At 33.9% G+C, this 71,822-nt stretch overlaps 4 protein-coding genes across 5 annotated transcripts; all 4 read right to left on the bottom strand.

The window, feature by feature from the left end:
* Positions 1-2,233: 2,233 nt before the first annotated feature.
* LOC138308668 (glycoprotein 3-alpha-L-fucosyltransferase A-like) lies at positions 2,234-3,508 on the bottom strand. Its single transcript, XM_069249703.1, has one exon. The coding sequence runs from the start codon at positions 3,377-3,379 to the stop codon at positions 2,234-2,236; it is 1,146 nt and encodes a 381-aa protein (XP_069105804.1). The 5' UTR covers positions 3,380-3,508.
* Positions 3,509-17,633: 14,125 nt separating this feature from the next.
* Positions 17,634-20,238, bottom strand: LOC138308962 (cholecystokinin receptor-like). The gene has a single exon (XM_069250027.1). The coding sequence runs from the start codon at positions 19,896-19,898 to the stop codon at positions 18,639-18,641; it is 1,260 nt and encodes a 419-aa protein (XP_069106128.1). The 5' UTR covers positions 19,899-20,238; the 3' UTR covers positions 17,634-18,638.
* A 14,610-nt stretch (positions 20,239-34,848) lies between these two features.
* On the bottom strand, positions 34,849-41,113 carry LOC138308492 (cholecystokinin receptor-like). The gene has a single exon (XM_069249496.1). The coding sequence runs from the start codon at positions 40,200-40,202 to the stop codon at positions 39,057-39,059; it is 1,146 nt and encodes a 381-aa protein (XP_069105597.1). The 5' UTR covers positions 40,203-41,113; the 3' UTR covers positions 34,849-39,056.
* A 5,942-nt stretch (positions 41,114-47,055) lies between these two features.
* Positions 47,056-71,575, bottom strand: LOC138308990 (sialin-like). Of its 2 annotated transcripts, none has more exons than XM_069250076.1 (11): positions 71,256-71,575; positions 62,593-62,789; positions 61,653-61,883; positions 61,346-61,433; positions 59,324-59,419; positions 58,848-58,975; positions 57,430-57,579; positions 50,585-50,717; positions 49,240-49,395; positions 48,158-48,243; positions 47,056-47,508 (listed from the first exon to the last, which is right to left on the bottom strand). In XM_069250076.1, the coding sequence occupies exons 1-11, from the start codon at positions 71,284-71,286 to the stop codon at positions 47,329-47,331; spliced, it is 1,476 nt and encodes a 491-aa protein (XP_069106177.1). In that variant the 5' UTR covers positions 71,287-71,575; the 3' UTR covers positions 47,056-47,328. The 2 variants fall into 2 exon arrangements, with proteins under 2 accessions (XP_069106177.1, XP_069106176.1); XM_069250075.1 differs by lacking the exons at positions 47,056-47,508; positions 48,158-48,243; positions 49,240-49,395; positions 50,585-50,717 and adding exons at positions 54,258-55,130; positions 55,804-55,889; positions 56,151-56,306; positions 56,595-56,727.
* Between the last annotated feature and the right edge of the window lie 247 nt (positions 71,576-71,822).

The raw sequence follows: 71,822 nt of genomic DNA, 5'->3' as shown, positions 1-71,822 counted from the left end.
CTGTTCGGATGAATATAGTAAACAGATAAATTGAATGAAGCAAATCTTAATTATGGATCGAGACCTAAGCCGAGGTGTTCCGATGTTTTCCAGTGTGTAGTCAATAATTAAGATGTTCCGAGTAGCACGAGTATGTTTATCTTTCAACTATCAATATGTTCAGAAGTAGTATCTGAACGATATTTCGGACAAGTTGTAAAAAAGAATCACAAAACTGTGAAAGTTTCCGACGTTACAGATCAGAAACAATTTTCACGTAATTCAATTAAGTTCCGAAGAAACGTCTCAGAAGAAGAAAAAACCGTTGTAGATTTAAAATCCCAAATTGAAGATAAATCGATTCCAATGTCTTCTTGCCACTTCTTTTAACTGAAAGAAAAACAACAAAGAAATGGTAGCAAATAGTCATTGGCCGATTATCGATTATAATCGACAATCGATCTATTAATAAGAAATAAACGATAATCAATTATGAAACTAGAAAAAAAATGATTGACAAATTTACTGGTTGGTATTTTATTTGGCTCTCTGGGCCCAGTTTCATGAAAATTCCTTAAATTTAAGGAATTCCTTAACTAAAAATGCTCCATGGAAAGCATTTAGATTTTAGAAAGGCGTTAACTTAAGATTTTTCCTTAAGTTTTGTAATGCTTTTCTAAAATTTAAGTTAAGGAATTCCTAAATTTAAGGAATGTTCATGAAACTAGGCCCTGATAGTTGAAAACGAGGTCCCAGACAACCTATGACCATCCTTGGGAATGGAAATCTATAGTTATCCCTTCTTCGCACTTATCAACCTTAAGGACATTCCAAGAGTTAAGCTAAATTTTCATATGACCAAAGCAATTACCAGTTTTTTTGTAACATCAGTAGGTAACGGAGGGATTTTAAAAAGACTGTTGAATGTTAAATTATTGATTTATACGATCTATCCATGTCCGATTTTAACTGAAAATCGATCGGTTGATGCTGCCCGATTATTCTGATTAATAGATTTCGATTTCCACCCGGTTCCGATCACTAGTATCAAATAGTCAGTTGCTCTCATACCATTATGTTTAAATATTCACTGCAATCCTATATAACCTTACCAAGCGCAGTTGGCATTCATCAGTCTATGAAATGTCATTTATCATATGGGTGTATTATTATTTTTGACTAATAATATCATTGACCAGTTTATAATGACAACACACTGAGTGTTTAGTCTCCATAACATGAACATTCTATTCACATTTACCCCAATCTATATAAAATTACATGTAGACTTGTAATTCCGCTCAACTTCGATACTCTACAATACGCTTCATTAAAGACATAATAACTCCCCATTAGGGATCACTTCAGCAGGACCTCAATGGCTAACCAATCAGAGTGGTGTCACCTATGGAATCTTCGGAGCAGTTGATTCATTCGGAAGTATAAACATCTAGAGTACGTCCCGAGATGCTCCGATTCTAGGACAGAGGTCAAGCTGAGGTGATCCCAAACGGGTAGTTGTTAGATCTAGTATTACAGCAGTCGAGCGGAATAACAAGTTTAAAATAATTAGATTGTACCTACCCTTATAATTCAGTCTACTATAATTGGTTCTTCAAAGTCAAGTCAGATATCACTTTAATTGGGCTGATAAAACGTACTGTAAACCAATGAGAATGCTCGTTACAAGCAATTTTACAGGGTTACATAGAATCTTACATGAGTCCGTGAAGTGGATAGGGATATCTCAACCCAAGTGAAAGATTTTTGCCGAGGGTTGACGGCCAGAATCTTTCACGAGGGTTGAGATATCCTGTCTACTTCACAGACCAAGACTCATGGTTTTCCCATAAAAAAAAATGATGAAATTCCATTCGGTTTCCAGCTTTTTCATCATGCCATTATCGCAGGAACGTCGTTATGCGTCATCTACAATGCGCACCGCAGTTACGCCGCGTGTATTGATAACGTGACGTTATGGTCTAGCACGTGTGAGCTGACTTACAACCCCTGTGTAAGATAGATATATTTTCCCCTAGCAACCACGGGATATCCGTGTGAAGTATGGAAAAAAAAAAGAATCATTCACTGTCTTAGAGGTGAGGACAGAAGATTTCAACCCAAGGTATAAGATTCGAAAGCAGTTAAACACCCGGCAAAGCCTCGTGTTTGACAACTTAAGAATCTTATCCCTCGGTGTGCGATTTTCCTGGATCACCCCAAGGGAGTGAAAGATTTTATAAATTCTTCATCTCTACATATGAAAGTATTCTTTATCACTTACCGACCAACCACGACATGAATCGTTCATCATATATTTTTTGGGGTCTATGATAGTCTGAACCTTGTGCGGAGTATGCAGAGCGTCACAGAGGTACTTAAATGAGTCCAAGGTAGTTTGTATATCAATCTTAAACTTTGTCTTCCATTCAAAAAATCCATTATATAATGTCTTGTTAGTACTTAACATAATCAGATAGCTTCCCAAATCCTTTGCACTTTCAAAGTCATGTATATTTATGTATGAGGATCGTGGAAAATGTCTTCGATTCGACTTCCAGTTCACAATTGGAACTGTATTTAACTGTAGCGTTATCCAAAACTTTTCCGTAACATAGTCTCTACAATACGAATTTTCGAATACTAGACGGAATTTGTATTTCTCTATGGAACATCCACTTGGGGTATCGCAAGATAAATTTCCACACTTTCCAAAGTAGTCAATATCAACGTACTTTGATAGCTCTTTGATATATCTATATCTATACACATCGTCTACACAATTACTGATTATCGCTATCACCATTTTCGATTTGGTCACTGAAAAATCCATGTTATTGTATTTGGCCGTCGCTTTTATGATTTCCTTTGGCGTCAAGGGAGTGAACTCGCCGTACGGATGTTGTATAGTCGCATCCGTACGGTACATCATCGTCCAGTTAAATACTCGTTTCCATGGTAGTCCTGTCACGTGAAGATGCACCGGGGGTTCCATGTTGAAAATGACCCATACTTGACTCGGCCTTCTGTAATCCGGCTTTGTTTCCCATAGCCAAAGGTCAAGATAATGGAAGACAACAGCGTCTGCAGTTCCTACTTCCTCACGATGTGATGTTGCCATGCAATCATGTTCACTCTTTTCTAAACCTATTCGTACATCTTTTATCCATTTAGATTCCAAAAAGAACTTCGTCCATAGTAATATTTTCTTTGTGGTCTTGTTAACAAAATGAACTTGGTTAAATTTGATGATATTTTCATCACAGTTTTCAGTTTGACACGCGTCATAAGTACTATCTAGCCACAGCCACACATATAACATACATAAACTTCCAAGCACCAAGAACATATACTTCCGGCGGAAGTATTTTATAGTCAGGGAAGCGGCGCGTTTTTCCATTGCTCAATCGTCAATGATACTCAATGAATGCATTTGACATTCGTAAACCTTCCGGTCGTGGCTCGAATATGTCTGGTGCAGGTCCAATGCACTCCTTTGAATATTTTTGATGATCTTATCTTTGCCGTCACTGATGTCGCTTGTGTCACTAAGAAATGAAAAATTAATACATTATACTTATAATAATTCTCAAACATCATTTATTTATATAATGATATTCAAAATATCTTATTAAATTTTAAACGAGTAAAAATTCGATTTGATCTGTCTTATTGAAAAAGTCCATCTTTTTTTCCAGCTTATGTACAGGCGATTCCCGCCTTGTTGTTTCGTAGGATTTTGAAGATTTGTGCATTTAATCAACACCTTGAATTCTCTGTGAATTCTCTCATAACGATATCGGTGACGCATTTTATTAATTTTTAACTGAAAATGCTGAGATTACCGATAGTTTTGGAAGATATTTGTACAAGATTATATCAAATATATTTGTTTTCTAAAAAGAACGTCTCTTGAATATTTAATATTTGCAATATTCAATGAGTGAATTTTTAGTTTAAACGTATTTTATTGCAAACAAATTTACAAAAGGATCGGACACAAGTTATTACAACTTATAAAAGCCCTTTCCCAACAACATTGACATATAAATAATTACAATTGCTTTAAATACATATAAAGTTAGATAATGAATAAATATATGAATATATTTTTAGAGAGAGAGAGAGGGAGAGAGAGAGAGCATAACATTTTTATTATGGATGGGCAAAAAATAAATATATATATTGTGCAAAATAATACAAGCAACAATAGTATATATTCAATAAAGCATATACTGTGTAACGATATTGATTTCTCAAAACCTTTTGCTGCCCTTTATAAAATTTTGAACATATATGAATAGTTCCGAATTGGTATTTGAAGATAGTTCTTGACTACCAAATAGCATTAAGTCAAGATCTAAGGGAATATTCAAATTTAAATTATTCAATTTCTGAACTAAAATGTTTCTTTCTATATCAAAAAGGACACACTCAAAGAAAAAATGATAAGCATTCTCACATAAATGTCCACACAAACAGCTCGGAGTTTCTGCAAGGTTCACTCGAAATAAATCATAATTTAAGGAACTACACTGGTGCCTGAGCTTAGTATGAATAATATTAATTTTGCGGTCGCCGATACCAAAGAAGGGAGGAGGAGAGATATGGTTAAGAGGTTTTAGATAATTTTTGAAAATGGTAATTGAAGCTGACGATCTGACAGAATTGTCTAGGGATTTCCAACAACGAAGTGTTGACGGTAAAAATGAAGATGAAATTGACGATAATCTATAATATGGGATTTTATAATTATTTACATTTCTCAATGGATATCTAACATTATCTTGAACAGTAGAAGGAAGATATTCTGGAGTTTGATTGTTATGCATCTTATACAAAAGTTGAAGTTTTCTTCTCTTTCTTCTATCCGATAAAGTTTCTAAACCAGTTTCAAATTGTAAGGCATGAAATGAACACTTGCATAAGATGGAAGACCCGTGACAATTCTTGCAGCTTCGCGTTGAGCTTTTTCTAATTTTTCAGCTTCTAAAATAGTACAACCATCCCACAATTCACAAGCATACTCTAAGATCGGTAAAATAAACGTTAAGTAAATTATCAAGAGAGCATCTCTTCTTAATATAAATTTCAATTTCCTCATAACATTTATTTTCTTCATAACTGAAGAGTATATAGCTACGACATGGTCCCCCCATTTTACACTAGAGTTCAAAGTTACACCCAAATGTTTATGACTATCCGTAAAGTCTAAAATATTTCCGTCAAACACAAGTTCTAACATTTCATCTATTTCATTTCTATTTGAGATAAAAGTACGTCGGTTTTATCAGGGTTAAAAGTGACCAACCAGGTTTTGGCCCACGTATTCAGAGCTTCAAGATCTCTATTTAGGATAGTTTGAATTTCAAAACAGGAAGATGAGGAATATTGGAGAGAGGTATCATCAGCGAACAGACGAGATGCAGAATAAAAAATATCGGATATATCGTTTATGTATATCAAAAATAAAAGAGGTCCTTGGATAGAACCTTGCGGAACTCCGGCATCAATAGAGCTCAATTTGGAGACGGATTCATCTATACAAACCATTTGCTGCCTTTGATTTAAGTAGTCCTTTAACCAAACGATCACCTCACCACCAATTCCATATGACTTTAATTTTACTAATAGACCTTTATGCCAGACACGGTCAAAGGCTTTAGAAATATCACAAAATACAATACAGGTATGTTTTTTTTCTTCAAGCGATAAACAAATGTTATGATACATTTCTATTAATTGATAACCAGTGGAGTGACCTGGAAAAAACCTGGTATTTATAAAACAAGGAGTTGTCATGAAAATAGTTATAGATATGCTTAAAAATGACACGTTCAAAAACTTTACCCACAGTTGATAATAGAGAAATTGGACGATAGTTCGATGGAGAGTGCTTGTCACCCTTTTTAAATAATGGCATAACTTTTGCTAGTTTCCATGACCTGGGGTATACACCAGTAGTTAGTGACATATTAAATAATTATTTCAAGTGGTTTACAAATAGTGTTACAAACATTTTTTAACATATGGTGACTGATTTCATCATGATCCGAGGCCTTGCCGAGTTTCAAAGTTTTTAAGACATCTTTAATTTCACTATGATTTAATCTAATAGCATTAAGAGTTTTGTTGGTTTTGAGTGCTACATCGGGGAGAGGGGTAGTACTATCATCAATACGGGTTATACTACAAAAATAATCATTTAACAAATTAGATTTATCTTCATCGCTATTTAATATCCAATAAGCCTTGATTCAATGAGTGAATTTGTGAACCGCATTTTGGTCCTGTTCTCAATGTTAATTGTAATGAATATCTTCTCATTATGCATAATGAAAACGATATTCAACACATTTTGCAAGAATAGGACCAGAATTCGGATCGAATTATCTGATTTATTGACATGTTTTTTTTTTAAATATTTTTTATCTATTGATTTATTTATACGTATTCATTTATTTACTGGGGATGGGGGTGAATGTTGGTGATAATATAAAATTATAGTGTTATGCTGGAATATAACATCATACAGAAACAGTATTGTATACTCCGCTGGTGCTATGTTTCATGAAATTACATACTGATTGAAATTATTTTTATTTCGGAGTCATGTTCTGATTGCCTCTGCTCTCACATTACTTGAGTTCAAATTCATTTTCACCGTCTTGCCACATCGACTGAAAACGATATTTCGTCACAGTATGCACATACTTTAAACTATGTTGTTTTCTTTGGATCAAATTATTACATCAGCGAAGAGTATTCCCTCAAACTATTTTGTCTCCGTCATGAACATTTGGAAGTAGAAATCTGATCCGTATGAAACATCATTAAAATGTGACTCTAAATGGGATGTTGTCATATCCTCTAATAAACTGTGTGAGAAAAAAAAACTTGCCCGAGAATCAAGAAACAGTCTTAGCTTTTGTAACGTCATCTGTGACTGTCTAAGTCTAAAACCTCCTCATGATACTAGGACTTTATAAGTATTTCAAGCACATGGTCTATCAAGAACAAAGATGATTTTGTAATAATAGGTTTATCGGGTTTTTTTTTTCTTTCTAAATCGTTTTAAATTTTAATCGTGACATCCTTACAACTTATTTCTGGCAGTTTTAAAATGGCGAGATATTCCAATGTAATAAAGACGTCGAGGAATATCTGTTTTATACATTAATACATTTGTAGGACGGACAGTGAACAGATATTCTACTTTGGGGATCACAAAAATTAAACTCTCGTCAAACATCAGGTATTTACTATAATTACACGTACTATATTTTGTGTCCCATGAGTAAATTATTCCAATTCTCCACATCCACATATGAAATAGTCTTAAATCCTTTCATACATGTATGTATTCCAATTCTCCACATCCACATAATAAAATAGTCTTAAACCCTTTCATACATGTATGTATTCCAATTCTCCACATCCACATAATAAAATAGTCTTAAACCCTTTAATACATGTATGTATTCCAATTCTCCACATTCACATATGAAATAGTCTTAAACCCTTTCATACATGTATTTATTCCGATACTCCACATTCACATATGAAATGGTCTTAAACCCTTTCATACATGTATGTATTCCAATTCTCCACATCCACGTATGAAATAGTCTAAACCCTTTCATACATGTATGTATTCCAATTCTCCACATCGACGTATGAAATAGTCTTAAACCCTTTCATACATGTATGTATTCCAATTCTCCACATCGACGTATGAAATAGTCTTAAACCCTTTCATATATTTTTGTATTCCAATTCTCCACATCCACATATGGAATAGACTTTCATACATGTATGTATATATGAACATTGATATTATATCCTCTGGATCACAAAAATTAAAACCCTCCACAAGCCTCAGATATTATCTTATTTTGTATGTCTTATTATTCTTCCTATCAACATATGAAAGAGTCGCACATTCTCCACTATATACTTGGCATTGGTTCCCTGCAGTTGCTAGGGAACATATAACGACAGCACACGCGAACTAGACAATGACTTCATCGATATATGCGCGCGGAGGCCATTATCTAGGACGTCATTACTTTTGACGCATCGAGGCGTCTCTGCGATGTCGAATATTAATAAAACATGAGTCTTTCAAGTAGACAGGGATATATCAACACTTTTGAAAGACTCTAATAAGAATTTGCATTGTAAATAGGGGGCCCCATTAAATAGACTAATACCCGGTCAATTACATTTGTATAAAACTACCCGGGAATGAAAGCGTGATTCGGTTGTAGAATAGATCACCTTTCCTTTCAACTCATTATTCTTCATTTTCCAGTTTATTTTTCTCTAGACATAAAGACCAACGCCTTATAGTTTAATATCACCTTATTAATGAATTATACATATAAAGTTTTTTTTGTATCCCAAATACTTTTGAGTTTTATGAACCTTGGTCATTAAACTCGTAAATCGTTCAACCGAAAAATACATAGCGTATACATACTACTATTCAAGCAGGACGCGTCTGGACATAAAATATTAATACTAAAAAGTAAAGTGATCCAACATTTATCGTCCGAGATCCATTTTTTGCTGTACGCTCACCACCTTTGGGTCAGTATATAAAAAATCACGTTTCGACTGATTCAATCTGATTGTTTCCTTTTAAACATATAATATAATGACATAATTTTAGAAAACTGACCTTACTAAATACAAACAAAGGTATAGTTTTTTTTCCCCTTTTTATATGTGTTATAATTTAAAATCTAAAGATTGACAATTAATACAATAAACGGTATACGTATTCCGTTGTATAGGATGCTAGAATGTTTTTAGTAAACAAACCATGATGCATTTTGTAACTCGACTTTTTCAAGCAAAACGGCGCGATATCTTTGTAACTTTTCTGGTAATTCGTAGGAGAGAATTGTTTAATGGAGTAATGGTTATACATGTATGAACATATTTTGCATTGTTACTTAATTATTACATACATATTTGTTGGAAAGTACTTACGTAATGTAGATGGGTGGACCAATCCTTATGATGCCCACAAAATCAATAAAATCATGTTAAAATCAAAAATCCATCTGTTTCCGTTTCTGATAACTGTATTGTAAACACAAATACGTGTTGTAATACGTTAATATGTAATATGTCTATAAATAAAATATTTGTCAAATGCCATATTCATACACTATAAGTCCCAGCTAAGTCATTAAACGGAGACCATGTTTGTGTTCGCATCATATTTTTAGTCCTTGTATGGATAAAAAAACAGATATTCCTTTTTCTTAAAACCTGCATTCTTTCCTGTTCATACCCCAGCAATTAACAGTCAGCACTAATAATATTTCTTCAAAGGCTTTTCACTTTAATACATATATAAGATGACTCCATTTTCAATACCCAGTTTTCAGCCCATTCACTGTTTGATAATTGTTGATAATTTTATACAAAAACATAATCTATAACAAATAAAATATTCGTGAGTATTTCGTTTCGAGGTTTTGAGTTTTGGTATAATTTTGTGGATAGAAATTTTGGAGGTAAGGAGCAATAAAGACGACTACGTACATTCTTAATGTACCTAAACAAATTTCGTCGTTTTTTAAATTCGTGGTTTCACACAACGGAAACAATAAAGCATCAAATATATGTAATATACAATTAGTTTGCTAACGATAATATAAACACGTCTGCACACATCGATCGGTGACGTCAGCGAGTGATATACGGCGCGTTCTATTATGATATCTCGTCATCAAAGCAAAGTATTATTCGGAGATAGCAAAAATCTATCTACATACCTGATGCTTTCCTCTCTTGCTATTACCAGTTAGTCATAGATCTATCCGTAAATTGTGGCATTGTCGATCAGTTAAACATACACGCACACAGCCGGTGAAAACAAATTCTAATAATAGGTGGCGTTACCTAGGAGATAAAACATTAATTGGCGGTCCTAACTACGGCTGAACGTCGAGAGTGTTTTCTGTTTCAAATATAAAAAACGCGTGCTAAAAATAAAAAACGCTATATCTAAAATGAAATCATTATCGTAAATCTATCCCGTCGGTACGCAGCTTAGATGCATGTACAGTATCAGTAGAGTAGCATAGCATTCGTTTTGGATGACAACACTTGAATGAAATCTACACATGAGACAAACTAGGACGGTCGCTACGACAGTTTAATCATATTGGTTTAAACGAAACTTCATAATAATGATCAGACATGAATGGGTACTTTACATTTCACGCTCGATGAGTAGTGTTCTATTCATTACATTTAACCATAGGTGTCACTATATTTGTTTTCATATTTCATAGGGACATGAAAGAAATTTTGTTTGCAATCTGTGTGAATCCGATTATCGGATTCTCACAAACGCTTGCAATCAAAATTTATTTCATAACGCGATGAAATTAAAAAGTAAGGAAATCAACACTTATAATTTATTTTCCAGACTACTTGATATGATAAAATACGTTTACACGTACTATTCCATTGGTTTTTCAGGTGATTATTTTTTTTTATCCAGATCAACGTGCAACGGCAATGTTTCTATTTTGACGTCATGATAACGTCGGGTTTCCGCGCTATTCACGGATATTTTTCATAGTGGTATCCGGTCAATCAAAAAGCCAGATTTAGTTTGGAAACAAAGAAAAAATATAAATATATATAAATAAATATACCGGCAGCTGTTCATACAACACATTATTTTTCAAAGTAAATTATCCTGTAAAATTATATAATATATGAAAATCACAGATATATATATCGCGTTATGTATTGTATAGCATTACAATGTGTTAACATATATATATATATATATATCAGTGACATGCTAGGGTCGAAAGAACGTGGGTGCGAATCTTATCCCCTGCAGCACATCAGGTGCATTGAGGTACATTGAGGTAAATTATCTAGCGATTCCTTGGTATTCTGAAAGCGAAGTGACTTGCTTTCTTATTGAAAATGTAATATGTATAAAATTCAGTTATTACAAGTGAGAAAAAAATCCATTTCTTGACAATTTCAATTTACACTCTAGATACTTGTATAATAGTTATCATAAAAAGTCCATGACTTTCCAATGTTGCATTACCAAATGTTGCAATACTGTTGCAATGCATATACATAGATGATTACTATATTTAGCTATTTAGATACGCTTGATTGACACTAATCAAATGTCTTAATCTAATTATACTATGTATTTTGACATACAATGTATGTACAGTGAAGTAAAAAATGAATCAATTATTGGAGACATTTTGGCGTTTGGCGTACAACTTTTAGCGTGTGCATTATATTTGTTCTTCTCTACTGCCTTTGATTTGATATCTTTACGAATTCCCCATGGTACTCTTTGCGATTCAGGTAAAATATGAGTTCTCATTCTACTTTCATCGATTTGTGTAAATGATGCAGGTGCACAGGGGTACATGAAACGATATAGTAGCTACTCGCCTGCAAGTGATAAATATTTCAGTTTCCATTGAAGTCTGGCTTACTGAAATTACTGAACACACACTGTTTCTTCACCCGTGAAACAGATGAAATCTCAATGCGATCAGATCCAGGAATCAAAAGGCAGTCTGATGTAACGTCTGCGTGATTTCTGAGTCAAAGCAAAATCGTGATGCATTTGCGTCGCGATTTAATGGGCTTACAAAAGGATTTATTCATTCACGAACTCAATACTTTTAACTAACTTTTTCGCGGCTTCTAATTTAGCGATTTTCGTTTTTAAAACAATATCGCGAAGATTAACATTTGCTGATTGTAGAAAATTGAGTGGTCATTCATATTATCATTAATAATATATATGTTAGTTCGCGGAGATAAACTTTCGCAAATTTATTTGGATCGCGAAATTCGCAACAAAAAAACCGCACGCGATATGAAGTCGGGTTAAAGTATGCCACAAGTATGTGAAGTTCATTTGAAAAAGCTGTGGTTAAGTGAATGATATGAAGAATTGTGCGCGAACAACCTCATTTTTAAAATGTATCTTTAATTAAGGGATGTAAGCTTACAAAGTACCTTCGTTTCTTAATATTTGTTAGTAATACATGTTTAATCGTATGTTTTTGCTATCTTATTCGCAGATTGATAATGTATATTGTTTTTGATGTTTTATGTGTGTATTGGATGAAAAATACAATGGTGGTGATTACATAAATTTTAAATCTATGTTACACACCGGCACGTCTCAATACTTGGGCTTTGTGTATGATTCTTCAACAATTTACAAATTTACAATGTAGACACAGTCAAGCTTGTCTAAAACGACTACCCAATCAATCAACACAAAATATCTATATGGACCGCAGAATCATAACCAAGTAAAGATTTCTGGAAATTCCTTTTCGGCACTAGATTTCATAGAGAGGTGAATGGTACGGAGCCTGCTGATTGAGTAATCAGGGTGCATCAGTTACAAATATTTAATGGGTGGTTTGGGAAAAACATGAAGATGTAAAATATATACAGAAATTTTGACATGCTTTCTTTTTCTGACAGGAGCGTGGGGGTTGTAACCAAGATGTGAATTTTATGAAAATGTTGGTCAATTTTTGGCGTGGAATTCAACATGATGCCAAGATGGCACTCCCTCCTACAAATTTAGCAAAATGGTACATTTTATTATTTTTTTTATTCACAGATATGTGAGATGACCTTCTTCAAAATAAGTGATGGGTGACCAAACTGTTATGTAAATTGTAGAGTTGGAACATGTATAGCTTACCATTAATACTACTTATAAGCAATCCCTTAACAATTTCATTAAAACAAATCAATGCTGTTTTTAGTAACGGGGATCGTCTTTTGTTTCCCAGCGTCGCCCTAATTAAAGCGCAGTAAATTACGTTATATGACAAACATGAGACACAGACATGTAGTAGTAGTAGAAAAAAATGTTCTAGAGAATAGTGGCCAGACAAAATGACAACATAGATTAACACTAGGAATCCTGGATTGACTGGGTGTCGTAACTTCATTTTAGGCCGTAAATACAGATGATCTAACATTACAATTGTTATTACTGTCCGACTCTCTATATGAATGTAAATATAAAAAAAATAAGATAAACGACTGTTTTCACGCGCAATAACTTGAAAATAATTACAAATATACAAATCATCAGAAACTATTGACCGGAAAAAAGTTTGACTGTTGACGGGAATGACATTTTTATACGCTTAATTGTTAACATCAAGATTGATTATTGGGGTCATACAATGTAAACATATGACGGACCCAAATATTTTCACGACGTTTGTCTTTCTCGCCAGAAGTTGTGACAAGATTGAATTTAGGTAACAAAACAGTTTTTGTCATGCCATATAATAGTCAACAGCCAGAACTATTTTCCAGCGGTGTTGGGACAATCCATATAAACTGTTTTTTCCGGCCTTGATTAATGACTGATAAGGTATGAAACAACTGTATATTTATAAACCATACTTTTCGTTTCAGAAACGTCTTGGGCCTTAATTGAAGCGTTCACATGGCTTTGATCGAATGTTGTCACCCTGGAACTCTGACCTCCCTATAATGCTACTATGCGTATCATTATGGGTAGGTCAAGGTACCAGGCTTTGATACTGTATGTATTGTTATATCACTTTGTTTAAAGGTCCACTACCTTTTAAACAAATCAAAAACTTTCTTAAAAACAATAATGAAATAAGAAAATGCATATTGATGAACTAAGATGAGGTTACAACACCAAACAAATGCAAGATTTCCAGCGTAATCTATGTAAACAGTGGAGATTTATTTCACTGTTTTGCTATCTGGCGCAGTGATAGTTAACTAACCTGTGGTAATTAGGACGACGGCGGGAAACATAAGACGACCCGCGTTATGAAAATTAACCTTTCAATCGTTTATTAAAAATTAAATTGTTCAGAAGATGATAAATGTGGTATTTACGTTAGGCTTATACTTTTTGCGGACTCTATAAAAATATCAATTTCATTTTATATTCCCATTTTTAAAATCCAAAACCGTTTCGGAAAGGTGGTTGGCCTTTAACTCATCAGTGGAGGTAACATTGATAGTCCCTTCATTATCATCACAGTATCATGTCGTTATCATCAGCATTGCGAGTTGTTTTTAAAGTAATAAAACACACAGGATTAATCAATATTCCTTAATTGTATGGACGTCCTTACGTTTTAATGCTTCTTATGAAAATCCCTGCATAATTTATAGGAAGCTCTCTAACTTAAGGTTTCTCTCTGACCTAATTACTGTATGCTTTTCAATGGCGATTTTACGCTAAAGCTGGAAATGCAAATTAAACAACCTTGCATTTGAGATTATAGTATTAATAATATAAGTGTTGTTTTTAAATGGTTTCTTAGTTGCATCAGCTATTTCAGTGAAAATGACAGTTTGAATTATGCTTTACAGCGTTTATCTATTTTTTTGTTATTTTTTGAAATAGATATCCTACTATCGGTACAGCGGAACTACCAAACGATATTGAGCGATGTGATCGGAAGTCGGAAAAATCAGCATGAACAATCAAAACCAATATGACTGAGTGACTATACTGTAAGAGCGATAACTCGTATGAGTCTGTTTGACTGATAGAATGCACGTGGATAATTTATACTGTATTGACGGACTATTATTTGGAATTTTTTGAATTCACTTTTGTGGGTAATTTATTTTGAGAAACTTTAAAAGTTAGCTTAGAGGAACTGCAATGTGTTTTTTTTGGCCAAGTCCCAAACAATTTTGTATCAGGACTTGTATAAGTGCGCAATACTGGTAGTTGATACACAGTAGACAGTTGAAGATGAGCACACGTGCGTCAATTCACGCACTTTATATAGCGATCGATGATCGTGTCAGGATGCAGGTAGAGAGAGAAACAACATGACTGTCCTCGTTCGGGTTATCTCATACAAACAATTTTTGTTAATACATTATTTTTTCTAAACATCTCAACTGAATACTAAACAGTAGATTGCGAAAATTTACATTTTGAACAACTTTATTGTAAAGTAATGTTTAATCAATAGAGAATACAAGAGTTTTAATGAAATCGGTCAAAATGTTGGAAAGGAAGTCGACCATATCAATAGATAATAGACAAACGATACCCGACGACGGACAAAAGGCGACTAGAATGTGCATTTAAAGGGTCCCATTAGATTTCGCCTCGGATGACCTAACAAGTAGGATTATTCAGTCCAAACATCTACCAAAGCTATTTTGTAATAAGGTGTATTCTGCACTGATGAAATCCTGAAAAGCCTATGCATGACATGTGGAACGTTGCAATATTCATAAAATAAAATTTTTGTTCTATATATATATATATTTTTTTTTGTTCTAAAATTTTTAATATTTGTTCTAAAAAATAAACCTTTGTTCAATTACACAAAATGTATGTTCAAAAAATAAAATATATGTTCATAAAAAATATTCCTATGCTAAATGATTGCAATTGTCCATTTGAAACTAAACTTCAAGAAACTAAAAAGATTATTTGTTTTTTGTTGTATTTTTTAATTTGTGTCCTTTCCCATTCGTCCTTTTATTTTCAAATATACATGTAAGCATTAAAATCAATGGATGATATAACAATTATATCTTTTAAACTTTCGTGTAATCGGTAATTTAGCTGGATTAAATTCTTCGCGATTTTAGCTCTAAACGAAAAATTTATTTTTAGCAATAGTTTAATATTTAAACGAGCTGAATTTATATGATTAAACCATTGTTTTAAACATACTTTATTGTAGATAACTGAAATACGTATTGGGCACAATTTATTACAACACTCTTTTGAAAATATGATATTAAAAACCATTTCTCGATATATGTGCGGATACAATTTTCATAACCATAGCAATTATCCACGAATTTCCGAAATTATCATCCAAGCAGATATCATCGGATATGCGATAAGTCATTCTTCGGCTAGAATATGTTTTTACCATGATTAAAGCAAAGACAGTTGTCCTAATAATTCTAAAGATAAACAAAGATTCGTTACTAAGAAATTGTGTTGCATATATGGAAACATATTTCATTGGGTTTTTTTTACTTTAGGCTTTACAGCCCACAAGTACAAAATACAACATTTTTATCGGAAACTCCTTCCTTGTCTTTGCTGACGACAGAGGGGCCATGAGTTTAAAGCCATTATCTCTTGTCTTACTACTTTAACGTGTATTAATTGAAACATAATATGAAGTTTAAATCCATGGTAAAGGTATGATGTAACCGGTATTTCAATTTCAGATTTTTGAAAACATGAAATGAGCAATTTTACCTGTTTTTATTTTACGAATTTCATACATTCATAACTGGACTCTTTCTTTTATTGGTATAGACATTAAATAAATTTCTCTTCTCCGAAATATTAACCTATGCTTTCTGAACATTATTGAACTTTTATAACATATCAAAGTTTCCCTCCTGTATTCAAGCCCCATCATGTTTTTATGAGTGTTCTTCAAACTTAATATCAATGATCCTTATGAATTTATCTTAACTTTATTTTATTCAAATATGTACAGTTTCGACAAAAATGACGACATTTTTAAATTAAGAAATATCGCCATAAGGATATCAACTCTATCATTTGAAGAAATTGGATAATATTTTACGATTGAATATATTATAAAAACATAATGGGACTTTAAATAGTCAGGAAAATAGGGGATACCCTAAACACACACACTCCGGAGTTGCCAATATATCAACAAACGTATTGAGCATTTTTATTTGTTTGTTTGCTCTTATTTTCCAAGTTGATATGACGTCAGTTGGATAGACAAAAAATCTCGGAAGCTCTAGTCAAAAATACATCATTCTTTAAATGAACCACATTATTTCATTAAAAAATAATCAAAATCAAAATCAAAACACGCATAAATATGGTTTTCAATTTGAATTAAAACTTTTGAATTAAACTAAAAAATATTATTGGTCGTCATTTTTTTCCATAAAGAACATTTTAGAATAAAGTATGCAGAGACCTATCGTTAACGCAAGATGTATGTATCTTTGGTAAAGGGTGTTTGTCATTTTTTAGTCAATAAAAGACACATATGTTGTCTCCAAGACCCAATTACATAAAAGGCGATAAGGCTTGTAACAGTTTAACGACACTAACCAAATCAAGATCAAATAAATATATATCTTTTTAAGATTTACTCTTTAAAGTTGATAAGATCTCTACGTTCTAAATATATTTATTAATTTTAGCTAATATAATTTTATTTTTAGAAATTAAAAAAACCCAGATAATTCCACTAATCAAGTGATTAGGCCTATCCCCTTTTGAAAACCTGGGCCGCGATCTTGATGCAACTGTTTAAATGATATCTATATTAAGTCTTGGAATAATTTTCTTGTTGTTTATTTATTGAGAAATACAGGCTGTATGTATGAATTGATGTCAATTGATAGACATTGTGACAATTCATGATCAATTTGAATTTTTGTTATATTATACATTTTTTTATTTGTTTTTATACAAATCCGAATTTCTGATTGGTAGATAATTTTTCTTCATATTCTATGAAGAAAAAATCTATGAATGACGCAAAAACCCGAAGTTATTATGACGTCACAATAGAGACATCGACGTTGTGTATTGGTTTGGAAAAAAATAATCCATTGAAAAACTAAGGGAATCGTATGTTTATTTTATTTTATCAAGTAGTCTTAAAAATCAAATATAAGCATTGATGATTTTTTTAACTCCATCGGGTTATGAAATCAATTTTGTATGCAAACTGTTATGAATTTTTCAAACAATATTTCTTTCATACACCGATGACGTTAAAATAGTTACATCAATAAATAACATAAAAATATATTCAAGATTATCTATATAATCCAATCTTCTTTAGACAAGCTCTGCATAATTCGAAATTCATAGAGGGGCTCTTTTGTTCATGAAATAATCGCGCCCGTGTTTTGGCCAATCAGAGGTGACGTTTCCAACGGCAACTTTATTGTTTTCCTAAATGGTCCAATAGAAATCATCGTCACAAACAAGTTTGAATCATAATGTTATACATAGCGTAGATGTCATGACATACAATAAACGAAGGAATTTGGATAACAATGTCCAAAATAATAAAAAAATATGTAAGTCATAATAATAAATTAGCTAGTAGAGGTATTATAAACAAAACGCATGGGCGTAATCAGCTAACTAATTGTCTTGGCAAACTGATACTACTTTTTCATACAGATTGTATCAGCACCATTTGAGTCAGCTTATGTTCCTGATCCATGATTGCCATAATCATAAAACTAATTTCGGATGCTGTGGAACTAAAGCTTTTTTCCAAACTAGAGTAAAACATGCCTTTGCGACAACTTCTGTATAACGACCACCTGCGCAATAAGACCACTTTCACAGGGTCCGATATTGTCCATTCCAATGCAGTTTGACCTATTTATGCATAAATAGTAGACTACTTGGCTATTGGATTTTCTTCCTGGTCCTTTGGATGTAGCCATGTTCATAGTAATGAAAAAATGTTTGTAAATAGTATATATCATTAAAACAAATATAAGTCACGTGTTGTATGTTAATAAATGTCAACTCGAACTACATACGGCAGCACTTAGGATATTTATAAAACAATAAAATAGAAAGAAGAGAAGATAATGAGACTTAATTAAGGCTGCCCCCGACATTTAACATATTTACATATGTAGAAATAAAATTTTCTGTAGAGTAGTTTGCATTCTCGTCGAAATCGTTCGTCCACGAAACAGTACACTATTGGGTTAGCAACGTTACTCAAAAAGTATGATCTCACGAGAATTGCATTGAAAGCCCCGAGATTTTCGTCGATGACGTCATACGTGTCACTGCGTATTCCTTTGATAATTAATAGCACCATGTTTGGTAAATACCCTGCATAGGAAGCCGCTGTTGCGACTAAAAACATGAAAGCGATTTGTTTACTTCTGTCTAAGCCTCGCTTTCGTTTGCTTCGTTGTTTACCATTCTCTTTCGATGACGTCACTGAATTCATTTCTTTGGTAGTAACATGCGCCGCAAAGCTTGATTCCTCTTCTTGATGACCGCTGCTGCCAAAGTCTAGATTATCATTTCCGGTTATTGACTTCCGGTTAGAAGAACTTGAGGCTGTTGAATTTGAATGAGATTTGTTCCGAAATAGCATTTGTTTATAAAGAATCCTCCCAACAAATGAATAAGTGAATATACACAATATAAACACAACAGTACTAATAAACAAGAGAAACACCGAATAGCCTTTAAACAAATAGGTCTCTCTGTATTTATCCATTACTGTGCACTCTGTCCCTGTGAGATTTACAAATGGCGGAACTTCCCGTGAAACAATACCATACACAACACCAGATATGGAGGAAAGTCCTATGGCAACCAGGGTAGCAACCAGACATGCATACTTTGCAGCTCGTAACGTCAGTTGCGTTCCAAGCGGAACACATATCTTCCGGTAACGTTCCACGGCGATGACTCCGAGCAGAAAACCGGAGCAGGTACTTACAAAGTAGTTTAATGCCTTGAAAAACTTACAAATGGAGGCGATGGAAAATGTCAGGTTGTAGCGAATATCAAAGCTTTCAAAAGGCATAGATAGTAATGATGCAGTTAGATCCACAGAGGCTAGCCATAACACAAATGTCCGATGATTAGACGGTTTGTACCGTAATGAATAAACTACAATGGCGTGGGCGTTGCCAAGAGTTCCTATCACACACAATACCGCGAGATATATAACCACAGGTATATCATTTTTCACGAACAACTCAAACTCGATGTCAGTCAAGTCGGTCGAGCTGGACACATTTCTTTGAGACTTTTCTGGAATTAGAGATCCAAATTCACCCGTGTTGTTATAGGTTCCAGATAACGACGAAATAAATCCACTGGTAGCGGCCATTGTTTGTAAATGTTTGTGCTCCGGCGGGTCTCTCACATCTTTCTGGCGGAATTAATTTCACTGTCGGTCTGACATCTTAATTATTTTGTTGACAGTTGGAGCAATTTCTCTGCCATGAGTGATATCTACTGACATAGATATCATCTTTATAGCGCATGATGATCTCACATAGTCCATGAGTCGGTCATTTCAGGGGCCCGCGACGGGGTATTTCCTCCCCGCTCATAAAACGAGTGAAAATGTATACTTCAGAGTCATAAACCCACGTTTATAAAAGCATATATTTCAAATATTACACATTTTCAGAGTTCACACCGCATCAACGTTACCATCACTGCATATATTACTCAGTGTATATCTTGCCGCATAAAATTACCCCCGGGGGCCTCAACACTTAGCTAAACGCTTATTTCCGGAACACAGGTCAAAATTTTCAATATGTGACCTTTGACTGTCGCCATACATGAAATCATCTACTTCAGTCCGTATGTATATATACATGTACACGTGTCGTGAGAAATAGCGCCTTGTTATCCCCTACACTTGTGTGACCCGATTTAGAAGTTAAAATTGGCGGGATTCACGTCTTTTAGAATGTCGCAGATGTGATGGTAGACATGATATATGGTCTTACTTTTGCATACACTTACTTGACTCCAAAAAAAACCCATGAAATTGATTCGTCGGCAATTTCCTTGAGGGCGTGTAAGATTCAATAATTAATTTAATGGTCGTTTGATGTACAGTCAAATAATATCATGTCGATATACTCCTGTGAGTTGAACTTCATTAAGAACTTGGAAGACACAGGGTTCTACAACATAATTTAATGTTTATGTTTGTTGGAAGAGCGGTCAATTCGTTTGTTTGTTTGTTTGATTAAATTGACGTCCTATTACTAGTAACAGCCAGGGTCATGTAAGGACCCCATGTACATGTATACAGTGTGTAGCGAGTGTGAAGTGTGTGATGTGAGTTTTGGGAAACTGCGGTATCTTGGTGATGTACCTTCTTGTACAGTGGAACTCTTACCCTTTACTGATACATGCCGCCGAAGACACCAAGCAACACACCCCATCCGGTCACGTTATACTGACAACAGGCAAACCAGTCGTCACACACCCTAAATGCTGAGCGCTAAACAGGAGCATAAACTTCCACGTTTTTAGACTTTGGTGTGTCTCGGCAAGGGAAAGTGCGGCCAATGCTAGAACGAATGTATGTACGTACCCGGCCTGATATGCTCCAAAGACGACATCGTTCATTAAAACTCTAGAAGTCTTTTGCGCTACATAATTTCAGCTACATTGTATGTGTGTTCCATTTGATACTTTTTATTCGTCAATTCTGCGACTTTTGGACTTACTTTCATTGATGCTTGTACATACATGTATATAAACAACCCATTTGATCTTCATTCACTACCTCCGCGCGTAGGTAGACCTTCCGGTTTCTCTCAACTTCCTGTTTGCAAAGTAAACAAATTCAAGCGTCTAATCCGTTTGTTAAGTACCAATACATGTTTCTCGTCACATCATTTAAAGGCCCAATACCTTTCCGAAACGGCTTCTTTTTATGGGAATGTAAGACGAGATGGATGATTTTGTAGAACTGCAAGGGTAATTAGCTTACCATCAATATTAATCTTATTATCACCTTCTATAAATAAACTTGCCAAGAAGTGGTCCAAAGATTTTAACGTTTTTTGCCTTTTGTTATGCGCATAAACCGCTGTTAGTTGAATCTTCCATAAACAATGCCGAACGATTAACTAAAAATTCGGTCATTTTTGACCCGATATGAAAGTTTATTCACTGATAGTTATGATAAATGTGTAATACAATTAGTATTTATTTGTTAACTTGGAAAAACAGATAAATAAAATGAATTAGTAAATATTATCTCTACCAACAAAATTGCCATTTCCCTTAAACTGTAGACTTGATATTAAACGCGGACGACCAAGGACAAAGCACTTTATTAACAGTAGGTTATATATACATGTTCCGGAAATATTAAGTGGACCTGTCGGGCGGTGGTCCAGCGGATCTGCTGGACTGTGTCGGTCAGTTACTTGACCTATAAGTGCGTCATTTAAGGACATCAAGATGACCAGCTACTGTCGTAGTGTTAATGACTTGACCATGACTTGATCAGTGTCCGCGTATAATGCCACAGGGGCTGGGAGTGTGTTAGTCCGATATTTTAAAATGAACCTCTAATGAGTAACACCGTGTTAGGCACGACGAAATACTGTACCTCGGTGTTTCAAAAATATCTAGCTCAGTTTTAAACATATTTACGATATTTCTCTGTAAACGATCTTATCTTTAGCGGTTGTTTTATTTTAACGCTTTTCTCGCTGTCTCTGAAGCGCTAATTCGTGTATAGCGTTAAATTGTAAAAAGATAGTTCTAACTACCGAATTTCGCAATTTTATATCCGCGCTAATAACATTTGTTTTCGTATTTACGCTAAAACAGGTACGTTTGCAGCATTTAAAAAAATTCAACTGAAATTAAGTCACGCCTTCTTTCATACACTACTGTAGAAAATCTGGTTATGTTGATATTGTAGTAAAAATCTCGTTCTGTTAATATTGTACAAAATCTGATTTTGTTGATATCGTACAAAATCTCGTTATCTTGATATTGTACAAAATCCCGTTATCTTGATATTGTACAAAATCTCGTTATCTTGATATCTCAACTTTCGAGAAATAAAGAATGATGATGAGAGATATGAGGGTTCTTGTAAATTATTGTGTACAATGTGGATAAAGATGAGGTCAAACCTTGTCAATCATAAAGCACGTTATGCGGACAGTACATAACCATGTCTCGAGCTCGCGCGCGCACGTGTACTTATTCACTGTTGGTGCAAATATCGTAGCATACTAAATGCAAAATGCATGTAGTCACGTGCGGTACTTCAGTGGCATGATTGACAGCTGTAGCTCCGTCAATATTATAACCAAACATTATATACGAAACACGTACTCCTCATTCATTGGCATTAAAGTGTTTAGAGATCGTGGGGATCTGATAAAACGTTAAAGATGCTGCATCGCAGACGAACGGCATTTTTTTCTTTAACAAAACCAGGAGCAGACAAATTAGTAATATTCTTCAGTTACAAAAGTTTCTTATCACATGACCACCATTGAAAAGTTTGTGCTTCTTATTTTAATTCAAGATAAAAACATTAAAAATTATTATTTGCGTCACGAAAAAGTCCTTGGCGCTATGCCATATTTGGAGTACATTTACTAAAACAAAACAAGCTATGCTCTGTCGGCGATGGAGCATCTGCAAAGTTTATATATATATAGTTGGGTACACGAGATTATCCCTAGATCATCTTAAAGATTAGCGTTATATTCATGTACAAGTAGATTATTTATTTTTTACCGATTTTTTTACATATGCCTCTTAACAAAAAAAAAGTCTATCAACATTCTGGTTGGTCAAAATATATAGAAACTGTAACAAGTTCTCAGATCCCTATGATACAGATATATATATTTACCTCTCGCCCGAAATAGTATGCCACCGTCTAATGAATCAGACTGCAAGAATGACAGACACGCAGTTAATGTCCTGGTCAGATATGGCCACAGCTCAATCCACAGACGGTGACCTTCTGACCATTCCTCTCACGTGCGTTGAATCCTAAACTGCGATGATACATGTATTACTGGCGTAGCTTCTGAATCTTCTCGCGGTGTCTGATACAGTGTAGATTTTATAGATATACTGTCATTTGATTTCATATATCCATACACATAACCTAAGAGTTTTTAGTTTATTGAACTATAATGAAAATAGTTTGCTTTTTGTGCTTGTGCAATCAGTACTTCATTCCATATAGGACATAGTGCCACGGAATTTTTTCCGGACGCAATTATTTGATTTTAATATTTTTATCTTGAAGTAAAATGATAAGCTTTGACAAACTTTTCAATGGTGGTAATGAAATAATATAAAATCACCAGATCTGCCTTTAATTCACAAAACGAACAGCTAGAGGTTCAACCAGTCAATAAAACGAAAACGGCCTTATTGAAGCATTCGGATTGAAGCAGTCAAAGGCAGCCCTGGTGTGTGTGTATTCTTGCGTGGCAACCACTGCGTTTACGTAAGTGTAAACGATTTCGCAGTTGGTTAGGTTATATAGCAAAGATAGAACGGAAATGTAAATATTGAAAATTATATTTTATTTTTTCAATATACATTTTTAGGTGTAATTAAAGGAGAAATGAAGAAAAATCATAATGTGTAAATTTATTTTTGATTTAATTGTCTTCTACTGAAGAAGTTGTATGTGATAACAAATCAACACTATCTCTTCTAACTAAGTTTACACAAGTATTATTGATAATTTTGACAAATGTAAGATTGCAGATGATTTGTTAGCAGAGAGAATGATAATCTCTACGACTTTTTTGGATCATTTTCTGGAATCTGTCACTTAAATAGCAATTTGGTAGCATCTTGTCCATCACGTCAATTTCATTAGTTTTGGTAATACTGCTAAATTAATTTTCAGTTTTATTTTTCATTGTAAAAGTTATTAATTTTAAGCATTGCTACAATGCTGTTTCCTCGTAATGTTCATGATATCTCATTTATTTATTTATTTATTTATTTATTTGTGTGTTTTTATTTATTTTTTGTTTAATTATCTATTTATTTATTTATTTATTTATTTATCTATTTTTGTCAAATAACATGTCAATTATCTTTGTTTAATGATGGGTTGTTAACTTATATGTACATCAAACAGACAATGTCTCGAAAACGTCTGTAAAAGCAAGAGTTATTTCCCTTTATGTCATTCGCTTTTATTGTCGTTGTATCCACGCTATCCACGCCTGAACTGTGCCATAGAAAAACTGAAGGCTCTGTGTTTGACAACAAATGAGCAGGTATGTTATTCCCATGATGTACATAAAAGGAAACGCATAATGTTACACTGTGGTTGACTGTGTGACTTTGGAGGAGTTGGGTATTGCTCTCCAAGTAATCTTCTTAGGAAAAATTGCATGCCTTTGATTGGTCAGTTTATTTCTTTTGAACTGTCTTAATATAAGATCGTCTCGGGGTGGATATAAAGACATTGGTCGAAACCCCTGAAGTGTCAAAGATGAGTAAAGCTTGGTAAACTTTACGTCCTATTAACAGCCAGGGTCATTTAAGGATGTGCCAGGTTTGTTGGTGGAGGAAATTCGGAGTATCCGGAGAGAAACAACCGACCAGATGAACAGACAAAAATGTTTGATACCTTATAAACATTAGTTACAACACAGAATTTATACACGACAAAATTCTTTTTGTGAATGCCTTATGTGTGTTTACATGGAAAAAGTCTACAGAAATACATTTACAAGTCCAAAGAATACTGTAAAAATTTGAAATGAAATTGTAGATCACAACTTAGCTTCATGGTCTGACCGAATATTTTCATTTCATTGTACTCTATATATAAATATAATGGTTTTTTTTGGGTTTTTTCAGTACTGCCAAAAATCATTTTCAAATTAAATTTGTACTTGTAAAATTAAAACATATGCAAGGCAAGCATTGCAATTTTCAAAAAGTTGGTAATTTGTGATGGTGAATAAGATATCAAAAGTTCATCGTGATTCGTGAAAATGAAAATCACGGGACATATAACTTTAAGGATGATCAACTCACGTGCTTGCCACTTATACAGATACTTAAAGGGTCGTGGTATTGTACTTAACACACTAGCCTCAAATTGGGAATCAAAGAACACTTAAATGGTTAAATGAGACATGGAGGATGGTTTTGGAGGTAACACTTGACGTAAGCAAACTGCACTTTAGGAACCCTAGTTTTGTTCCCTACATTTATACGTAATCTTACCAATATAATAAATAGACAATCGTATTATAAATATAATAGAGGTAATTATTATATAGATATAGTAATTATGTCACATATTTACACAGTACTATGAATACATATGCAAGACCACACACTTGTGTTTTTCTAACGAATCAGAAAGCACGAGTTTATTGTGCGGACGAATATATTCACGAGTGCGCGGAGCGCACGAGTGAATATATACGTTCGCGCAATAAATGAGTGCTTTCTGATTCGTTAGAAAAACACAAGTGTGTGGTCTTGCTTTTATCACATACCTTCCCTATTTGATGTAGATCGTTTTATTGACTTTGAGATGATTAACAAAAATCTAAATGTTCAGTTCGCTTCGTCTTTCAAAAACCGGTCTGAACCAGTTTCGGTACAAGCCACTGCCTTGCTTGTCAGAGAGAGGAGAGAAAATGCTACAAAGTGTAGATTTTGCAAACTATCTCGTTTTTTCGAATTGAGTCAGGAAATTATAACTCAACAAGTAAGATACAGGTTTTGATTTTTATATATGACAATAATTTCTCGTTAAGATTTACAACAATTACTAATAAGATAAAAAAAAACCACAATAACATAGTAAATTTCTCCCAACTCGCGATATCATGGTCTGATCGTGACGTCACCGACATCGGTCACACACTCAAAATTTCCCACGGCTTAACTTCAGTCAGAATCGGAGTCCGGTAGCTGAGCTATACGTTTGTACTTGCGAGGAGGTTAAGTGTTATGAGATGTTGTATTTTTTGACTGGGATGATATTTGGAATGAGATATTGAAAGTTCCACCACAGATATTTGCACCAGAAAACATTCCCGTCGCAAGATTTTGTAGGCTTACGTCTTTCTCACAAACACGTGGTGACATCTGGTAAACTCTTCCTGTGTGGTGTTTCCGTCATGGTCATAGGCCTGTGTGATACTGTGGAAGTTACACTGGAAGCTACACTGGAGGATGCAGCAGACTTTTTCACATTTTGAAGAATTTCGCACATTTCACGCTGTTGGTTAAATGAGGCGACGGCATAGTTATTTACGCTATTTACGTTTTTGTGACCAGATAACTGCATAATTGTCGTAGGAGCAACACCTGAATGAAGGAGTTTTGTACACTGAGTCTTTCTCAAGGATTGGTTTGTTTTCTTACCAGTTAAACCAGCATTACTTGCCATTGTTTTCATCATTACACCAAGTTTGTTTCTTCCGACGGGTTGATTTTTGAACCACTTCTGACCACTGTTGTTTTGATTAACAGCAACGTAAAATGGAGATTCCGGTGTATTCGTCGCCTGAGGTCGATGCTTTGCGTACAGTTTGTAGGCCTCGATCGGACATCGCGATTTATTTTCAGGATTTCCAAACTGTTTCGGATTAAACGATCTCATGTGAGTACTGTTTCCCCCTCTTGTTTTTGTTGTTCTTTCGTTAAATTCCAGGTATTCTGATCCAGTTTCATCGTGCTTCAATTCTATATCTCCCCATTTTAATTGTCTGTTTTCATCACACCCCCTGAACCCCAAAAGTTTAGTGTTATTGAACCAGACGGTGTTTAGCAAAGCATGTGGGTTGTCATGACCCAAACTGACCACATTCCCACAACATTTCCTCCTCGTTGTCTGAGACAGGCTGAGCTTTATTGGGACGATTCCCAAGTCCTTTCTGTTTCAACTCTTTACGCCGAGACTGAAGTACCTGACGACTCGTGGCAAATAAATCTGAGGTTAAAATGTTGAAACTATAACCATTTTCTCTCAGATAGCGGTCGATGCCCCTGTGAAAGCTGGTAAGAGTATCAGGCACATAATTAGAACCATCATTCTTCTGAAGGGACAGCAAAAACTCACCAATGTATGTATCTAGTTCAAATGGCAGAATCTGAAGAATTTCCCTGGGGTCGGACCTAGGAGGAGCTAGTCTTTGAATCTTTTAATGCATCCCTCAGTTTTCTTAACAGTGTTTTCATTTCTTTTACTCATGATGTAATTTCTCAGATCTGAGACACCGGAAGTGTAAATATTGGATGGAATAAGGTCATCGGCGTCGTCTAAATCAGATGAAACATGGCCATGGGTATCGGGGGTGGGGTCAGGAGGAGGGGGAGCACAAGACGCGATGGTCGAGGATGATGAACTAGATCTAATTTCATTTCCAGACTTCGATGTTTCGTTACCTTCAACTTTAGGAATGCTTGATTCATCATCTGTCTCTGGATCCATCAGTAAATCATGTAAAATGTCGAAATCCCCAACAAATGCCATTATAAACAAAGCCAACACCGGCTCTGATAACAAGGTGTAAGCAGACGACAACTTGTTGTTATTTGCTGCCAACATCCTCCTATTAATATTCCAAATTTAAATTCTACCCAGAACTATTCTAAGTCCACAATATTATTTTTATTAATTTATATTTTAAATAAAGTACAAAAATAAAATTTACAATTTATTAAGTAGCAAACTTTTTTTCTTCCCAAAATAAACCAATGCAATACAAGGGAATTCCCCTAAAAAGTAGTTCCGGCTAGTAGGTGAATACAACATTCCGTATTGTACATGTGCAATACAAAACAATGTATTTCATGGTCTGAAATTTGCTTGTATTACTATAACCAGATTCAACAGGTATGTCATAAATGACATTATTACTATATTTAAAATCTTAATTTGTATATCTTGTGCGTTTGCCCAAAGAAATGATACTGCTTTAATAACTTAATAGATTATTTACATAATTAGTTATTCCATTAAAATAAGCTTAATTTCTTAATTAAGTACATGTATACGTTAACAGAAAATGTATTTTTATCTTTTTTCTTATTAATAAATTGATAATATATCTATACATTTTCTCAAAAATTGCAAATTATTGCTATAACCTATCTTTGCTAAATATTTTTAAGAAAAATTCTCTAGCTCGCCAGATGTAGAGAGTATTAAGTAATGTAGTTGATTTGGTTGACACTACTACGGTTACTTCTTTGTCCCATATTTACTACTTAACAGAGTTCTTGTCCTTCATACGCACGTTTGTTAGAATCCTAAAGGCAGTAATATCTAGAATACAAACGTTGATATTACTTCTTTGGCCAACATTTAGATTTGACAGATAAGCCACACACAACAAATAGTAATTGTTTGTGTAAGCTTAATGATGTTGAAACGAATTACGAACTGGAAACTTGAAACCACAACCGCCATGGATCATTTTCAGTATGCAATTCATTATTTTTAATATTTTCGTCTTGAATTAAAATAAGAAGCTTAAACTTTTCAATGATGGCAATGATGTAAAATAAGAATTTTTTGTAACGGAAGAAAAATACCAAATCGTCTGCTTCTGTTTTTGAAAGAGAAAAAAATAACCATTCGTCAGCGGTGGAGCATCTTTAAATCTTTTGTAACAATGTACATGTATGTTCACATGGTGAGTACGTAGATTCAAAGTAAAACAAAACTGGACCTTGAACTTGACATTGGACGTTTGTTCAATATAAGTCAGTGATTGTAAGCCAATTCAAATTGTACTTTGTCCAACAAAAAAATCCTCCTCATCAGTACAAAAGTACTCATACATTAGATTTTGATATTATACAATTGTTTCCTGGCTCCAGTATAATTATCAGATATATCATTATATTACCTTTTAAAAATACTCATTTCCTGAAGCAAACTGCTGGTCACATTATAATCTACGATTATCTCAGTCACACCTAAAATCCCATTTGAATTCTTCTAATTTTAAAGCTATAACAGTTCATTGAAATTCTGCAGGGGTGAATGAGTTATAATGATTAACAAGTTACCCTCCAACTATGCAAGCAGATCTAGACCAACAATCCACCCAGGAAATACCTGTGTGATGAATTTCCATCCATCTAGAAAAATGAACCTTTGCATTGACCATAACTGAAACGAGAAAGCTAGCAGCGCACAAGCTAAGATGGGACACCCTCATCTCCAACAACTACAATAAGCCGAGCAATTCTATTTGATTTCTGAAACGGAACCTGAACACCAGTATTGAAATTATCAAAGAGAACTACTATGAATTACTAGTTTGACCAAAACGGAAATATGCTAGCACCATCTGGAATCCATACTAACATAGCGGCACACACGACTAAAGATGGTCTAAAGACTCCCAGCGAGATATGAAACAAACCTTTATCACATCACCTCAACTGTCAGAGATACGTTACAAGACCTAGGTTGAATCACCTTAGAGGAAAGAAAGAAAAATTAGAGACTGGCAATAATGTACAAATAGTAAATAAGTAAAGATAGAGGTTACAAGTTGCAAACCTTTGACAGACAATCAAGAATCACACATTCAACCACATAATGCAAAAAATATGAACCACAGGGACTACAACAGCCCATCAGACAGCATAGCCACAACAAAGAATATTTAAGCCTTCAAGACTCTCACCACCACATGACTGCTACCCTAACCCTAGGGATTTTCAAAAATTGTTCTCTTAAGCATTGGTGTATCTACATTTTAATTTTGTTGTTGAGAATTTGCTATTATAACACAGATTCTCACAAAAGTTTGCCAACACATTTTATTTCATACCCCGATGAAGTTAAAGAATAGTTACAACAATGCTTATAATTATTTTTTCAGGCTACTTGATACCATAAAATACTTTTAAACGTATGATTCTATTGATTTTTCAATGGATTATTTTTTTCCAAATCAATATGCATCGTCGACGTCTCTATTGGAGTTATTTTCATAGTATTTGAAAATAAAAATCTGCCTATCAGATAACTGGATTTAGTATGAAAACAAATAAAAATAATTATAGTAGCATGATGAAAAAGAATCTGCCAAATAGAAAGTAGTATTTGGTAAAAAAAAAAAAAAAATACTAATGTTTCAATTTGCAATGCATAAATTACTTACGACTTTGTGTCTGTATATCAATCTGCAATGTAATTTTAAGTCATAAGTTTACGCGCGAAAATGATGTCGGTTCAGTGGCGGATCAAGAACACTAAATCTTGAGCTTTCCTAAAACCAGTGTTAAATGATATAAATTGTGAAAATACGTGAAATATTTATGAAAAATAATCTTGGTTGAAGGGATTTTGCTGGAGCCAAATAAACAATTTTGATACACAAGTGCTAATTCATTGAAATAAACGTTACTCTTACAAACCCATGGTGTCACTTTCAATACCTACTCGCAAGGGAAAATAACTCTGTAATACACAAGTATGCATACCAATGTTTCACATCTAGGTCTAATCTCAGCAAATACTTATATAACCACACGCAAAACACATAATTGAGCATTTCCGGCTTTATTTTCAATTTGTTTTGACATGGTACTGTATAACAGATTTTAAGTATTGCTATATATCGTATATCGTTACGTACTTGACATATCAAGTGTGTATTAAAACATGAAGATATTTCTACTTATAATAACCATCATTGCGCATGTCAATAGTCAGAAAACAACATTAATAGGTCTAGATCAAATGTCAGGGCGTTGTTGACAAGACAACTTTGCAGTATGAGTAATGATATCTTCTATAGGAAAAAGGTCTAGAATGAGAGAGGGAAAGAGAGAGGGAGGGGGAGAAGTGGAAGGGAGTGAGAGAAAGAGGGAGGGGGAGGGAGAGAGATAGAGGAGGGGAAGGGAAGGGGGAGAAAGGAAGTAGAGAGAGATGGAAGGGGGAACTTCAATATGTAAGAGGAACAGGCGTTTTATTATATTGTTATTTGATCATTTAAGGATTTATTTGAATATGAATTGCTGTTATCGAAATACATTTTTGTATAACACAATTTGTGTTTTTAATAATATAATTTATATCTGATGATTAATAAAAAAATATTATATTAAAAATGCTCTAAAATAATATTTTATAAAATCCGGATTTTTTTATGTCCGGTTTCATTATTATCTTTGACTAAACAAATTGGCGGCCATTATGATTGGCTTGCCTGCCTACTGCAACAGAACACCGTTTAAGTTGCCTAGGTTTTATTCATGTTAGTAAATCTTTGTGTTTGTGCTTTTGAAGAATTTTGAAGTGATAATTTCTGATTTTGAACAGTATTTATTGGTCATGTCTAATTTCGCTAGCTGGCTCTAGCTAAAACGATAATGGACACCGTGATGCATGACTGAATATATTAATTGCTACAGTTTCACACCTCTATTAAAGTTTGTGTAAACACTGACATAGCTACCTGCATTATACAAGGACCTGATACGAGTCTTAAGCCATGAGATGTAATTAAAATTGCACTAATGGCTTGATCTGACAAACTTTGTCTGAGCTTTTTGACACTTTGGTACAAGTGCTGAAAATAGTATTAATTGATGACCCGTCGGGTCAATCGGGTTATACATTCTAAAAAGTCTAAAAAACGGGTCAACCCGGAGAAATCGGGTGAGTTGGCAATACTTCACAAAAGTATGAATGTATTTAAATATACTGCAAAGCGGATTATGATAAGACTAGTCTATTAACGCACAAAGAAAACATTTCCTCTAATATTTTCAATCTTAATTATTCAATTTACTATACATATCTGTTGAAAATTTCAAATATATCGCGTGGCGGTACTATTTTTAATAAAGTCATTACACTGTTGTATTGGCCAATCAGAAGCGGCGTTACAAACGACAATGATCACTACAATAGATAACATTTAAGCCAATACAAATTGATAATTTACACTCATATCTATTGTTTAGCTCTTTGAGGTTATTTTCCATATACCGCAAAACTTGTACGTCAAAAATTATGACGTCATACATACGAATCGCTTTCGCGGGATATTTTAAAAGGCCAAACGGAACAATGGGATAAGATATCAATGCGCCACAACTCAATTTGTTTTATTGTAAAATCAAGTAAAATCACGAAAATTTATTCCTAATTAGTACCTAAATGAGTTATTTACTAAATTAAATTACAAGTATTATTTCCAATATATTTCTTGTTTATAGAATTATAGACAAAATATGGCAGAACATTATTTTTCATGTATGCGAATCGTCTAAGAAGAATGTCCTGAAATTGATGTGTCTCTGACGTCATAAACCCTAATGATATAGAGAATAATGTGCGTAAATAGACATTAGATCATTCCTGGTAATCATGTTATTCGTCTTAGTCCTCGTAATAATCTATTTCCTTGTTCTCCAAGGCATAATCTCATTAAAAATAAGCATCACCATCATCATCATCATCATCAACATCATCATCATCATCATCATCATCATCATCATTTAAAAAAAGCATCACTATCATCATCATCATCATCATCATCATCATCATCATCATCATCATCATCATCATCATCATCATCATCATCATCATCATCATCATCAAAATCATAATCATTATAATCATCATCATCGTGATAAAATCAAAATCATTAACTTTCAAAGTATAAAGAATGCCATGTGTTCACCTAAAAGAGTCAATAATAGTTTTGTTATATGAAACGATACATTTTTTATTAAGTGAAACAATTTTGAAGAAAAAAAGGCGAAATAATTTATTCAAAAAACAAAGTCAAGAAAATCTTCAGTCACGTATTCATCAGTAGGTATTTCTAGATATTCTGTTAGACTTTTTCACAATGCAATCTTCGGACATACCGCTATATTTAACATACGTAAAATATCTTCCTAATCCTACCATACTGTTGACTGCCATGTCTGATTTGGCATTTGCCCAATAATCGGCAATGCTCTATTTTTTTGGTTGAAAATGTGGAAGAGACAGGGAATTCCCTGTTTCCATTTATTGCCGGGTTATCGGATTTGCAACATCAACCTTTGAACAGGTGTTTATTGGGCTCAGGTTGATATTGCATTTTGTCAAGACCTGTCCGAGCGGTGTAGACAAATCAGAAAACGTCAAAACTCACAGTCACATTACAAAAACTCGGTAAGCCTCCGGATGAATTACCCCTCGGGTTTGGGCGATTTCGTTGTCACACCCTTTAGGTAGGGAAAGATTATATCAATCATCATCATCTTTATCTTCATCATCATCATCATCATCATCTTCACATTCATTTTTTCATCCACCGTCCATCGCCATTATCACTGTCGTAATTGATTTGAACTATAATCGTTACCGTCACTACAACCATCGCCCTCATTAGGCCTACTTGATAAGATTTTAATTTCTGTATAATTTACCTGTATGACTCACATGCTCGCTTAAACTAAACATCTGTTACTAATGGACGAGCTCTTCCTGTCGTCTATGACTATAAAAAGAACCATTGCCCAAGGTTATGATGCGTAGACATCTCCTAATTAATTAGTACTGATTAACTATTCTTACATATACACAACGAGACGAAACGATCTACAAAAAGGTAAAAAAAAGAAATGTGGTTTTCATTTATTTATCTTCAAGATATCCAATGATCGATGGAAATTGTGTTGGGCATTGGTCAACATACAGCTTTCTATCGAATACTTATAATCCAATTTATACTATCGAAGATCTCGACAAAAAATTCAAATTTATTTTCCCTGTGAAATCCTAACGCCGTTGGATTAGCTGACCAGATGCGACGTTTCGGCGAAGGCGTATTGAGGCTTTGTCTACTGCTCGATCTTTTTTGTTTAAATAAAAATATGTTCACATATATATTTTAAAAAATGCAACATTACTTTCCTTTGTAAGGCCGATTAATAAATTTTAAGCCAATATGATAATGCTCGTTACATGCAAATTGAATAATTATCTTGCTGTCAGACAGCAAAAATAAATGCATTGATGGACCATAATGAACACATAAGCATTTAATATATTGTACATAATTGTCTAGAAATATGTTCTAACCAAATATAAGAGTAGGGCCGTCGTCGGAAGCGATGTTATTGCTGCAGGCTTGTTATATATCTTTAGTCAGCTCCTCAATCACTCGTATAAGCCTTTAGGTGTCATTTTGACACCAGAAAATGAAGTAAATGGTACACATGTAAACAGTATATGATAATTACTTATATGTGATACTTTAAACATGGATATTTTGTTTGATTTCGCGATTTATTTACATTTATACATTTATACATTTATATACCAAGAAAAAAGTACGTGTCCATGTAGAGTTGAATATATAAAAAATGAAACTCAACGACCTTCCTCTTGTACATTCACCATTTCATGATGGCTCTTCAGGAATATAAATGTTATATTCAGAAATATATATATCTCATCTTATTTCAATAATTTCAAGATTCTTTGTCTAGTACACATTGAAAAAAAGACTACATTAGCACAATTTCCCGTGTATGTAGGTTTACTTTTTCCATAACTCGAAAATGACGCGTCAAAAAAGGCCGTATCGTTACATAGCAATATACATCGATATTGTGTATTATGGCTGAGTGGTTCCGATGTCCCGACATATTACCACGAGCCCGCTGGGATGCGAGTTGGGGCAGTTGCCAGGTACTGACTGCTGGTCAGTGGTTTTTCTCCAGGGACTTTGGTTATCTTTTTTTTTCAAGTAGACTAAATTTAAATTTATAACAGCTAATGTCACTGTTTTATTCAGGTTTTGTAAAAAAAAAATGTAAGTTTACACAATTTACATATAAAGTGCTTATTCAACCCCATATAGAATATTTCATTAATTTTCTTAATTGAAATTCGAACATTAACCAATAGATTCAAATAGAGATATACAATAAGTCTAATATGTCTGTTACATCAAATTAGGTCTTCAATGTTTTATTTTATTCTCAATTTGATGGATTCGACTGTGTGTAAATGTTAAGTACTGTTTGGAACTTTTTCTTGGGGGGGGGGGGTTATTTTCGGGAATTATCTTTCTAGCCTTTTAAAGTCCCATTCTTAAAACGGTCTATGATACGTGAAAAAATGATTTTGATCAATGTCACGAGGTATCAAATTCCGCGAATTAGGATTGCTACAGTAGGTGAATTTAACAAAATTAAAACTCCCGCGAATATTAGCAATTATACAGTATCTAGAAAATCAAATTGTTTACGTTTGTACAAGTAGATGTTAACCTTATTGTGGTGTTCGTAATACTTCGTTGACCAGGGTATATATTTGAGAAACAATTATTTTCTGTTGACTATTTTTTGTGATTTTTAATATTTGAAATTTTCTTTTTCACTTTACAAAATATTTCGTTGATGATTGAATTATAAACTAACGATCTTACCACGGCTACCTGGATTAATGAATGGTTTTTAAAATGTCAATATTCCATACTGTATCTCGTAATCAACACAATGACGTGATTTAGAGTTCTGACTTATTTGGTTTACAACGTTTATATAATTAGTGTATGTTTGTACTGTTAGTAATGTACCATAAGTAGACAAATTAGCTCTGGATCAAATAATGAATGATAAATATTTATTTTACGTGGTTAAATTATATAATATGATCAGTGCATGCATTCATGATATTTATAATAGTAACAAGATTTTGGATAAAGCATGAAAGCCGCAAAATGTAAACACCCACAAAATATATTACGAACACAATAATTAAAAAAGTAGATGTGAATTGTATTTAATAATTTAATAAAATAAGACCAACAGCAACCAACCTCTATCTCGCTCTACATCGCAACATCCACATATATTTTATGTAAGGACAAACTTTAATGTATTTCAATCTTGTGGAGATATTATAAATAAACAGGAAGCGAAGTGGTTTACTAAATGACAGTACACTTAAATATTTGTGTTATATCCTTGTACATGTAACTTAAAATATATTCAAAGCAATCCTTTTAATTCAATCCACTATAAATTGATTCCTTCTAAATACATTTTGGGTATCTTTTTCTATAACGCCGTTATATCAGCCATTCTGAATGGACGTTACAAACACGGACTTCATTTTTTACTTTATGGGCTGATAAAGTAAGTTTAAGGCCAATGAAAATGTTCATTAGAAGCAAAAATGAAATATATATATATAATGATATATACAATAACAACACATATCTTTCAGTTCTATTTTTAGATTTTTATTTTTCTTTATTTGTTAGTGTGTTAGTAACTCAAGTTGACATTTCAACAACATCAATTTTAAAAAAAATTGTACTTCTTATCATAAACATTTTTAAAAACTGCATGCGAAACAAATTATACCTGTTAAGCTAGTTTACCAAGAATGTTCAAGATTTGACCGTAAGAAAAAACATGATTACCCAACTAAACGCTAGTCGGTTGGATGGCTTTCCATTTTGTTGCTATTTAACGACAAATCAGATAATATCAAGCATATTTAGCATATTTTATATATGACTAGGAGGCTGTATCGTATGTTTATAATCGGTTACGTAAATTTCAATTGAGAAAATTATTATTTGCAATATATACTGTCGAATGTAACAACACAAATTTCTCTTATTTTTCATATCTGTTTGAATGTATAGTAATACAAGCTGAACATATCATCATGTCCTCATCTGATAAAAAATAATACTGTTACTGTATAGTCGATTATTGCCGTGGGGACAATATTTTCGCGATTTCGCAGGTCACTGCTATTGTCTAATCGCGAAATATTTGTCCTCGTTTATCCTTTGTGGCTCGTTTAATCAACCAGCTATAGGTGTACGGTTTTACTCGAATTCAATATCTTTATGCTTCGATATTAACAACACAAACAGCAAAACTTTGTCTATTATTCACCAATGAAATTTTAATCACCTGTATTACGTCATAAGTGAAACCATTTGTCGTTTCAACAATAGCTGTTTTGTATTAGTATCTTTTTATTGCAATAAAATACATAACTTGACGGGACAGATTTGGGTTCACGTAGATACAAATATGCAGTTAGAGTCAATATACAAGTGTAACACTGCCTGAACTTGTAATAAGTTCAACTTTTGAATTGAATACTTGACACGATGTTTCATTACACATTGTATAAGCGGTGCATCACGAATTTTATTATCTTAGATTTGACACATGACCCAGATTTATGATTCAATGACGTCCATGAGATGCACTCCTATACGACTAGCACGCAAAAGTCTCGGTCATTCACAAAGTGTATTATTGTATTGACTTATCTCTCTCAGGTTAAGCAGATATAAGACTCGGTAACGTTCATGAATACGATATGCACTTCTATACGACTAGAACATATATCTACATGTATGTCACTCACAAAGCGCATTATACTATTGAATAGTCGCTATAAGGCTAATGGATATAATTTCCGAGCCTGTCCGACGTCCAATCGGATGGATTACAAGTACTTGTGTTCACATGTAGAAGGATATAACATCTTACAACCATATCCGCTTGTTTTAAAATATCTAGCGAAGAAGAGTGAGGATATCCTTAATACTGATCTTTAGTAAATAATTATTTTCTTTCAAGCTATATATTGAAACCCGCAATTTCGTGCATACTTTCAAGTAGTCATTTTAACTGTTATAATATTTTCAATATAAGCGAGATAATTGTTAATGTACATATTTAAGCTATAATGATATTTATACCCATATTTGCCACCAGAAACATTGCACTATATAGCTAGTTACGATAGTGATAATTTACTTATCCCTTTGTCTTTGGTGATAAAAACGAGTATAACGATTGTGCGGATTTATCATTGCAACAATTCTGAACAATCAAATTTCCACTAAAATTAGATTCAGACAAAAGGGTAGACATTATATCCGTACCAACATAGGTGCCATTTTGATTTAAAATTGATTGACTTTATTCGTGGTGCATTTTTAACTTAGAACAAAATTATCAAAATGTAAGTAATTTACTGTATTTCGGGAATACGTGAATGCTAAGTAACGTGACACATTTTCATCATCAGTCTTTACTTTAAGGAATTTCTTATCTGTAATTCTCCACAGAAAAATTTAAGTTATTTTCCTAAATATTTGTAATGTTTATTTATGGATATAATTTAAGATAAGGAATTCCATACAATTATCGATGAACCCAAGACCACATACCCTATGACATATAATTACGAACGTTAAGGAAATAATCTTAAGTTAAGGAGCTTTCCTTTACTTTTGTAATGCTTCATTATATATATATATTGTAAGTTAAGACATTCCTTAAAGTTAAAGAATGTTGATGAAACCGGGACCATATTCCCATGGAACATCATTACAGAAGTTAAGAAAATAATGTTAAGTTAAGAAGCTTAACATCTGTAATGTTTTTCTATGGATATATTTCAAGCTAAGAAATTCCGTAGTGAAGTTAAAGAATATTTATCAAACTGGGCCCTGAAAGTCTAAGAACGTTGGAAACACTTACATATACGAGCCCATAATGTTTTATAGAGCGCTTTACACTCCTCGCGAAACTTATCGTCAAGGAAACAATACACGAGAGGATTCGTGACGTTACTTATAAAGTAACCTCGTAGTAAAATATCACCAAACGGTCCAAGCAAACTGCCTGAACTGGAATTATCCGTCAGTGCTTTAACAATTGTCAGCACTAGATAAGGGAGATAACCCAAATACGAAACTCCGGTTGCTACTAGAAACATGAACGTTATTTGTTTGCTTCTATCAAAACGTTTTGTCTTTTTCTTTTTCGTTTTTATAGGCTGATCACCGTTTTGGTTCCATATTGTCGTCTTTGATGCCGCTCCATTTGCCACGCTGGATTCATCATCGACGTTCACTGTTGTATTTCCTTCTGACATAACTGTTGGTTTATCCGATACTGTAGTCACTGACTTTTTGACCTGTAGTGAACTCCTGAACTTGTACTGCTGGTACAAGACCCGACCGATGAACACATATATTACGACACATGAAATGAAAATAATTGTGGATATCATCAATAACAGTAGATTAAATCCTTTGAATTCTAAGCTGCCTTTGAACCTGTCGAGCACTTTGCAGTCTGTTCCATTTAGATTATAACCATCAATCGCTTCGACTTGCACTCCGTACATCACAAGAGCGGGTATAGACACTAAAGCTGATATAATCACAGTTAACAAACAAGCTATCGTAGCTCCATTCCCTTCTAATTGTCTATCGAATGGCCTGCAGGCCTTCCGGAACCTCTCCACTGCGATTACTCCGAGAAGTGAACCACTACATATGCTTACAAAGTGGTTCAGATACCTGAACAGCCGACAAAGTCCGTCTAATGTGAACGTATTGCTGAACCGGATGTCAAATAGTTCAAAAGGAATACTGAAGAAACAGGCGATAAAATCGACAATAGCTAGCCACACAACAAAAGTTCTGTGGTTCGATGATTTATAACGTAGATAATAAACGACTGCGGCATGTGAGTTCCCGATAGTTCCAATAACACAGAGAATGGCGAGATACACAGACACAGGGATGTCATTCTCGATGTAATCCTGCCAGTCTATTTGTGAGAGACTTGGCACGTCAGTTGTGTTGGTATCCATTCTGTCAATTTTATCCGTATGATTTAGCAGAAATCACATTAGCGTCGCCATAAGTCGGCTAACAGACTCTATGCATGGCTTATCAAGAAATCTTGAAAATTTCACTCATTTATTACACGGAATTCTCAAAAAAATCCTAATGGAAAATGATAACTTTATCAATTGTTGCTCATATAACAGCCATCAACATAGGGATATCACTATATACAAAGCGCAGTGTTACATCAGTGTGATTCATTTGTAAAAAGGAGTAATAAGGTGACAGTTAATAAATACCGACTAAAATCACAATATATATCGTTCCAACACGTTTTCGAAATTGTTTGTCATAAGAAAAAATCACGGCATATGCAGTAGCTCTTCCAACAACAAAAATCCACGTTGGCGGTATATATGCTCACTAGTTATTACGCTTTCCCAGTTGCTTTCAGCAAAACTATTTTAGCATGTTTATCCACTAACAAACACACAACAGATAACGTATGGAAGTAAGCTATGAAAGCTTTTAGGATGTGGTTTGTAAGAAGCGTTTGTCGACGTATTGATCTCATCCAGGAATTGTAATCACATCGACGTCTTGTTATTTATCCACCAGCCAATCAGATAATCCTTGCCGAAGCACTTCACCTTTTACAAACAGCGAGGTAAACTTATAAACACTATAAGTTCTAACTTCTAAGTAGTTGATCAGTGAATCATCTTAGCCCCGTGTTTCCAGGTCAGCGATGTGGACGGCTGTGATACGTCGTGCAACTCACCACCGAACACAAAGTCACAAATTATGTACAAATGCTCTGGACAACCAGTAAACTATATATATTTGGAGTATATACACGTCACTCTGCGCATGCCCCGAGGTGTGTGTCTGCCTTACACCCATGTTAGGGTGAATTGTTTATATATAGATATTATGTATACTTTCTTATAAATACGTTGTGTGTTATTGGGTTTTATATTAGTTAACGGGCTTTCTTCCTAACACTCCGAGTACTATTATCCAGTATCTCGTTCGTTACAATAGCACCACAGCTCGTAACACGTAACAATTAATCATAAATAGCATATAATAGATCATTCTTCACATCGCTACACTTGAACAGGTGAACTATAGGAAAGGCTGTCTTAGGACAAAGTATCATATTATATACATGTACTCCGATCTAACATGCTTCCGCGGCAACTTAATTTAGTTATTTCACCTACACTTATTTATTTTCTTATTCCATTTATTTATTTATTTACCTATTTATGTATTTATTTATTTAGCTTTTCATGTATTTATTTAGTTTTACTTAAAAAAGTTTTTATGCCTTTTTAATTCTGCTGTTGTACCTGTAGTTGGATCTTTTTCCTTTTTGATTTGTTTTTGTGGTTTTATTTATTAATTTATCTATTTATTTAATAAATCTTTACGGCGATATATAATTCATTCATGATTTAAAGTTAAAAAGACTTTTTAAATATATTCATCCACATAATACATTAAATAAGTGAATAAAAATCGCACACAGTAATGCGCTGGTAAAAGTACAGTATTTTTCGTCTTTCGTTTGTTTTTGAAGTTTTAACACAACTTTACGTATAAGTAATTACTCCACTTAGCTATTTACCACACCCTCATGAAACACGCAATTACTACGCATTAAAGAATGTTAAGATTTTTAATGTAATTTTCAACGTTAACACGACTCAACCCAATCGTTTCGAGAATATATGTTAGTGTATAGTGTTGTTCGAAGGAATATATGCATTTCATTTTCATGGCTGGCTATCACTGTCAGGTAGTACAGGAATATGACAAACCGTGACAACATATGTGTATTATGTATCGTGAACAACTCATTAGTAATACGTGCAGGAATATGTGTACAATTACAATTACATACATATACCATCATTATGTATAGGCCTGATAATTAGATATGAATTAGGAAATCATAAATCAGTTTGGCGGGTTAATACATTATAACAAATCTACACTATCATTACACGTAATCAATAAATGTGCTCAGTCTTTTTTCGTTTTTGTAAGCTAATATGTATTTAACGAGAAAGGCACATAAACAGTGACATTTCTTGTTCACGACGATGGCAAAATTACAAAGTTCACAAACTTTTTTTTGTATTTACAATTATATTCTGTACAGTTGTAGAATCAATTAAAAAAATTGTCAAAAAAACTTTTTTTTTCGAATGAATTTTGCCTTAGTCTGTAAATTTGTATACGGGTTTTTATTTTCCCATTCATTTATTTACTGTAGTCGTACATTATTTATTTTCTGAAATTCAGTTGGGTTTCAAGGCTGGCGTAGTTTCGATATGTTTTGCATTTAAATTGGAATTCGCGAAATTTTAAAATTAGAAATCCGTTGATATATATAATAATAAAAGTATCGTATTATTCTAAAAATCTCCTCAACCTTAACGAGTATGTTGCATAGAGTATAAAACTTGAAACAGTATGTTCTTGAGACATATCTTTCAGAAATGCATTTGATATAACTGATGATAAATAATGTTTATTATTGAGATACATGTATAAGATGTTGAGCATAAAAGCAGAAAGAAGCCACTGACGAAAATCTGATTTATAGTATACGCAAACATGGAGACGTCTACCTTAGTAATGTAAGTACATGTATTAAGTACGTAACTTTATCGATTCGCGGAATATGAAACAATGGCAATAACAAAATAGAAATGTCACTGTAACTACCGCTCATTACACCCAATCGCCAGGAAATTGGTTTTTCTATTCTAACGCCTTGTTGGCGTGGGTAAATAAGGTTAGCGTGGCCTCGCCCAAATCCTGTCAGAAACAAAGGCGGAAAAAAACTATTATGACATTCCAAAAGCTCGGTGACAACGTATAATGTATGTGGAGATTATTCGTCATACTAAAGTAGGCATGCCATGAACATGTAAACACGACAATAAATGTATACAGTTTTTTACCACAATGTTACCACATTTCCTGTTATTTGGTGTATCGGAAAGATCATTGTCACCATAAAAGAGTACATGTCGACAGTTACTATTACAGAAGACTAAGCACTATCAAATTTAATGCTTTTTGATTTGAACTATGCAGGTTAATCGATATCAGAAATATGATTCATTAATTCAATTTTGCTTGTGACGTGCATTTTCTTTGACTTAAAACTTTACTTTATCAGCCGATAAAAGAAAAAATGGCGTCGCTATTAGTAACGTCGTTACTAATTGGCTGAAATGTAAATTGAAATATAAAGGATTGATTTGAACATATGTTAATGCTATGGAGATAGAAAACAACAATCTGAGTATACTCTAATCGTAAACCCTTTCGTTGTTTATTTAGAGTACACTCAGATTTTTGTGTTATATCTCCAAAACATAAAAAGCTAATCATGGTACTCCTTAACTAAAGATATGAATCTAGTTCTAATTGAAAGTGACAAAATTAATATTTAGCATGCTCACTAAACCGGATTTCACTGCGACCAACATATTTGGCAGGTATAGCTAAGTTTCCGGGTAATACAAGTTTTAATTACTATTGATTAATCAAGAAAGAAAATGTCATACGCCGGAATACATAGAGATCCGAAGAAGACAAGAACCATTTTAGATTACGTAGTTATAAAGAACTATATTTTATTTGTTTTAATACTAAATCCAACTCTCTGATTGGCAAATCCATTTTTCTTCATATACTATGAAGAAAAAATCTGAGAATGGCGCGAAAATACAATGTTATCATAACGTGACAATAGAGACGTCGACGTTGCGTATTGATTTATAAAAAATAATCCATTGGAAAATCAATGGAATCGTATGTTTTAACGTATTTTGTATCATCAAATAGTCTAAAAAATTAATTATAAGCATTGATGTGACTATTTTTTAACTTCACCGGGTTATGAAATAAATGTTGTTTGCAAACTAGTTTGCAAACAAAATTTCTTTCATAACTCGATGAATTTAAAATTATTGACATCAATGCTTAATTAAAAGATTTATTTAATAAATATCAAACTTTAGAGATTATATGAATTTACATCAATATGAAAATATACTTTTTCATTTTAAACAAAGTGCAAGATGTTACATAGATAATAAGTGTCAGCGCCAGAAACCTCGTGACCTCTTGTTTACTAATCCGACGCTCAACCGATCGTGTTAAATAAATGTTATCTCTACTAGACCAGTGTTACAAGTGTCTATATATAATATCATCTATTACTAAAACTAGCTTCTAAAAATGTCAATTATGTTCAACTAAGCGAATAATGTGTTATATGCAGAAACTGTTTGTTTGTGAGAATAAAATATTGTCATCTATTGTATGGAAAACACAACGGTATTTTATATACATATCAGATATGATTTTTTTCACGATTCTTTTATTTACTTGAATACATTTTCATTTTAAGTTTATCTTGCAGATGTACATGATGAAAACTGCCGAAAAACACGACACAACGAGGCTCTATAAAAACATATGTGAGAATGCCAGCGATTATACATATTATTTACAGTATGCATGTTTGTAACTTTTCTAAAACGAGTAAAAAAGAATTTAAAGCCTACTTTTATTCCGATACACAATAAACATTTCTTAAAAAAAACCAATAGTTGTGATTTCTGAAATGAGGTTAAAACACCAAACGAATTCAAGATTCGCAGCGTAAACTATGTTAACAGTGAAGATCAGTGCAGTAGTAAGAACGATAGCGCGAAACATAAGACGACCCGCGTTATGAAAATTTACATTAAAAAAAATACTCTGATTACATTGTTCATAAGGGGATGATAAGTGTAGAATTAACGTTAAGTGTAATTACCTTTTATGACTCCACACAATTTTCATTCTCGTTTTATATTAGGATTTTAAGAATCAAAGTCCTGTTTTAGAAAGGTAATGCCCCTATAAAACAAAAGACAAAAGGATGATAAAAAGGAAATACATTTAGTTATAACGTGAACAAGAAACTTTAAAACGATTTTTACAATAAAGATAAAAGTAACAAGTTAAAAATACCATTTGTAAGCAGGAAGTCGTAATTAAAATGTAGCGAACAACCATTAAATACACTTTAACAATCTAAGGCTGGTACACAAAATAGAATTATTAGCCAATCATTACTCCGATATGTCGTGCTGGCATTCGTGACGCCGTCGTCACACTAGATATAAAAAATCTGACGATGAATTTCTACAAATTTTATGCTTGTTTTTTTTTTTTTTTTTTTTAATTCCGGAGCATAATGACGGTAAAAATATGCTGGTTGTGCATTTAATTTATTTACTTCTACTACGTATTATTGAATTTCACATATTAAACGTATGATTTATTTCAAATTCTGATGAATAATGAATAGAGAAAATTCACAAATGGTACATGTAAGTAACTTATTATATTACTATCGCGAAGATTTAGTAAAACCGTCAATCGCCTAAAGTCTACATACACTGTCAGTCTTAATCGCCTAATTTTATCTAATATTAATAAGTTGGAATGAATAAATTAAATAAGAAAAAAAGGAATGGAAAATTTCTATGTATATATAGACGTAAATCTGCAATTAATAGGTTTGTTTGATATTTTTGTTGTTCTCATGCGACATTTAAGCAAGTTAAAAACTTCTTATGTCAGTGCTTATAATTGTTTTTTAGACTACATGTTAACACAAATTCGTTTCCACGTACGATTCCATGGATTTTCCATGAGACTCTATTGTGACGTCATGATTACGTCGGATTTTCGCGTCATTCTCGGATTTTTTCTTCATAGTATAATAAGAAAAAGAATCTGCCAATAAGAGAGTTGGATTGTCTATGAAAACAAATAAAAAATAAAAAAAAATCGAATACACAAGTATTACTATTTTACATTACAGACTCTTCTCCTCACGTCATTCAAGTTTCTCGACTCTTTCGTTGTGGTGAGTTTTGTTATGAATAAAGGTTTTGGTTAAACTGTAATCTACCGCAAATATCCTTCTTGAAAAAAAAAATAGAGTGTGTTAGGAAGCCAGTGAAATGAATGCATCATTTTTCACGCTGAGTGGGAGGCCTGCATTATTCACCATCAGTGATTTTCATTTACTCATTCACCCCTAAAATTTCATAATGGCCTAGCCTAGTCTATGGTTCAGAAGAGCCTAAATGTGTCTTCAGGGGTGCCTGAGGAGAATGTTATTATTGTCATGTCAAGCTAATTAACAACAGGACATTTTTATATATCTCCTGAGGGTGACTACCGTTATAATCAGCTGTGTAGGAGGACAGTCTACTAAATTAGTGTATTATTCATCAGTACTTTGAATACTGTAAAAATGTTTTATTCGCGGGGACAAACTTCCGCGATTTTAAGGATGAAGTTAATTACCGTGACATTCAATACTAAATAAAAAAAAACTGAGATGATCGATACACTTAGTGTATTGCTGTAAGAAATAGACAATGCGCGAACATTTCACCCCCAGCGAATTGGTATCAATGGAGATATCGCGAATTTTTCCCCCGCGAAATTTAATAATTTTGCAGTACCAGGGAAGAATGTGATTATTACCAGGTCGTTTTATTTCACTACTAGACGTATTCTGTCTAAGTCCGGCCGTGAAAGCCTAAATGATAATGTCCTCCTACACGTATAACAATTGCTCTGAGTCACAGTCGACACACACACACACACACACACACCAAACTGACGCGCGTGACTGACGATCTAATGTCGCATATGATATATACACACACAATTTATAATTTTCCTCTTCACTATCATTTTACAATGCCTGATTCATTATTATCTGTTTATTATACCATAGAGACGCTTGTGTACACATTATCTTACGATTGTAAATAAAACAAGAAAATTACGTTTTAGCGGTTTTATATTTTCGTGATCCGACGTTCAGCGTAGTTATGATTGAACCATTTATGAATACTCGCGGATCAAATTTTCGCGATCGTAGCAATATCATGCAAAATCGTGAAAATATATGTTACCTCTGTTCGAAAATATAGCATTACGGTACATTTGAAAAGAAAATTTGCAATTTTATAATAAATTAAAAAAGGAAACAACAGAATGCAAAAAATAATAATAAATATACAACAATGTATATGGAATTTATTAGCATTAACAACTACATTCAGTGTTTGTCGTTTCAGGGCTTTGTACATTGATTTCTCTGTGCTCATCTGGTAGTCTGTTCCATTCAGCCTCTGTACCCTGTCCGAACACCAGAAACACCACAGTCCCGGCCACATAGAAACCCATCGACACGTAGAAAACGATCATCCACTGGTTCATTGTTTCCTACAAAGTTAAGAGAATTATAAAATATATCATTACTTTCACGTGAAGATTTGTTTGCGATTTCCTCTCGAATCACTGTTGGGTGGTTTTTTTTTCCAGTAATGATATCATTATTTTTCAACTTCATCGGGTATGAAAGACATTTAGTTTGCAAACTGTGTGAATCCGCGTATTCTCACAAAAGTTTGTAAACAAAATTGATTCATAACCTTATGAAGTTACAAAATAGTTACATCAAAGCTTATGATTAATTTTCAGACTTCTTTATAACATAGATATGTTTCAACGTAAGATTCCATCGATATATAATCATGGTTTTATGTGTCTAATTAAGACCAAAAAAATATTTAAAATAATTTATATTGCTTTTGGTGAATGAGCAGTCAGCACTGCATTCCATAAGGACATAGTGCCACAGATTTTTTTCGGGACACAATTAACTATTTTTTTTTAACTTGAAGCATAATTAGAAGGTCAAACTTTTCAGTGGTGGTAATGATGTAAAGTAAGTAATTTTTGTAACTGAAGAAAAATTCTAAATCGTCTGCTCATGTTTTTGATAGAGAAAAATACCAGTCGGCAGCGGTGGAACATCTTTAATATCAGACACTATTATATGTGTATACATTGTATAGTAATGAATACTTACATTGTTGTTTGTTAGAACGCCTACAAAGTATGGGGAGATCACTCCGGCTACATTAGAGGCAAAATTAACTAACCCCATGGCTACTCCTGAAGCATGAAAAAGTGTAAATTATCAGCATAAGGTAATTTGTGTAATATAGCAATTAGGTGTGTTAAGTACAGAAGAATAGTTAGTCTAATTAAAACAAAATGAATTCAGTATTCCTTAATTCCTTTATCATCCTTTATTATATTTATCTGCGAAAAATGTTATAATTTCTTTAAACTTGCCATTTGAAATCTAAATTGATTTTTCTAATTTCAAATTTCAATAGAAAATTATTATTGAAATTTAAAATAAGGAAAATCAATTTAAAATTAGGAAAATCAATTTCGATTTAAAATGGCAAGTTAAAAGAAATAATAACATTTTTCTCAGTGAAATATAAGGTTCTATGGTAAACATAATAGCGATATACTTCACTCCAGTGCAAATATCAATTTTGAAATTTTCACTCGCTTTTGATCAATCAGAATGCTTCACACTCGTGAAAACAAAGTTTCCACCTCACTCGATGATATATAACTGGTATTCATCAAGAAACAAGGAAGATCCTCTATGTATATTGGTTAACTATAATAATCATTAAAAAGTAAATACAGTGCTAAAAAGACATTTCATATTTATTTAACGATGCAGAAAAATCATTTTAACATTATTCAAATATCTATTCATTAGCTTTGGCCGGTTATTCCTTTATTCTGTTCTCTGGTTTTTTTCTGTATTTATATTTTTTCTGCAGTTCAAAATGATAAAGTGATTATGTGTGTATTATGTATGTATAAGTGTATTTCAATAACTCATGTGCATTACGTGTGTATGTATGCAAATTAAGTTTTATATTATCTTGGTGTGTATTAAGTGTGAATCAATTTGTATTACGTGCAAATTAATGTTTTATCATGTGTGTATTACTTGTGTATTAACGTTTTATTACTGTGCATTATTCGTGTAGTACATGTTAATAAGTGTATTAAGTGTGTATTGGTGTTAAACTTGAGTATTAGTGTGCATTTCGTGTATATTACGCGTGTATTACGTACCAGAGAAGTTGAAGCCGATATCAAACATGTTCACCCAGAATCCGGATCCACTAAACCCTAGCATACCAAAACTGACAACGATCAGTGTTACCACAACCAGGTGGTCACAGCCAGCCAGTGTAATGAACGGAAGACACAAGGCAGCCGACAGGAGACCTGTTGATACCAGTTAAAAACAAAAACAGATTTAATAATAAAAATCACTGTTCCTTCGTACCTGTTTAAAGATGCTCCATCGCTGACAAATAGTATCTTTTCACTATCAAAAACGGGAGCAGACGATTTAGTATTTTTCTTCAGTTGCAAAGGTTACTTACTTTACACCATTACCACAATTGGAAAGTTTGAGCTTCTAATTATACTTCAAGTTAAAAATATGAAAAATGATTAATCGCATCCCGAAAAAATCCTTGGCGCTATATCCTATATGGAAAGAAGTACTGATTGCGCTTGCACCAAAGGCAAAACGAATTATTTTATATTATTTTTTTGCATTAATTAGACATTTATCCACACGATCAACACCAATTATTGTTCAAACTTTCACAAAGAGTATCAAACATGGCTTATGTTATGCATGCAGGTTTCAACATAGTTTCTGAGATTAATGGCAATAACAGGTAGAATGTTGTCTATCACAGCCCTAAAAATAAAATCAACCTCAAGAAGCAAAATTTCGTGTTATCTTAACAATTGCTTAAAACACTCAAAACATCTGTATTTTCGCAAGACGTATACAGCATCCTTGCGTAATTTTGCGAGAAAGATTGAAATAGAGTGTATTTGCAAAACTACACATATTTAAGCATTAAACATTTTTCCTATGACATATACGGTAGGCATAGAAGCCAAAGCTTTGCAGACAATTTTCATTATGAGAGGATTTTCTGCAATGCTCTGGCATCTATATAGACCATAGAGATAACATAGGAAGATAGATTAATGCTTATACATGTATTTACATTATCAACTAAATTTTGGGCATATGCATTAACATTGTTTAAGCTAGACCAGGAAAACCGTATATCAACGACGATTTAATTCACGATAAGGAATAGTCATTTTGACGGTGATCAGTTGACGTCACCACGTCAACATTTGTGACGTCATAATAGTCACGTTTTGGGTGTCAGTTATACTCTCATATACTTCACTTTGCCTTGATAAGTTTTTTTATTGTAAAGTAAATGAAAATTCATATTAATTAACTACATAGCATGCCTTGTTCGCGAATGTATGTATTCTCGAATATGTTGATATAACCAAGGACAAGAAATATAAAACACGTGAAAATAAAGTACATTTTAATTTACGAAAACCAAGTTAAGCTATGGTATATACTTACCGACACTGGAAAACAGTTTCCGTACGACATTTGTGGAGAAAATGTGTTTTCGTCTTAAGATGTCTGCCAGCCAGCCTCCAACTAAACCGATCAGAACGTTAGCTAGATTCGGAATGGCCATCAGCAAGCCATCCTAAAATGGGAATTTCGTTTAAACTTATTTTATTAAGGATATATTTTAATTAATTTTTATTTCTTTTCCAGGTCAATAACTCAAATTACTATATCCATAAAAATGTGGCTAAGTACTTTCATTTTTATTCACTTTCAGTGTCGCTATCACACTCATCCACAACATCCTACGATGATGCATATATCTAAAGACTCCAGCACAAATCAAAGAACGCAAAAATGTTTTTTCTGCAAACAAATTGTTAACAGCGAATCTCGAAATATACAGTTAATCAGCCTACCTTATGGTCAGTGGATTTGATAGATGAGTTGTTAGACCTATAAGGATCCGGACATTCACCGCTATGTGACATGTTAGGGTTCGAACTACTGTCCGTGTGGTTCGCCATGGCAACCATCGTTACGCTAAGATTGTATCGAAGGGCATACAGGTTAAAGTATCCGATGAAAGACAAAATGGTAAATGTGTGCCTGGCTCCATAGCCTGGAAAGTAGATAGAAATAAAATAAACAGAAACATCAATAAATAAGTACAGTTCAATAAGTGACCGTTGTTTATCACGTTACATGTGTATTCAAATTAAAATATTCAAATTTTCAAAAAAACTGGCTTAAGCTTAGTAGTTAAGATGTAAATGAAACTAAACCGACCATCGATATGAAAACATAATATTAGTGACTTAGGTGTATATTCTTTAGTTTCTTACGTTTTGATATAATTAGTATTTAGTAAATTGCACTAGTGTTTTATTTCTACTTAGTAGCGCATTTGTATATATAGCATATTTTCAGTATGCTGTGATATCTTTTGTTTCAATGTGTATTTTTGTTGCTTTTGTTTGTATCCTTTGTGTATCTGTATCCCTGTATCATAGGTATATTTATAACAATTTCTTTTACTTATGTTTTGTCGAAATACAAGCTCTTCGCAACTTACATTCTTTGTTTACCATATTCGACTATAAATAAAGTTTCAGGTATATTGTATCTCTTATATCTTATATCTCGTAGACGTCGAAAACAGTATGCAGCCAATTAGAAACCAGATAGGGTATAGATGACCAATGAAAATAGTTGTTTACACAGTGTACTGGTGTGTGTAAACATAAACAACAACTATTAACATGTATATAACTGTTATGGAGTTAATCACATGATTTTTTTCTTTTGTGAAACACGAGTCGTTATCCTATCCTATATACTACTAACCTTTATGGCCAGATGAAAGCCTAGCTTTGTCATTCTCCAGTAATCGACTTTTTTCCTCCATATTCTCAAGTGATGCACTAGTTAACAATCAACAGGTACACCACCTTTACATAAAACATCGTTATCTATTGTTTACACTCCGATATGGCTAACCCAAATTCTTCATCTGATTTGATATTCATATCTATCAACAGTGATGAACGATCATATCTTGGCCCAGTTGTTCAAACGGTGATTAGGCTAATCATAATTTAATAACAATTTTCAAACTAAGATTAAATAATTTCTTAAAATCTTAAAGGAACATAAACCTTAAATAATTTGTTCTGTATGCTTAGATATGGTTTTCAGATGTTTATTGAGTATTTTATTACAATGATTGGTTATCTAAAACGACAGGAACACGTTGGGAATACCTAACTCAAAAATGATAAAAATAGACCGTCATATTTTATTTATGGAACACAAAACGAAAGCTGGCCGAAAGCGAGGTTATAATGAACAACAAAGAATATTAGTTTTTTTCACATTTTAAGATTATTTTCTTATTTACGATGGTTGACAAATGAAGTTTAAGCCATATTTAAGCCATGTTGACGTACACTGTTTTTTATCAGAATTCGTTTGTGTTCGCTTCACCCACGTTTTTGACCCATCATTTTGTTTACATTCTTGCAGTGCATTGTGGGAGGTCACTAAAGTTCAACACCACTATACTATCGTTACAAAATTCTACCGGGCCGGTTCAAAATACAGAAAGATGGAATTTCCATTATAATTATTGTATTTGACACATTTGCACAATAACTGATATATATTACTTAGTAAGGTATCTCACACATCTTAAATATGTATTTTACTCAATTTTACATGGTTTATTTAGGTTCATGTTCCTTTCATGAACTCCATTTTCACTTACTTACTAGCTTTAGTAAAGATATAATCGCAAATGTTGCCGGAAATGAAAAATGAAAATTTCGCTAATAATGTGATTAAGCTAACCATGCTTTAAACAAACGGTCCCTGATCTATGTGTACAGTTCTGTAAACGTATTGTATCGTAGGGTAAATTTTGTAAATAATCGTAGATTTCTTTACATCTCAATAAATGCATACAATGTGCAGATATATACCGCTACACAGATCTATATTTATCAAGAGACATAACACTTGAAACGTTGAATATATTAACTATTGAAATGTCAAACATGTTGGATTCATGGAAAATATTCTAGGTATTTAATGACCAATACACTGGATGTATTTTCTGTACAACACCGTTAAGTTTGACGTAGAACAACCTCGATCGGATCTTTTGTCTGTGCTTTATTGTTCATTTTATTATTTTCATTTAACTTATATGATTGACAGTAACAAATTTCCTTCCATATAAAACAATCGCTATACCTTCAAACTTGTCTACCATCACCCGACACAAATGGTTAAAACAAAACTGGAAGGGCCTCGTTAATATCTCCTTATTTTGGTTAAATGGTACACATAGTGTTATTGCATGAATGATAGGAAAACCGGCAAATCAGTTCAAGTATTTCAACGTTAAACTTTCCGTTGACTATCGTTCCAAACTGCTCGGTGTCAACCATACATTGCTTTACGTTTAAGAGAATATTTCTGGTAATAAAGTGGTCAATACGATCATTTTACACGGTTACAATAGGTATTGGTTGGTATAACAAAGGCGACCTTCAATGTTATTCAATCTTTACGTCAGGGGTAGTCTATATTACCTTTGCATTTTTCGAGCCTTTATTTATGCCCAAGAGTAACCTAGATTGGTTAATGTTTTCATTTCATAAATTCTACAGACGTTATATATTTGATTTGGCTTGGTTTTATTAACTAAACGCCATGTTAACTAACTGGTATTGAAACTCGCGACCCAGAGGTGAAGGGCCTATGATGTAATATATCTGGACATCTTAACCACTCTGAGAGAAAAACTGTAAGTAAATGTGCGTGTATAATGCGAGATAATGCGTAAGTTTTTCTTTTCAAAATATCGAAATAAGTAATGCTATCTAATGTAACATTGTCTTATTGTATTTTCCTAGAAGAACGAAAAAAATGTTATCATTCTTTGAAAATGTATGTTAGACGTATTTTAAAGTGAATAGTCGGGCAAAGCGAGGCTCCGTGGAAATGTAGCCACGGACATAGCTAGCCGGGAGGACGTTTTAGGAATCCTACAATTTAAATTAATTTCTTCGCATGCAGAGAGATGTTAACGAGAGATTTTATTTTTCTATTTTATAAAAAATTATACTGGATACATTCACACCATTTTTACCAACTTTAGCCTTCCTTGCCCGACTATTCACTTTAATTGAAGTAAGTTTCAAGTTCATCTTTTGTGAAATACTTAATTGAAGTAAGTTTCAAGTTCATCTTTTGTGAAATACTTTCAACAACTTCAAATAAGATGTCTAAAGCCTAAATCAATACGATTTATTATTAATTGATTGGTTGATATGACTAACGTGTTATCAATCCAATCATTTAATGATATCCTCCCGTGTACTCAGTGTGTTGCGTGCGTGGCTTTGGAGACTGCAGTATATATGTGTGCTCTGATCCTGTAATACTGGATCTCTTGCCAATTTATACCGCTATTTTAATGAAGCTTTCTGTCAGAGAGAAAGAGTACATTTATTGACACTATAAAAACCGACAAGACATTTAATTATGATTACTACATATAATGATATGTACTTGTGATGAGTTGGACAAATCTGGTCACAATACTTTTAAAATGTTAATAATCTCCTCCTGTCTTAACGACTTCAACGTGAACAAAAAAAAAAAAAAAAAAAAAAAAACAAGTTCCAATTTCTTCCCATATTTCGATTGCTATAAACGATACACGTTTGAGGAGTACATTACTGAATACGTAAAAAAGACACAAATATTGTTTTTGTTTTGTGTGAAGCTGCTGATCCCACCAAAATATCTAACGGATGACACATTTTAGAGAGTTTGGTGTGAATCATAATTTTCCAGTTTGTGATATATCCTGGTCATGCGCACTGATATCTTCCTTTTCCTCTTTGCCCGTTTCCGGTTCGTCCTGTGGCAGACGATTCCAGGATTGTTCTGATCCCCGCCCAAAAATATTGAAGATGAGGATTCCCAACAAATAGAATGCCATAGAAACATAGAAAATCGTAGTCCACTGCTGTATTGTTTCCTGAAAGATAAATGAAATGATAATGAAATAATAAATAAGATAGATGTATGTTGTATGATAAATGTATATTGTATGAGAAATGTTTATTGTATGAGAAATGTGTTTTGCATGATAAATGTTTATTGTATGAAATGTATTTTGTGTGATAAATGTATATTGTATTATTGTTTGGTGTCATAAGTTTGTTCATCAAGAGAGTTACATTTCAAGCAAGAACATGATCGTAAATTTATCTTGAGAAAAGACTTGAAGCAAGTCTTTCAGCACCGACAAGTTGAATTTAAAAAAAAAAACTCATCGAGGACTCATTTCCTTTTTTAAGTTTCATATAACGGTGTCATTATCGAAGTACTAACTTATTTTTAACCTTTCTGTATGTATTCGACATTGCAATAATTTAGGTCATCATTGATAAGTTTTGTCCCAACTGTATACAAAGTAGTGATATAACTTTGCAAGAATAAAATTGCGCAATTCCCTGTTTGAAATCTATTCGTTGGAGATTATTTTTCGTGAATTATCTTTGTAGCCTTTGAATGCGCCATGATATTGATAAATATCGCGAGGTAGTAAATTTCGCAAATTTAGTTAAATCCGGGAATTTGGATACATCCGCGAGTTTTGCGAAATAGTGACATTTGCGAATATTAGCAATGATAATTTATATGCTTACATTGTTGTTCGTCATAACACCGACGAAATATGGTGCTATAACCCCGGACAAGTTGGCAGCAAAGTTAGCTAGACCCATCGTCAATCCTGAAGCAACAAAATACAAATATACTATAAATATTAGAATTGATAAGGCTAGCATAAATTATATGAGGCACATCGGCGTATAATTATATGTAAACTACAATTGACAGGAATTACGAATTCAAGGCATGAATTATCGTAATGTTAGGTTTTGACCAAGAAAACATAATTTGGCAGTCCGGAAAATTCGGAATCCGGACGATTTAGGCTGAAATGATAAGGTGTCTAGATTATCGAGGGTTTACTTTATATAGTAAATTGTACCTGAAAAGTTGTTTCCAATATCCAGTATGTTGACCCATATTCCTGACCCACATATTCCTAACATGCCGTTTCCAAAAATAATGAGAGCAACAACGGTCACGTGGTCACATCCAGCCAATGAGATGAATGGTAGACATAGCGCAGCTGATAGCAATCCTGAGGAAAAGAAGAATCGCATATTAGGGGATATTTCACATACTGAAAATCATTTTATTTACGTCAGATAAAAAACATCGCGTAATTTTGCGAGAGTTTCCACGCGAATTGTCTGTCCTTATGGATAGCCATCAATTGTGACGGCGTGTGTCAACGAACACAACGTCATACCCTTCATAGAACATGTCATGAGTTCTGTAACAAGTCCAATAGTGACGTCACTATCGACACCTACCCGCAAACACAGACAACTCCATGACATGTAAATAAGAAATAGCATTCACTGACCTGTTGTGTTCAGAATCTTCCGTACAGCTACGGTTGACAGCCATCGCTTTTTCAGTATAAAGTCAGCAAACCAGCTTCCGGCAACACCGGATATGATGTCAACAACATTAGTAAATGACATTAACAAACCATCCTTTAAACAACAAGGAAAAAGAAAGAACTGTGACATTTTTACAACGAATACCCCCATTAACATGTGCTATGTTATTAACCTTGACCATGGTGATAACTGTAAAATTTATATCAGACGTTTACAAGCATGACCGCCAGTCTAATAGTACCAGAATGAGTCTTAACTATAGTCTGCATCCCACCTCTGACACCATGTTATGTTATTACGTTGAGCTAGTCAGACAGATGATGGCGAATTGTGTAGTATTCTGTTTTTGCTTATTACAGAGTTATCGATTGTTAATCATAATTTTATGGGTGCAATTCACGTCGTCGTCTCCGAAATGTATGACGTTTCGCTCACAAACACATGACGTCACAATCAATATCTACCCGCATGTGCAGATAATTCTGTAATATGCAAATACAGAACCGACATTGCTTATGGTTATAGTCCGTATCATATATGTGCACTTCATATAATGAAAAACATCACAATATGAAAAAGAATACCCGGGCCCCTATCACAGAAATATTTATATTGTATAATGTAACCCAATTTATGTTTACCGAACATTTCATGAGGGTTGAATTTCAACATTTGAGTTAAAGATAAAATATGGTTCTTTTTTTACCTGTGCAACAAATACTTTCATTGTGATTTAATTTCGCGACTTTTGCGAGTACAATGAACTATTGTTATATGGAATTCACTTTGACTCACCTGTGCTATGTCGAATTTCTGTATGTTGTGCATGTATCGAGGTAATGTAGTATGGGTGACATATATACCCCAGGTCTGTAGAAAAGCTGTTAGAGTGATGGCCCACATAGCCGGTGACTTCAGTATAGCTTTCCATGGCGTAGGGTAACTCTGGAAATAAAAGTTTTCAATGAAGTAGGGACCATGTAACTCTGGAAATAAAGTTTACCAGTGGAGTAAGGTTACTCTGGAAATAGAGGTTTTCAATAAAGAAGGATTACTCCGGAAATAGAGGTTTTCAATGGAGAAGGGTTACTCTGGAAATAGAGGTTTTTAATGGAGAGTGTTACTCTGGAAATAGAGGTTTTCAATGGAGAAAGGTTTAACACTGGAAATAATATGAGTTTTCAATGGAGTAGGAGACCATGTAACACTGGAAATAGAGTTTATCAATGGAGTAAGGTTACTTTGGAAATAGAGGTTTTCAATGGAGTAGGGACCATGTAACACTGGAAATAAGTTTATCAGTGGAGTAAGGTAACTCTGGAAAAAGAGGTTTTCAATGGAGTACGGTAACTTTGGAATTAGAGGTTTTCAATGGAGAAGGGTTACTCTGGGAAGAGAGGTTTTCAATGGAGAAGGGTTACTCTGGAAATAGAGGCTTTCAATAGAGAAGATATACTTTGGAAATAAAGGTGTTCAATGGAGATTGGTTACTCTGGATAAAGAGATTTTTGATGGAGAAGGGTTACTCTAGAAATAGAGGTTTCCGTGGAGTAAGGTAACTCTGAAAATAAAAGTTTTCGATGGAGAAGGGTTATTCTCGTCCTCGATACTTCAGGGGCTACTATTACTGACTTTAAATTCAGGCTGTAGAGATCGAAAGTGATCGGAACCCCTGGAGTATCGAGGTTGGGTTACTCTAAAATAAAGATTTTCTTATGAAGAATTTTAGAGTAAGATTAGTATGATGCTTAACTGATGCTGTACATGCACTAACGACAAAGAGTTCGGTATCAAATGTACATGTTAATTAAAACCGATTAGACGCAACACGCAAGCATCTTATATTGTTTAAAAAAAATTACTTTGTTTTCATACTAAATCTGAGCTTCAGATTGGCCGACTTACATGTATTCCTTACCTCTATGAAAACAAAAACCTGAGAATTGCACGAAAAACGTTGATAGCGAGATGTAACAATAGCCATAGACGTTACATTTATTGATTTGGAAAAATACAAACGAATGGAATCGTATACATTTAATGAAAGAAACAAGTTTATCATGTCAAAGTAGAAAATGAAGAAAGTTTATTGATAAGTACTAATCAGGCTATGATATCAACGCTGATTCACGCAATCGCAAGCAAATGTTCATACCCCTGTGAAATTAAAAAAAAATATTGTCATTAGTTAAATAAACGAAGAAAATGCAAACCTTATGGTATCGCACACCAGTAGTCCGTTGTATATAGTCCCTCTCATCCTTTGATATCCGCGTGTGTTCTGCCGGGGTCTCGTAAATGAGGAAGTGCCAAAAGAAGAACCATAGGATCGCAACGCCACCTGTAGGAGGACAAGAAATATTTAGTATGGAATACATAAAATAAGTTAAGTTGTCATTGTATGCGTCATATATTTCATAGAAAATGACGTGAATATGACTCACAAAACAATGACGTCACCCTTTATGATTAACCGCCCACAAGGGAGATAAATCAGTATTGTGCAAAGATAAAATTTCTATTATAATTATCTAAATTAGTTGTGGTCATAAATAAGAATTAAAATTTGTTTTACATTTTAATAATTATCTAATCCAGGCGTGGTCAAAAAATAAAATAAAAAATAATGTATATTTTAAAAACCACATGAGTAAATAAGAAAAAATAAAACAAAAAAATAAAAACTTACCAAATATATAAAATCCAGATGGCCAGCCGCCGAGTACGTTAGAGTAGCTAAGATACCCAGCTACTGGTAGGCAGATCACGTTTCCGAAATGTGCACCTGTCATTAAAGAAAAATAGTATATTGTATAAATGTTTATTTGTTCTTCGTTTTCATTCCTTATCTGACGTCCTGATGGGTCGATATTTTGTCATCATAGCTTAATGAAACACAAATCAGAAAATGACACGAAACCCGACGTTACCGAGTGATCTCTTGGACGTTGCATACTGTAAACAAATTTTCTTTCGCGGCTTCTTAATTTCGGGATTTCTGTTTCAAAACATTTTAGTCGATATTAAGATTCACAGATTTAAATTGAATTGGAATATCAATATAGACATAATTTCATGATGCAAGAATAAACTTTCGCGAACATACATTGATCGCAAAATTTGCGAAAATAAATCGCACAAGAAAGAAAGATGGTTTACAGCATTGATTGATTTTTTTGCAAAAGCAATTAAATCGAAAATTATTCAATCGAGTAGATTTTAAGATAATCATAACTAGTGATGTCAATATTTATAAGCCATCGGTTACGGAAAAAATGCAAATATTTCTAGAGACTTCTTCGCAGATTCACACAGTTTTCAAACATATGATATATTCATACCCTTTTGAAATAAAAAGTGATATTGATGATTTACTATAAACTCAATATAAAACAATATAATAGCCAATGCCAGTAACGATTAATCATGTTACAATGCATTAATAATTTTCCTTAAAAACTTCAGAATTCCAGTTTGAATGTAGAACAATCTTACATTATGTATGTAGAATCCAAACTCTGTGTAATGACTACGTAAGGGACAAAGTCAAAAGGTCTTTATAGCCAGGTGGTCTTTATACACAGGATGAGGTTATTGAAATTGCTCATTTGGGATCCTCGAAAAATAGTCTAATTAAGCAGGTGGTCTATATACACAGGTTGCGTTGTATTGAAATTGACCATTCGAGATCCTCGAAAAATGGTCTTATTAAGCAGATGGTCTTTATACACAGGTTGAATTGTGTGAAATTGGTCATTTAGGATCCTCGAAAATTTGTCTTAATAAGGAGGTGGTCTTTAGACACTTATTTAATTGTGTTGAAATTGGTCATATTAAATAGTTGGTTTTCATACAGAGTTGGTCGCTAAGACATATTTTAATGTAATGAGTTCATGAGTACTAGGTTTTCAGATACAGGTGTATCATACACGATAGATGATGACATGTCGGCTGATCACTAATCTCGAAGGTAGGAAGGTCATGTTCCGGTTATTACACTACTCGGCCAAGTTCCGGAGTAGATAAGTGAACTATTTAAATTTGATGCAATGGTATAGCTGTAAAGATCTCTAGACCGATTATGGTATCGTTTTTAGGGTTTCAGTTGGTAGCTATGACTGCCAAACATATAGTAGGCCGGAATATAATATTTAATTTTATTACATAGGAAACTACCAAGGGTTGGTTTCTTTTTATTCTGTAAACCAGCGTGTTTCCGCGGTAGTTTAATTTCGCGTTTTCATACCTAAGGACGCTTTCACGGAGATTTTATTTCGTGATCTAAACTTGAATTTCTTTTTGAAATATGAATTTTCTTCTTATTAAATCATTGTCGAAGAAATTCATTCACGCAATTTCTGCGAAATCCGCGAAACTTCATCGCACGCGAAATTAACTGTGTCATGATATCTTTCAGCCATCCATGAAATATAGTGCCCAAATAGTTAGCCAATATATTGTTGTATAGTTTGAATTAGGAACTACCTGTTTAACAGTAAATGCAAGGCAATTTAAAAAAAATGAAATGCGCTATAAAAAGTATTCCTAAATTGAAAGCCAATGGGAATCAAGAAAGAGAGGAGTTGACCAATGAGAAGCGCTGTAAGAGATAAACGTTAACAAACTGCTATGGAGTTTATCCTGTAATTTTTTTCTCTTTATTCCAGTGGAAAACATATCCAACATGACTTGTTCTACACCACATCCCTACCTGCATTAGCGATATTGGATAAAAACGCTCTCTCTAGTCGAGGTAACCACTTCCCTTGCATAGACGAGATAGCAGGTATGGTGACGCCCTGTAAATAAATCTCTATATTAGTGGTGACGAGATATCGGGTATTGTAACGCCCTGCAACAATTCTCTTGATTATATTTCTACATTACTGATGATGAGAGAGTTGATGTGATAACTCCTCATAAACAATTTTCTTTACCTTATCACTAATGACAAAAGCCATCACGAGCATTTATCCGGATTATCTATTGTCACTGTTCATGAATTACTGTATAAATACCTCTGCCAGCCCCATCATAATTCGGACTACCACAACAGCCCACGTCCCAGCTTCAGCGGCGAGCGGGGTGAGTAGACTTAATACGGCAGTGATGAGAATCCCATAACCGAACAATCTCTTTCCTCCGAATTTATCAGCCAAAAATCCTCCCGGTATTTGCGTTAGAGCATAACCGTAAAAGAAGGAGCTTAATATCAGACCCTGTGTAGCTTCATCCCAATCATAGGCGGCCTGCCAAAATAGAACATATGTACTTTAACTGAAACTGCAAGTAATCCGGTTAATAGTTTGGTTAACGTGTCATCACAAGTTGCTCACCGATGGTCTAACACTATGATCTCTTCTAACAATAATACGTTTTAATATAGTATTGTTTAAACAATAGTGTTTATACAATATTGTTTAAATACAATGTACATCGTGTACATATCAGTGACATTTGAATATCTTTGTTTTACAGAATTATTAATTATCTTAACCATAGATGATAATATTGAATAGCAATGCCAATTTAAACCCTATAGATTAAAGAATCTAAAGGGCCAAAAATAAACACCGGCAACTTAGGACCATAAATCGTATAACAAAAGTAATATTCAAGCAGAATTCTCTGTACCAACCTTTAATAAACTCTGTGATTTCCCAATGAAATCGCAATTACAAAACCTTGCGAAAATTGAAAAAATATGGCATTTACAATCCTGTATACCGGTTATTTTCGCAATGCTGATATTTTGCGGTTTCGCGGGTCATCGCTGAGATACACTTTTGCTATATGTTGATCCGAGAAATCTTGTTGAAGTATAATTACATACCCTCGAAGCTAAATGGTGCAATTTTCATCCACAATGTTTTGATTTGCTAGTTTTATACCCTAATCGCGAAATTGTTGACTCACAAAAGTAACACATTGTTCGATATAATGTATAAAAATACCTACCTGGTCTGAGTATTTTGTTGTCTTGTTTATCCCAGGATCCGGACACTCTGATATTTTCTGAGTAGCATTTTGGTTCTGGTGATTGGCTGTTTGGTTCACCATGGCAACGATAGCGATGCTGATGTTAAACCGCAAGGCATACAGGTGAAAGTATCCGATGAAGGAGAGAATGGTAAATGTGTGACGAGCCCCATATCCTGGAGGGAAAGAAGAGAAGTATGTTAAAATGTTATTACACAAAAAACAATCCCCATCTAACGAGTCTATATTTGGCATCTTCGATACTTCACAGGTTACTTTCACTGAAATTTATCAATTCCTGGACTATGTTATATTGAATCTGAAAACAATGGTTATTTGGTCTTTTACTGTGTACATCATGAGAGTTGAATAACGGTACGTTGTGCTAGAGTGTTTGGTTTTGAATTTAGGCGTCATTCTCTGTAATCTTTACAGAAATATCTGCAGGCTTGTGATTGGTCAGGTTTTTTTTCTCAGGGTGAACTGCCTTCAGTTTTACTATGCAGGAGTGGATGTAACAACAATTATAGTAACCCCTGGAATATCGAGGATGATAATGGGTTGCGTCCCAATAAACTGAGCGTAGCATTAAACCCAAATTTGAATACCTTTACATCACCTTATGGCTGTATTTCAAAAAAATAAGTTGACTAAAGTGTGTGTTTATCGGCACTAATATATGGTATCATTGTTTACCCGTAAACTGTTGCGTAGCCTGTAAATGTTGACAAAATACAATGTATATAAACAATGTGTTAATTTCAGAAAAATATGTCCATATGCTTCAGTACATATTTTGGTCACCGAATAACCATCATTATGTTTACTAGTGAACAAAGAGCGTTTGTTTGACCGGATTCGACTTTACAAATGCATACATAATGAGTCCTATTTGAACTTGTCTTGCGAATGCTGATTGTAAATTATATCATTAATTTGATCAGGGTATATTTATCAACAGCTGATGGTAACAGCCACGATACCGACGTTCCAACCTTAATTAAAACTACAGCGGTTACCTCTGTTGAACTAGCAAATACCATAAGTGGCTTTTTAATGAGAGAGAATGTCAGCTGAAAATAATCTACATTTTCACAGGATATTGTTAATTACGCCTTTTGACTATTATTGTGAATTCGAATACATGGTGTGCATTTTCGAAAATATATGAAAATATAGCATTTCGAAATAATTCGTGTGTGAATCAGATTTTTCGCTGTATTTGCTTCGTGTTGCTGAACATTATTAATGACAACAATTGCTTTCTAGTTAAATATTGACTGAATAGTGGGCCATTGATATCATCAAAAATGACAATTTGGTTTGGGGGGATTTAACATACAGTGGACACTGAACTCAATGACACTGAATTTCGCCATGCAAATTTCGTATTACACTGTAAATGGATGGAATGATCAATATTTTTAACAGTTATGCAATGCTTTATTTTCGGAGAAAACCCTCCAGTACTTTAAGCACTCATATCCTGGTATACACTTGTACATGTACTGAGAGAAACTATCACCACATCTAGCATACGCGTTAGTACCTTCCACACACGGCAAGTGCCTCATTCGATGGCAAAGAAGAGTTGGCGTCAAAGGAGATTTTAGAAACAAAGTAGTAAGACAGATGCTAACAAACAAAAATGTTTCTTCCTTTCAATTGAGTTTTTTTTAAATTTCTTTATTGTCGATGATTAAGATATTATTGATTGGATGGGTAGATCAACGTCCTTTGAATATCAAGGATAATTCAAGGACGGTGTGTCGCGTCTGTGGAATGTGTGAATTTTTTGGAGACTGCAGTATGCTCGTGTTGTGTCTCCTTATGATAGGGAACTCTTGTCTTCTAATTTACAGCGTAATCTTACTGAATCATACCCCCGCTAGACATTTGAAATACAGACATGTTACTATCTACATGAGGAGGTTTATATTTGGTTATATTTGGATATTGACTTTTATTTTTAAAAACATCCACTTATATTATGATATGAAAACAAAATTTACACCTGTATTCTGCTTGTGATGTCACATTGCAAAACCACGCATTACTCAGGGTCGCATCCTATATACGAGGCCATCTTTGTTATTTGACTTAACCAACTGGATAATAATTATAAAAATACGCATGTTCAAATCGCCCTTCGTCATTAACCGATACTACAAGTACAATACAAAATCATAATGACCCCCGTAAAGGTCCATAATTAATATTTGATAAATATTGAAATATTGGTTCTAACTGATGGTGCATACAGATTTATTTTTTGAACGTTACAGCTTTGATTAAAAATCTGAAATAGCAAATTAAACCAAAATGCTATCTGTATATTCAATTAAAATTCAATTATTAAGGATTTCTACATATGATATAAATGGAATAAGTGCAAAGGAGTATATCATAAAAAATATACAACACAAATTAACATGTATTAAGTACATGCGTTTTATTTGGACATTAATTTTGTAAAAATATGTATCGTTCTGTAAATCTTTTTTATGGAATTTTAATAAACATTATGTTGATATTGTTGTTATGTTAAACCAGGCCATATCAGATACCCCTTTCGCCACTCAGCAAGTTTAATTTGGTCCCTTGACAAACAACATTTTTTTTTACAAAATTATGTTTGATCTTCAGCAATTAATGAGTTTTAATATACATTAATAATAAAGAAGATAAACGCAATCTTCCTTTTTTGATCTAATGATGTGTGAACGAGCCATATGTCGTTTTTAAAATTGGTCTAGAACAGCTGATTAGTAATTACATACAAACATACACTTCATGGTATATAGGGGGATAATTTGATTTAATGAAAATGTCAATTTGTCAATTATTGATTTTTTAATATAAAGTAGTATTTTGTAATGCGGTTTAAAAAAATTGACGACCGTATGTTTCAGTTTGAATACCGTAATGTGTTGTTTTCTGTCATTCATGGTATGCTTCAATATGTTAAAACTATACAAAAAGGGCAATAGCAACATTTTGTGAAGAAACATAACATGTACATACCGCATCCTCAAAACACCAAGGCACTCCACACACATATCAAAAAGCATATACGGTGGGCAAACGTTAAACGGTCATGACTGTTAATAGGACATTATTCTACCCAACCACCCATCAAATCAAAACAGATTGTTCATTCCACTACTACACCAAAAAAGTGAACTCTTCAGTCGACGCTTGCGTTCATAGTACTGCATTGGCAATAAAAGGTACCCATTGGTAAGAATGTTCACAAATGGACATTCAATTGTACTATTGAGATTAACCCTTTGCAGACATCTTTGCAACAAATCTAGATCTGTGTTTAGGGATGGTAAATGTCAGTGATTATGAATCAAATTAAGTTTAATGGAAGTAATCGAAAACTTTAATTCAACTACAAATCTGCAAGCGTCCAGTACAGTTAAATTATGCAAATTGTGTTTTATAAAACTCTGTTCTGAAAGGTTATAATAATTGTGATGTATTTATTTCTAGTTAAATAAATATCGATCATAAAAGTTCCAATTAGTGCCTAGATTTTCCCAAATAGAATATTTTCTCTCCGGTTAAGTGCCAACATCGTAACAATTGTAAAACAGTAACTTCTTCGCCATTTTCAGACAGAAATCGTTCAGAATTTATTGTTTGCAAATGACCCCATTGGCCAACTTTACTATTAATGGTCTTTTTGTGATGGCGCCATTTCTTATACTCTGAACGCTCATATCATCTATATCGCCTTCAGTGCGACATTCTCGTTGATAAGGAAAGCTTATGGTTCAGGGATATTCTGTCTCCTAGTCTAACCAAGTGATAGTGTGTCTGTTGTCAGTATAATGTGACCGATGGGGTGTGCTGATTGGTGTCTTTTGAAGGAATGTTTCAGTGGAATAATATATCGGTGTATCCCTAATTGTAGCATGTAGGGTATCCTCGATACTCCAGGGGTTCTGGTCACTTACGATCTCTACACCCCTAGACTGTTTCATAGTAAAACCGAAGGCAGCTCAGAGGGAAAAATCCGTTGAATACTTAAGAGAGAGCGACGCTCAATTTCAAAGCCACATAGTCAACCATAGTGTACCGTTATACGGTTCTTTTGATGTTCTATTGTCTCCAGGTTTTCTATGATAGTCCATTGGTGTAGAGATCGTAGGTGATCTGAACCCCTGTAGTATTACGGATACATGTAGGATTGGTAGAGTTGAATATCTCATTCCTAAAGCAGAAATGCTTATCGAATGTCACTAATTTTGCGAAACAAAATTTACAAGTTTCTTATAACACATGATTCAAAATATATATCGATAGCCTAAGATGAGGTTACAACATCAAACACATGTAACTAGATTTCATATGTATGACATATAAAGTATATATATTAACGGTGATTCATTTCGCTGTTATGCAGTCTGGCGCATTAGCAATGACAATCAACTAAAGAGCGGTAATTAGGACGACATCGGGAACATAAGACGACCCGCGTTATGAAATTTAACATTAAATTTATTCTAATGAAATTCTTTGATGATATGTGTAGTATTAACGATAAGTTCATAACTTTTGTGACTCTGCAAAATCCATTTTTACAATTACATTTTAGAAAATTAAAATCGTTTCGATAAGGTTGTTGGCCTTTGTTATATACATGTAGTTTACACGTGGCGATACTCGACATCTGTTGAATTAATTTGCCTAACATACGGATTGACTGATATCATTTAACAACTTTAATATAACATGCAAATTTGTTAACATGATCTGTCATCTGTTTTTCTTTCTCCTGACAATTTCGTAAATATTTTGTTGCCTTGCATTTATTAAACTAATGCATTAATTGTAAACATCACTGCCTTTGTCTCTGCGTATTGATATGGATTCTATACCTTTGAAGGGGATCTTAGAAGTAGTAATTTAGCTTTCATAAAAAAGTGGGTTGATATAATTCCTGTCAACATAACAGACCCACGTTTAATTGGGAACATTCATTTGTTTTGAAACATGTTCAAAGTGTCGTAACGACATTGTCTAATGCGTGTCCGTCAACCTCCGGCAAGCCTCGGGTTGACAAGCCAAAATCTTTCACGGACTGAAATACCTCTTTCCACTTGACAGCCCATGTATGGTTCTATTATTCTCGTATCCCGGGCATTGATATCCGCCATTTTATCAGTACGTATGAGATTTTGCTCACAAAGCGTAAAAGAAAAAGGAATCATTTCCATTCTTTGGGTGAGGCATGAGATTTTAACCTTCGGGATAAGATTCTTAAGCTTTCAAACACTCGGCAAAGCCCAAAGTTTGACAACCTAAGAATCTTACCCTTGGGTTGATATCCCCGGCCTGCTCTCTTTTGGGCGGGTCTGGAGATCTCGCCCTTGGGATAAGATTCTTAAGCTGTCAAACACTCGGCATAGCCTCGTGTTTGACAAATTAAGAATCTTACCCCTTGGGTTGAGATTATCCTGTCTCATCCCAAAGGGGATGAAAGATTCTATTAATCTTACACAGGCACGACATCACTACATGCGACTTAGCCGCGGCATGCATTGTCGATGATGTCATCAATTTTTATACATAACGATGTTCCTGTGATTCCTGTGAAAAAAGGGAATTTAATTGTAAACATCACTGCCTTTGTCTCTGCGTATTGATATGGATTCTATACCTTTGAAGGGGATCTTAGAAGTAGTAATTTAGCTTTCATAAAAAAGTGGGTTGATATAATTCCTGTCAACATAACAGACCCACGTTTAATTGGGAACATTCATTTGTTTTGAAACATGTTCAAAGTGTCGTAACGACATTGTCTAATGCGTGTCCGTCAACCTCCGGCAAGCCTCGGGTTGACAAGCCAAAATCTTTCACGGACTGAAATACCTCTTTCCACTTGACAGCCCATGTATGGTTCTATTATTCTCGTATCCCGGGCATTGATATCCGCCATTTTATCAGTACGTATGAGATTTTGCTCACAAAGCGTAAAAGAAAAAGGAATCATTTCCATTCTTTGGGTGAGGCATGAGATTTCAACCTTCGGGATAAGATTCTTAAGCTTTCAAACACTCGGCAAAGCCCAAAGTTTGACAACCTAAGAATCTTACCCTTGGGTTGATATCCCCGGTCTGACCCCAAAAGGATGACAGGAGACTATGTCTTTTTAGCAGCAACTGCCGGATGATCCTGTCTAGTATGGAGAATAATAGAATATTTCATCCCCTTTGGGGCGTTATCATCCTCGATACTCCAGGGGTTCCGGTCACTTACGATCACTACACCTCTGGACTGTCTCATAGTAAAACTGGAGGCAACTGAACAGAACAAGTAATGTAGTCCTTTAATGGACATCAAAAGAGCCGTATAACAGTAACGGTTTTAAAGTTGGGCATCGCTCTCTCGATAGTCTTGAAAAGATTTGTTTGCTGGCCTGCGATTGGCTTAGATATTTTTTTCCTTCTGAGCTGTTTTCAGTTTTACTATGAGACAGCCCAGATGTGTAGAGATCATAAGTGATCGGAACCCCTAGAGAATCGAGGATGGGGCGTGATAGGAGAATATCAACACGAGGGATAAATTTTAAAATTCTAAAGTTGTCAAACACTTGTGTCTCGTGTGTGACAGCTTCAGAATCTTATCCCGAGAGCCGCACCAATGATTCTTTCCTCTCACTCTACGTGAGCTCCTGCAAAGATCTCGTGTGACTTGTCTTTACCTTAGGGTGAGATAGAAAAATCTCACAGCGGTAAAACTATGAATATCCATGTTCGGGGTGTCCGGGGTAAGAGAAATCGTTTTCTCCCATTCTTCACAGGGATATCCCGTGGTTTCTATGGGAAATATAACTCTTTCTCTTATCCCAGACAGGGATATCTACAGCTTTACCGGTGTGAGATTTTTTTCTATCTCACCCTAGGGTAAAGACAAGCTATACAAGATCTTTGCACGCGCCCAACAGTATTATAACGTCACCACAACAATGAAATGACGTCACAAAGACGACGAAGACAAGGATTCAATGAAGTGACGTCATCCTCGCTTGCATAAGTGACACGTTTATTTTCAAAAGATACAAAGTGGTGCCCGGGGTAAGTGAAAAAGAATCATTTGCTCTCTTTTGGGCGGGTCTGGAGATCTCGCCCTTGGGATAAGATTCTTAAGCTGTCAAACACTCGGCATAGCCTCGTGTTTGACAAATTAAGAATCTTACCCCTTGGGTTGAGATTATCCTGTCTCACCCCAAAGGGGATGAAAGATTCTATTAATCTTACACAGGCACGACATCACTACATGCGACTTAGCCGCGGCATGCATTGTCGATGATGTCATCAATTTTTATACCTAACGATGTTCCTGTGATTCCTGTGAAAAAAGGGAATTTATTAATTTTTTCAATAAATATGGGAGAAAAGGAATCTTACATGGGTCTGTCAAGTGAATGTCCCGGCCCTCAGGAAAGATTTTGGCCGTCAACCCTTTGGCTGACATGCCAAAATCTTTCACACGGATTGAGATATCCCTGTTAACGTGACAGACCCATGTACGATTCTATTATTGTTTTCCAAAGCAACCATTGGAAGTGTGGAAGAAAAGTAGATCATTCTAGAGTTCTGCATTAAGGGAGTGGGATGACTAGTTTGCTCGTTGACAGTATAAAGTGGGATGCGTTATTCGGTATCTTTCACGGCAAGTTTCAATGAGCTAATACTATGATATAGACACAACACTTATTATCATAACATCGTTGCATACAGGGGAGGCTACCGTTGCTGTTCAGACCAATAAACAAGCCAACCAATGTATGTTTATATGCATTCTATATAACATCTCATTGCTTTTATCATAGTTTGCAAGAATTTAAAATATGCACGTGAGCGTTGTCACCATTTTTTTTCAAAAAAAGTATGCTATTATTATCGTTACAAAGAAGAATCAAAGGTCATACTTCTGATGAGTCTCATAATAGATATGTGTTTTGTTTAGGCAGTACTTTTTTAAGGTGACCTATTAGGAGTTTGTGCATGGCCAAGTGAGGGATTTTGTGTAAAATGATAATTGATTGATAAGATCGAAATTTTCTTTTAATAAATTTTTCATTCTTTGTCTATCTTTGTACGTGTAATTGATCGTAATTATAGCATTCCGTTGTTTTGATATTAATTTCTTCGTGACTTTGTATTTGTTCATAATTAGCATGTCGCAGTTCAATAATTTATTTTCCTTTGAAAATTGATACCCTGATATTGATTGGTTCATAGTTACCTCGGTTGATAATGAATAACAACAAATGCTGATTAAATATGTAGGAATTTAAACAAAAAGTTAATTTATAAGTCCAATGTATACCATTCACAAACTCAAACAAGTTCTTTTAATCTTAGTAGTATAACTTTACATGTATCAAGCCCTTGCAAATGAAAAAATACGATACTTATACAGTTCCTATATAGCTGATCATGTAACTGCAAATCATCGCTATTTACACCGAGACATATTTTAACAACTGTAACCAAGTATCTTAAATGTATCGTCGAAATAAATTAAAGACAAATATATGATCAAAAGAAACCAAATATATAAAATGCAGCAACAGTTGACAAATCAATATTTAGTGATCATTTTCATTTTTTTCTAAATCTCACCTTTGCTTGGCTGATGTTCTGTTTTAGACATTCTGCAATCACCAAACACTGTTATAGGATTAATTGTAAGCCGAGCTCGGTCCTGCGCCGTACCAGTCGATACTGTTCTCTTCTATCGTTGATTACACTATATATATCTGTACATGTAAGCATGTGTTACTCCAGGTAACTTTATACTGACATGTTTACAATGGATTGTTCTGTTGCCCAGTAACTCATCTACATATAGAGTACGTTTTTGATGTCCTTGTACAGGGTCCATACCAGCTGCGTCTTTTTGTACCTGGTTCATAAATATATACACGGTCTATGACCCCTAGACCACCTCCCCACTCTAAAAAAAGAAATAATTTAAAAAAATCAAGTTCTGACACGTGTGCGAAGCTAATTGAAAACGACATGTTACAGGTACCAATTAAGCTTGCTCACGAACCAATTTCATAAAACCTAGGTGCATTTTGCATTACTATAATAAATATTCTGTACCTTTAAACAATTCAAAAGGTCACAGGGGCCTGTACTATGGATAATTTAATGTTGCCCTCCTACATAAGCAAATATTATATA

Source organism: Argopecten irradians, chromosome 15, assembly GCF_041381155.1.
Source record: "Argopecten irradians isolate NY chromosome 15, Ai_NY, whole genome shotgun sequence".
NCBI lineage: Eukaryota > Metazoa > Mollusca > Bivalvia > Pectinida > Pectinidae > Argopecten > Argopecten irradians.
The sequence above is the reverse complement of the archived record's forward strand: the minus strand, read 5'-3'. Positions and strand labels throughout refer to the sequence as shown.

Bases quoted from the DNA above. Each gene is read 5' to 3' on its own strand.
- LOC138308668 (XM_069249703.1), bottom strand. From the start codon at position 3,379: ATGGAAAAACGCGCCGCTTCCCTGACTATAAAATACTTCCGCCGGAAG.
- LOC138308492 (XM_069249496.1), bottom strand. From the start codon at position 40,202: ATGGATACCAACACAACTGACGTGCCAAGTCTCTCACAAATAGACTGG.
- LOC138308990 (XM_069250075.1), bottom strand. From the start codon at position 71,286: ATGTCTAAAACAGAACATCAGCCAAGCAAAG. The intron at 58,976-59,323 runs GTAAGTTTTTAT...GTCCTCCTACAG, and splicing joins ATCTGGATTTTATATATTTG to GTGGCGTTGCGATCCTATGG. The intron at 55,890-56,150 runs GTACAATTTACT...TTGTTGCTTCAG, and splicing joins TATTGGAAACAACTTTTCAG to GATTGACGATGGGTCTAGCT.
- LOC138308962 (XM_069250027.1), bottom strand. From the start codon at position 19,898: ATGGCCGCTACCAGTGGATTTATTTCGTCGTTATCTGGAACCTATAAC.